Here is a 72,089-nt window from a genome sequence, read left to right as displayed (position 1 = left end):
GGAGTGTTTAAAGAGACGGGCATGTCTCTCTCGAATGAATGGTCGCAGACTACAGTTACATACAGCCACAATGGCAATCACCAATATCAGCTGTCATGCTTAAGGAGCAAAATCTACAAGCATGGGACATTAAAAAGTCACAAGGCAGCAGAAAATACAGTGAACACAAAAAACACAATTGATGTTTCCATACAAAAACAAGTGGAGGAGGAAGCAGAGAAGACAGCCTCACTGTTTCGAACAGCATACATCCTAGGAGCTGGTGGTGCTCCAGCAAGAAAATGGTCTTGACATGGGCACCACTCTCCATTCCAGATATACTGCAAAAGGTATAATTGATCACACAGCAAAGGAAATGAGATAGAAAATATTGCACCACATACTAACTAAAGACCAGAGGTTCAGTATTTTAATTGACGAGTCCACAACTCTTAGCAAGAAATCGGCTCTAGTAGTGTATTTAGCGTCTGTAATAAATGATGTGTCCACAGTTATATTCCTCGATTTAGTTGACCTGGAAAGCCAGTCAGATGAGAATATTACAAAGAGTTTGCTTCAGTGCCTCCAAACTTGGGGACTGGATGAACATTTCATCCAGGCAAATTGAATTGCTTTTGCTTGTGATTGAGCAAGTGCCATGCTAGGGAGAAAATCTGGGGTTGCTACCCGTCTACAACAGATGTATCCAAATTTTATAGTGTGGCACTGCCTCAACCACAGATTGGAATTGGCCGTGGGAGATACAGTCAAACGTGTTAACAACATAAACCATTTCACTTCATTTTTAGACAAAATGTACACACTCTACCATAGGTCACCAAAGAACTGCCGTGAACTGGCTCAGCATGCACAACAACTTGAAATAAGTTTGCAGAAAATTGGGAGGGTCCTTGATGTTCGATGGGCAGCCAGCAGTTTCAGAACAGTTAAGGCTGTATGGAACTCGTACAAAGCTTTGCATCAGCACTTTACTGCTGCTTCTGTGGATGGCACAAGAGATGAAAATGAGAAGGCTATGTACAGGGGTCTGATGGCCAAAATGGAGACACAAGAATTCCTGTGTGATTTAGCCTTAATGTATGACACGTTAGAGGAAATTGCACACCTTCCCCTGAACTTGCAAGGAAGAGGAATGACACTCACAAAAGCCGACAAACTTATGAGAAGAACCATTCACATTATTTCATCCATGATGACCGCTCCAGGTGATAAAAGACAAGAAGCTCTTACAGCTGCAGAGAGACAGGAGTTTAAGGGCATCCCCTTAACAACCAGTCCGAGGGTAAGACAGATAGACTCCTCAGTGTTCTTTCAGTCACTCGTTGGGAACCTGGAGGACAGGTTGTTCAGCACTGGTTCAAGAAGACACCCTGGCGTATCAGCTGAGAACACCAGTCGGTATACAGATTTGCTTGATCACTTTAAAGTTCTCAATCCAGAAAACTGGCCTGTTCCCTTACATGAGCAGTATGGGGAAGCTTGCATCAAACAGCTCACACTAAGGTTCAGGCTTGACCAAAGGAAAGTGCTTGAGGGCTTCAGGGATTACAAAGACGACTCTAGTGTGATACCTGAAGACTTGTCCCCACTCACAAACATTCTCAGCCTGATCCCTGTGAGCAGTGCAGAATGTGAGCGAGGATTCAGCTTAATGAATATCATCATGTGTCCACTGAGATGTAGACTCCTGATCGAAAGCGTCTCAGCATTGATGTTTGTTAACCTGAATGGTCCTCCATTGTCAAAGTGGAACCCAATGGCGTATGTGAAATCTTGGCTGGTAAAGCACAGAGGAGCTACAGACACACGGACACGCCCCTGCAAGCCATCACCTCAAGTGGACAAAGAGGCACTCTGGGCGTTGTTGTGATATTAATTAATTACAGGCAGCTGGTTTAATGTAGGGAGCATGTCGAAACCCAACTGTACAGGAGATTCAGAGGGAATCAAGCCTGCACCAGGTTAAAGACTTTTCCCTCTACAGGGCTACATACAGAATACCTTCATGTGAGATGTGAGCCCATGTTCAATTCAACATATTGTATTTGTTTACTTGTTTATCACCTGTGAGAATATACTTCTACATTCTGCTATAAAGACAAATACAGGAGCATAATTAAAGATTAATCGATTAGTTGTCAACTTTTAAATTAGCATTTTCCAATTGCTAAAACACCATTTTGCAAACTAGGCTGGTTTTATCACTCATCTTTAGTATGCTTAGCCATAATACTAAAATAGTTCAAATTATAGAAAATTCTTCAGATTGTTCACATGCACAGAAGTATTTGCAGATACACACATGCTGTTGAAACATTTTTTATTTTTTATTTAAATTATTTATTATTATATATTAATATTATATATATTATATTATTTCATATTTTTTATTTTTATTTTTCACCAAACAATTCAGTGCAACATTTGCACAGCAGATATATTTACATTGGACTGAACAAAATTATGCTCTCAAAAAACGTAGAAAAAATGTACAGAAATGTTGTAAGGTGCTCACCTGTGGTCTTTTCATAGTGCTTACTTCCTGATTGAAGTGGGAACAATGAACCATTGAGGTGTTTGGCCAGGTGACACATATATTGGCGACTTAGCTCATGTAGCGTCATTTTGAATGGCAGTGTTTATATGGCAAACATGTGACTTTATATCAGATTGTTGTGTCTTATGCAGAGAACTGTTTTCAGTGCATTTAAAAAGTGCCAATTTGAATTGCAAAATGTGTGTAAAGTAGAAAATGTGTTTAGACTTTTGGAGACTTGAGAAGAGGTTTTGCTCTGTGTGTGTTAGTTTCAATAATTGTGCTATGCATGTCATTTTAGTGTGTAGTGTGGTGCCAGGTTTTGAGGTTAATATGTTAATATTGAATACATGCTGTTCATAGGACCCCCCCATGCAATTTAGAACAGTTTAGTTTTTCGCCTATTCATTATTTTTGTTATTTTAAGATGCATGTAGTTACAGCAAGAAAAGACTGTCTAGCGATGTTTAAGTCAGTTGCACTTGTTGCTACTAGGCGGTGACATTGACCAGTAAATGGCAGAGTGAACTCTAGGGGTAGAACTAACACAAGTTTTACTTAGTTTTGCGAACGCGTCTGTTAATGTCGACAGCCATTACGCTTATGGAAACTACAGTGCAACTTATATTGTCTTTCTTCTGTTAATTACAGGTAAATAACAGTATGAATCAAAACATGATAGTATGTTAGTGTTGTTAACTTAGCAAATAGTCTTCTTGACGTGTGTTGTCACAGTTTAAAACGTTAGCATCACACACACACTAGCACTACTCTTAGCTAGCTGGTTAAGTCAGTGCTTTTTCTGTTAGGCTAACGTGGTGTGTGAGCAGTTGTGATTAGGTTTCTTTTTGTTATTCAATGCCAGATGTTTGAAATGGATATCTGAATATAATCTGTTAAACTTATGTGTTTAGAACCACTGTATATTATGTAACCAGCTGTAATGATGTAGTGTATTCTGTGTTCAAATGGAACATTTTTGGTTTTATTGTTTTTTTAGTTTTGCAAAATTGTCTGTTAATGTCGGCAGCCATTACGCTTGTGGAAACTACAGTGCAACTTATATTGTCTTTCTTCTGTTAATTACAGAAACTGAGTTTTCTTTAAATTAAAATATGTGGCACCAGATTCATCCTTCTGTCGTCAATCTGCACCTGGATAATGAAGAAACAGAGACAGGACAATTCGAGAGAGAGGAACAGAGAGGAGAGACAGAGAGAGGAAAAAGCTGAGGACGAAGGAACAGAGAGAGAGACCGAGAGGAGGAAGCTGAGGACAGAAGGAACAGACAGAGGAGAGACCGAGAGAAGATGCCACACAAACATTTGGACTGAAAAGCAACACAGTAAGTTTAAAAAAGCTAACCCTTGGCTAATTGTTAATGGTGATTTTCTTGGGTGTCATACTTGCCAAACTGTCAAATGCCTTGGAGTGTTTAAAGAGACGGGCATGTCTCTCTCGAATGAATGGTCGCAGACTACAGTTACATACAGCCACAATGGCAATCACCAATATCAGCTGTCATGCTTAAGGAGCAAAATCTACAAGCATGGGACATTAAAAAGTCACAAGGCAACAGAAAATACAGTGAACACAAAAAACACAATTGATGTTTCCATACAAAAACAAGTGGAGGAGGAAGCAGAGAAGACAGCCTCACTGTTTCGAACAGCATACATCCTAGGAGCTGGTGGTGCTCCAGCAAGAAAATGGTCTTGACATGGGGCACCACTCTCCATTCCAGATATACTGCAAAAGGTATAATTGATCACACAGCAAAGGAAATGAGATAGAAAATATTGCACCACATACTAACTAAAGACCAGAGGTTCAGTATTTTAATTGACGAGTCCACAACTCTTAGCAAGAAATCGGCTCTAGTAGTGTATTTAGCGTCTGTAATAAATGATGTGTCCACAGTTATATTCCTCGATTTAGTTGACCTGGAAAGCCAGTCAGATGAGAATATTACAAAGAGTTTGCTTCAGTGCCTCCAAACTTGGGGACTGGATGAACATTTCATCCAGGCAAATTGAATTGCTTTTGCTTGTGATTGAGCAAGTGCCATGCTAGGGAGAAAATCTGGGGTTGCTACCCGTCTACAACAGATGTATCCAAATTTTATAGTGTGGCACTGCCTCAACCACAGATTGGAATTGGCCGTGGGAGATACAGTCAAACGTGTTAACAACATAAACCATTTCACTTCATTTTTAGACAAAATGTACACACTCTACCATAGGTCACCAAAGAACTGCCGTGAACTGGCTCAGCATGCACAACAACTTGAAATAAGTTTGCAGAAAATTGGGAGGGTCCTTGATGTTCGATGGGCAGCCAGCAGTTTCAGAACAGTTAAGGCTGTATGGGACTCGTACAAAGCTTTTGCATCAGCACTTTACTGCTGCTTCTGTGGATGGCACAAGAGATGAAAATGAGAAGGCTATGTACAGGGGTCTGATGGCCAAAATGGAGACACAAGAATTCCTGTGTGATTTAGCCTTAATGTATGACACGTTAGAGGAAATTGCACACCTTCCCCTGAACTTGCAAGGAAGAGGAATGACACTCACAAAAGCCGACAAACTTATGAGAAGAACCATTCACATTATTTCATCCATGATGACCGCTCCAGGTGATAAAAGACAAGAAGCTCTTACAGCTGCAGAGAGACAGGAGTTTAAGGGCATCCCCTTAACAACCAGTCCGAGGGTAAGACAGATAGACTCCTCAGTGTTCTTTCAGTCACTCGTTGGGAACCTGGAGGACAGGTTGTTCAGCACTGGTTCAAGAAGACACCCTGGCGTATCAGCTGAGAACACCAGTCGGTATACAGATTTGCTTGATCACTTTAAAGTTCTCAATCCAGAAAACTGGCCTGTTCCCTTACATGAGCAGTATGGGGAAGCTTGCATCAAACAGCTCACACTAAGGTTCAGGCTTGACCAAAGGAAAGTGCTTGAGGGCTTCAGGGATTACAAAGACGACTCTAGTGTGATACCTGAAGACTTGTCCCCACTCACAAACATTCTCAGCCTGATCCCTGTGAGCAGTGCAGAATGTGAGCGAGGATTCAGCTTAATGAATATCATCATGTGTCCACTGAGATGTAGACTCCTGATCGAAAGCGTCTCAGCATTGATGTTTGTTAACCTGAATGGTCCTCCATTGTCAAAGTGGAACCCAATGGCGTATGTGAAATCTTGGCTGGTAAAGCACAAAGGAGCTACAGACACACGGACACGCCCCTGCAAGCCATCACCTCAAGTGGACAAAGAGGCACTCTGGGCGTTGTTGTGATATTAATTAATTACAGGCAGCTGGTTTAATGTAGGGAGCATGTCGAAACCCAACTGTACAGGAGATTCAGAGGGAATCAAGCCTGCACCAGGTTAAAGACTTTTCCCTCTACAGGGCTACATACAGAATACCTTCATGTGAGATGTGAGCCCATGTTCAATTCAACATATTGTATTTGTTTACTTGTTTATCACCTGTGAGAATATACTTCTACATTCTGCTATAAAGACAAATACAGGAGCATAATTAAAGATTAATCGATTAGTTGTCAACTTTTAAATTAGCATTTTCCAATTGCTAAAAACACCATTTTGCAAACTAGGCTGGTTTTATCACTCATCTTTAGTATGCTTAGCCATAATACTAAAATAGTTCAAATTATAGAAAATTCTTCAGATTGTTCACATGCACAGAAGTATTTGCAGATACACACATGCTGTTGAAACATTTTTTATTTTTTATTTAAATTATTTATTATTATATATTAATATTATATATATTATATTATTTCATATTTTTTATTTTTATTTTTCACCAAACAATTCAGTGCAACATTTGCACAGCAGATATATTTACATTGGACTGAACAAAATGATGCTCTCAAAAAACGTAGAAAAAATGTACAGAAATGTTGTAAGGTGCTCACCTGTGGTCTTTTCATAGTGCTTACTTCCTGATTGAAGTGGGAACAATGAACCATTGAGGTGTTTGGCCAGGTGACACATATATTGGCGACTTAGCTCATGTAGCGTCATTTTGAATGGCAGTGTTTATATGGCAAACATGTGACTTTATATCAGATTGTTGTGTCTTATGCAGAGAGCTGTTTTTCAGTGCATTTAAAAAGTGCCAATTTGAATTGCAAAATGTGTGTAAAGTAGAAAAATGTGTTTAGACTTTTGGAGACTTGAGAAGAGGTTTTGCTCTGTGTGTGTAGTTTCAATAATTGTGCTATGCATGTCATTTTAGTGTGTAGTGTGGTGCCAGGTTTTGAGGTTAATATGTTAATATTGAATACATGCTGTTCATAGGACCCGCCCCCATGCAATTTAGAACAGTTTAGTTTTTTCGCCTATTCATTATTTTTTGTTATTTTAAGATGCATGTAGTTACAGCAAGAAAAGACTGTCTAGCGATGTTTAAGTCAGTTGCACTTGTTGCTACTAGGCGGTGACATTGACCAGTAAATGGCAGAGTGAACTCTAGGGGGTAGAACTAACACAAGTTTTACTTAGTTTTGCGAACAGCGTCTGTTAATGTCGACAGCCATTACGCTTATGGAAACTACAGTGCAACTTATATTGTCTTTCTTCTGTTAATTACAGGTAAATAACAGTATGAATCAAAACATGATAGTATGTTAGTGTTGTTAACTTAGCAAATAGTCTTCTTGACGTGTGTTGTCACAGTTTAAAACGTTAGCATCACACACACACTAGCACTACTCTTAGCTAGCTGGTTAAGTCAGTGCTTTTTCTGTTAGGCTAACGTGGTGTGTGAGCAGTTGTGATTAGGTTTCTTTTTGTTATTCAATGCCAGATGTTTGAAATGGATATCTGAATATAATCTGTTAAACTTATGTGTTTAGAACCACTGTATATTATGTAACCAGCTGTAATGATGTAGTGTATTCTGTGTTCAAATGGAACATTTTTGGTTTTATTGTTTTTTTAGTTTTGCAAAATTGTCTGTTAATGTCGGCAGCCATTACGCTTGTGGAAACTACAGTGCAACTTATATTGTCTTTCTTCTGTTAATTACAGAAACTGAGTTTTCTTTAAATTAAAATATGTGGCACCAGATTCATCCTTCTGTCGTCAATCTGCACCTGCTACATTAGCAATTGGAAAAAAACTGTAATCAACTATTTTGATAATCGATTAGTCGGTTTGAGTCATTTTTTTAGACAAAAGTAAAACATTCTTTGATTCTAGCTTGTTAAATGTGAATATGTTCTAGTTTCTTCACTCCTCTGTGACAGTAAACTGAATATCTTTGAGTTGTGGACAAAACAAGACATTTGAGGACGTCATCCTGGGCTTTTGGGAAACACTGATCCACATTTTTCTGACATATTATAGACCAAACAACTAATCGATTAATCGAGAAAATATTCAACAGATTAATATATCATATATCATAAACTATGAAAATAATCCCAAATCCCTAAACCCTAATCATTATGTGCAAGTGCATTGTATTGGAAGCCCTGGATATAAGCCTCCCTCTCTATCTCTCTTAAGTATTTTTGTTCTCTCTGTTTTGTCATTTAGTAAACTTTATAGATTTCAACCATATTATTCCTTCTGGAGTCTCTTTAACAAGAACTTAGATTAATGTATGAATTGAATAGTGATTGTGTGACCTATGATGAGGGAACAACCAGTGATACCCTTGGTAGTACCATCAAATGATAGCCTATAGCAATGTCATCAGGATACACATACACCGGTAGGCAGTGGCCCACCTTACCGGGTGACCACGTCGTGGTCCACCAGAATTTATAGTTTACCCACCTCTTTTTTTACCACTACACCTCTGTGTGTGGCCAACCTCAGCAGTCAGTTGGCTGACATGGGAGGGTCGTCAGCGGGGCCCTGAGACTATAGAAGCTGGGGCATGTGTTCATTCTGACATCCATCCTGCATCATCTTCTTTTGCTTTTGCACTTTCAACATCTCCACAGCACACACGCCAAGCATCCATGTCCTGCTTTCATTGCCAATTGTCCATCCATTGTTAGTTTTGTCTTAACATTCATTTTAATAAACTGTGTTGCTTTTAAGTAAAACCTTGTGCGAGCTCCCTTTTTGTCACATTCCCTGAGCCAGTTTGTGACACCATACACAGTCATTGTGAAAGAAGCAGCTCTAAAAACAGTGAAGAAATTTCTTTGGAATATCCAACCCAGTCTCACTGCAGTTCGTGTAAATGTCACATTATTTTTAATCTATTGATACGTGTTCACGGGGACTTTTTTCTCGTTTTTTACGTGGTGGCCAGCACGAAATACGGGGAAAGGACGCCTCACACGCTGGGAAAAGGACGCGGTGGACGTGCGACAATAACGGGCCGGGAGATGGCCGAAAAGGACGCCCCATATGCTGGGAGGCGGCTGCGGGGGATGCGCGACAATAACGGGATGGCGGAGGTTAGGTTTAGGAAAAACACTACAGGGAAAGGACGCCTCACACGCCGGGAGACGGCCGCGGGGGACGCGCCACAATAACAGGGACGGTTGTGATTAGGAAGACTACGAGAAACAAAACGCCGCACGCGGGACGCGATCCCCGCTCACCCGGGTGAAAGTCCTGTGGATTTTCGGCTCGATACACTACTCACTACCATTTTCGTGCTGTGACCACGAAATATGCTTCCCATTGAAATACATTACTTCACATTTTCGTGCTGGCCACCACGTAAAAAACGAGAAAAACGTCCCCGTGAACACGTATCAATGGATTAAAAAGAACGTGACAATTACACGAACTGCCGTGAGACCGGGCTGGAATATCACAAATGCCACGAAATGACTCTATTTTTCATTTATCAAAGTTTTAGAAAAAAAAACTAAATTGTAGCATTGATGAATTAATCAGTGCCAGCGGTGTGTGAGTGATGATAGGCAATGAGGGATGCATTCCTTCACACTCCCATCACTGAAGCGTTTGATAGGCTGACTAAGTCCAAAGCTGTTGAATTTTAAACTGCAATGAATCATGTTGGCTCTGATATAACTGATCTTACTCAATATCATCCTTCACCTCACATGAGCTAGACTAAGGCTACTGTAGCGACACTAATAGATGCAAATACATGACTGTGACTTATTTTACAGACCGACGAAGGAACAGAGGAAAGTTTGCATGTTGCACAGCTGAGCTCTGTTCAAAGAACTGTATTTTAAATACTAGTGGAGAAACTAAAGTGTCTGATGATACTTAGTATGTCTGATGTTGCTGATGTTAAGTGTGAAAAATATAGTATTTTTTCCATTTCATTAAAAATGCTTTCTTTAAATAATTATCTTAATATATATGATATAACTTTAATGTTACAGCAGCTTAGAGCAAAAAAATAATAATAATGAGCTGATTGTAGGATTGTATTGCTTTGTCCTGACCAATCAGTTCATCATAATGTAGGGGCCAGGTTTTGATGAGGCAGAAGAACTCATGGAATGAAAAAGATGATATCTGGTTCTGCGAGATGTCACTTATGAGACTTTGGGGTGAGGAGTCTTTCTAATTACGTATTTTCTTATACTTCAACAGTTCTATGACAAACTGAGCCTTTCTTGACTTGCAAAATTATCTTTTAAATTGCCGAACATCATGTGTAATTCATGGCTCAATTAAAATGGGATATAAATAAGTTTCCATAGTGGTCCATCGGAAGGGGAGGGACGTTTCTCTACAGCTAACAGTGGTAGCAAACATTGGCATATTTAGAAACAACAGATACATAGCATGCTTAGCATTCATTAAAGGGTAACTACCAGTTTTTTCAACCTGTACCCTATTTTCCTATGTTTTTGTTTTTAAGTGACTGATGGAAACAACAATCTTTGACATTGGTCGAGTATTAAGCGAGATCGCTGCAGTCGGCAGCGGCGAAACAAGCTACACTGTAAGTTAGTAGGGAAATTGTCCAGCTTGTATTTACCTTCATAAAAGTGCTCGTTTTGCCACTGACAGGCTCAGATTTATATTTTGAGTGTCTGACAACATTATGGTCGACCTTTCTGTTAAAGAGTAAGGTCCTTTTTTTAAACATAAAACATCCGTGAAATTGGGTACGGTGAACCCACCAGACTCCATGTAAATAAACAGTCATTTTAGCATCGTAAAATACACTTCATTCAAAGTCGACAGAAACAAAATAAAACAACGAAAATCCGTTTTCGGTCGTCTTTCCACTTTTCCAACCATCACAACTGTAGTTTTGGTTGAAATAAACAGATAGTTTAACCATTTACATGTGGAAATATGTTGGCTCTATACACGCTAAAAGTATTGGTTTTTTAAATGGAGTCTGTGAAGGTAAATACAAGCTGGACAATTGCCCTACTAACTTACATTGTAGCTTTGACTGCAGCGATCTCGCTTAATACTGGACCAATGTCAAAGATTGTTGTTTCCATCAGTCACTTAGACACAAAAACATAGGAAAATAGGTTGAAAAACAAGAACAGTAGTTACCTGCCTCGTTTAGTTCGATTGAAACTAGAGTTTGATTGCCCCGCTGGTGTGGTTCGTTTTGGCAGGTGTGAACGCAGCAATCGCACTAGGTGCACACCAAAAGCGGACCAAACAAGTTTACCGAGACCTGCTCGACGAGGTGGTCTCGATACGCTTTCAATCCAACTCTGGAGCGGTTTGTGGTGAGAGAGTGATTTGACCCCAAACCGCACCAATCGTGTGCTCCGTAAGTCTGAGCTAAACGGCTCCTGTGGTCAGGTGTGCGTTGCAATCTACGATGCGGCAGAACATGCAAACTGTAGCAGCTTGCAGTGTTTCTCTCACAGAAATAAACAGCGGCCAGGCTCGCCATCAGTCACTCGCATATCTGTGGTCGAACAAGCCGCCGCTAAAGTTGGAGACAGAGGCCGGCAGAGCAGAGCGAAGTCTCGGTGAGCAGAGCAGACATAGTAACGACGCTTGAGAAACAATGTCTGATTATTTAAAGCAGACCCCACAATGGCAGTGCTCCCCAGATTGGCATATCCTGGCTAATGTAATTTGAATTCTGTCTGTGTGGTAATGCAACATTCTTTTTGCTCTGTTTCCAGCAACTCCTGGGAATAAAATATCTAAATGTTCCACCATAAAATGTACTGTAAAACCAACACAGTGATCTTAAAAAGGGCTAACAAGCTCCGCAGACCTGCAGACTTGATGATAATTCTTGTCACTCCAAGCAACATCATCTTTCACATTACAAATGGTCATTCCATTCATTAACAAAGAAAACACTGATTAGTAGAGCTTAATTACAATCTTTGTATTGATGTATAATAACATGGCTTATCAGATAACCACGGGAACTTGAAATTAAACTAACAATTACTAACCAAATATGCTTCCACAAGCATAAAGAATTGTTTAGAACAGGGTTCTTCAACAGGGGGTGCGGGACCCCTAGGGGGTCCTTAGAGTCAATTCAGGAGGGCCTCTAAATTATTGTTGATTCTTTTTTTCAAAAATTAAAAGTCTTAACACAAATCCAACATATCATTAGCAAATATAAATCCCCACTGCTCACTGGCCTATAGGTGAGGTAGTCTCTAAGGCCATCCACAGATACAGTTACTCCTAAGGATTCACTGTGCCACATGTATGATTAACATTAAAGCATGATTTATAAAATCATGCCAACGATTACTGTTTGAATAGCTTAGTATTCTATGCAAAAAAATGTATGTATAAAGGCGTAAGCCGCCCTACATGTTACTGTAGGCCCAGTTTAATATGCAACTTCATTTTATACAATATATGTAGTAGGGAATCCCTGCTCCGTCTCTCTTTCAGTTAAGGGGTCCTTGGCTTAAAAAATGTTGACGACCCCTGTTATAGAATGTAGGGGAAATCCAATCCAATCCAACTGCAGTTATCACTGCGATCCTTAACTGATCTCTAAAGGCTTCTACTTCCAGCATCTCAGGCATTGCAGTTCATTGTAAATGTTCTACAGTCTCAGAGCTGTATGGAGATGTTGGACCCGATGGGGAGCAGAACAACCTCAAACTGCCATGTGCTTTCCCCACTGCATCATTTATGGGCTGATCATGTCTTTACTGCCGCCTTGTTTTCAGACGAACTCCTCTGCTGTCAGCATTAACTACAAGCCATACAGCCGCTACACCTCTGTCTCTTCTCTCAGCATCAAAGCACACAGGTTCTTTTTTTGTGTGAGTGTGAAGTAACACTTTTTTTGATGACTCTCTCTGGCTTCAAAATGCGATAAGGCAGCAACAGTACAGTGAGAGGAGAAAATGAATACAGGGGCTAAACACATGCATACACACTGATACAAATACAAAATACATGCCTGGAAAAATACACACACTATACTGTTACTGTTGACAGTATGACACTGTACATTTGTTCTGCAGGGGGCACTGTTGTTCCACCTAATAACAGAGCTATGATCAGACACACAGAGGTTCACACAAACACACACACACACACACACACACACACACACACACACACACACACACACAGGAAGCGCAGGCAGCAACCATAGTCCTTTCATTATGTCAAAATTCTCAAAGTGGGAACTGTAGATCAAAGTCAGATAATTCAAACTTTCATAAGAAATGTGTTTATGTCTTTGTAGAAATGAAAAAGAAGAAAGTAACCTTTTTTCTTCCCAGACAGCAATGAAAAAGGATATTTGTGCATCTCTTAATTGGTCACAATAGCCATCATAGTTGTGGAAAAATATGGAGCTGTTGGGTTGTTGGAAAAAAAGGACTGATGACAATACACGCCTGTTAAGGTAAGAAAAAAAACTATAAAAAACATCAACAAAGAACAGTTGGATTCTTGAAGAAGGCAGCTGACAATTTAGCCAAGTAGAAAAGCAGAAGCTAAATTTTAGAAAATGAAACTTAATTGTATTTCTCCATCAGACGGACTGACAGCAGGAAATTGCTGGCACTGGGAGTGAATGTGCGCACACACACACACACACACACACACACACACACGCACACAATGAAATGTCAGATGAAGCCTGATGGGAAAGCTGGGTGGCATAATGTCAGCGTTGCCCAGACTCAGGGTGGCAGTAGATCACTGCTGTGCCCTCAGACCACCTTAGGGTGCTGCTGCTGGACTCAGACCCACAGTTCAGCTCACTGCTATTCTCTGGTAGAAGCTTAAACTGAACTGATTCTAATGAGAAATTCGGACTTGATTCCAAATATCCAAGTATGCATGGTATTCATTTACTATTGTGGATTTTATAATGTTCTAGGAATGTGGAATTACTTTTAATGATTAAATGGGCAGGTTTCCAGGATACAAACAATCCAAGATGTATGCAGTAGTGGGGTAGAAAACATGCTGCCACAATGTCATGATAGATTAATTATTGACATTTTCAACATTTAGAAATGAAGCAACTTACCAATCAAAATATAGTTTAAAGGTAAATGTGAATGAATTATTTATCAGCCACACATGATCATGAACAGTCTCTCAAAAAAACATATTCATTTCCCATCCAAACCATCAGTCTACACCTATCAGCTGTCAAAATAAATAACATAAATGCATGCACAATTAATTAAACAGCTCTGTGTAACTATCAACCATCTGCCAGTACATTGAATTGTATAAAGTTCTTATAAAAGGCTAACAGGAGGGTTTCCTTGTTGAGATAATTAACATGTCCCTACCATTACTTTTATAAAGCCATAAGGTCAAAGTAGGGGCCAAACAACAAAGGCCCAGTCACCTTTAGTGACAAGTCGAGATTTAGGAACCATTAGTAGGTTATCAGATCACAGATATAACCAGAAGACTGACAATGCAAGGCTTTAAAAAGGAGCAGTACAATCTTAAAATCAATTCTAAAACTCACAGGTAACCAGTGAAGGGCATCAAGGGCTGGTGTGATGTGGTTGCTGGCAGCAGCGTTTTGTATAAGTTGGCAGTCTTTGGATGTTTCGCCTGCTGATACCAAAATAAAGTGTGTTGCAATAGTCAAGTCTGGGAGAGATAAAAGCTTGGATGGCTTTTTCTAGATCTGCAGATGAAAGGAATGACCACACCACTTTAGTCCCCTGAGCATCAAAAGACAATTCTTTTTTAGAATTATTAGACAATCAGACTAGACAAGAGATTGTTAATGCTGGTGGGGCCAGAATGGGTGATTGTAAATATTTCTGATTTGTAGTCATTCAATGCCAGGAAATCTAATTCTTAATTTCAACATTTCAGGACATATTAAAGGACATATGGATGGTAAACGACGTTATCGGGACACACAGCTGTGTACCATCTACATAACAATGAAAATCAATATTATGTCTATGCATGATTTGTCCCGGAGGTTGAATGTATATAGACCATAGATATAAAACGGTTTTGTATCTATGATAAAGACATTTTCAATTGAATTCACTTGCTAGGCAACAGTCTGGCCCATTCTTGCCCCTTCCTGTCAGTTGATGTAATTCACATACACTGCAACAGGAAATCAACTTGGGGCCATTTAGAATGTTTATATTTATATAACTGTGAAATGGTTGTTGCATAATGGTGTTGTGGGACAGCTGTTCTTCCCCGTCCTGTGTGTGTGTTCTCTCACCTTTTCCCTTGTGTTTCTGTCTGTTCTGTGATAACTCTACCTGGAAGTAGGTCAAGGGGCGTGGCCGTTCGATCCATTCTACCTGCACAGCTGCAAAAAAATATGGCGTACGCCAACAAAAATTCAGATTTATAAAACCATGTGTACGCACACCTGTAAGCAATATTACCTTTATAAATCTCAGATTACCTACAAGTGTGCGTACGTGGATCAGCCTCTTATCCCGCCCTGTACATGCCCATTTTTAACCATAAATAGTCAATGCAAAGCACCTCATAAATGCTGATCAGTGTATTAATGACCCTGGCATGCAATTGTTCTTTGGTAACGGAGAATCATGGCGACAGGTGGGAAAAGAGCAAAAAAGCACAACTTCTCAGACACTGAGATTAAAATACATGTAGGGTAAGTGGAGGCCCAAAAAAAAAAGCATTGCGAGTGGCAACATGTTGCTGCTGCCGTCAACTTTGCCAGTGGGACAGAGCGCACAGTGGCAGAACTCAAGAAAAAGTGGTCCAATCTGAAGGTAAGGTATACTACGTCATTTTACTCCTTTACCAACATTTATTTAATTTGTTGCTTGTGTATTTGAAGAGGTTTTACTTTAATGTGCTCATTTGTGCAAAAATAAAAAATCTCATTCATTCATTCAAGGTGGAGGCAAAGAGGAAACGGTCCTCCCACCGCCAGAGTGTGGCTGCAACTGGTGGGGGCCCAAGTACACCTGAGCTCACAGCGATAGATGGCAAAATCACTGCCAAAATTGGTGACGCCAGCGTGTGTGGGATTGTGTTGGAAAAGGAGGGAGACATAGACGAACAAGGTTAAACAGATTTTAAAGTTTTATTGTGAAGTGTGTGTTGGGTCAAACAAGTAATGAAATGGTTTGTTCTCCATTCCTTCCAGAGTCTAGAGCGGTGGGTGGGCAGGAGGTTCTCGGCGAGGAGAGCAACTGTGAGAGGTCCTCTGCAGCTGCACAGTGTCCGGCTCCAAACAGTGGTGTACCTCGTGTGCATGGAAGTGGTCGGGTGCTCACTGACGCCGTCCTGCAGCTACAGCGAGACACAATAAACGCCATCAACCTCATTTCAAATGAGCTACAGCAGAGGAGACAAGCAATACAAGAAATTGCACAATTATTAAAAGATGTTAAAAAATGAACCTTGAACCTTTTTTCCTCTTTCTTACTTATGCTGCATGACATCCTCACGAATTCTTGCCCCATGCTGAAAGGCCTCTTGTCGGGCAGGGGGCTGTGGTTCTGGGTCACAGTGTCGGGGGGGGTAGGTCAGGAGGGAGAGGGATACCGGTCCTCAGTGCCACATTGTGCAGAACACCACACGCCCTGATAATTGCACACACCTTTGCCGGGTGGTAAAGAAGTCTGCCACCTGATGCATCCAGAGCACGCCATCTGCATTTAAGCAGGCCGATCCAAGGCCAAGCGTGCACGAGAGTGGACCTCGTTGTAGCGCATTTCCTCTGCGCTCTACGGGTTCAAAAATGGAGTAAGGAGCCAGCATCTGAGGGGGTAGCCGCTGTCACCTACAGGTTATAATTAAAACATAATTATAGTTAACATCAGGACAAATTGTTACAATTTCCAGATGATAACTCACCAAGAAGCCAGCCATCACATCCTGCGCCTGCCTGTAGTCTATTCCCTACACTGCTATTTGTCAGGATAAAGGAATCATGTGTTGAGCCAGGCCAGCGTGCCACAATGTTTGTGAGGGTCATGTTAGAGTCACATGACATGCTTTCTATTAACATAAACAAATTTGTTTTCATATGGAGCCCTTATAGCAATATGAGTGCAGTCAATTACGCCGATTACATTCGGGAAACCGGATATTGCTGCAAATTGCATCTTAATTTTGGCCTGTTCTGGTGCAGTGTAGGGAAACGTGATGTATCTACTACCTATATTAATAATACCTTCCAAAACGGCAGGCATTATAGCACTCAGGGATGGCTGCGATATACCAGACCTATAGAATGAGATTTAACAGAATTAGATTATATCCAGACGAGGCTTAGTGATTAAATTGAAGATTATATATAATGATATAAAACACTTACCTGTCTGCCAGTTCCCGCAGGAAACAGCCAGTTGCCAGGAACCCCAGAGTGGTGAGGAACTGTATTTGGACCGGAATGGCATGGTTCCGGTGTGTTGCCCTCTCTAGTACTGGACCCAATTCAGTACATACATAGATCCAAGAGCACAGCTCTAGGGAATCTAAATAGGCATATTAGCAAGTCATCGTCATGGGCCAGTAAATCGTTATGGTCCCTGAAGACTCTTTCTCTCCTGATTCTTCCATTGGCGTAGTCCTCCAGCAGTGCCAGGAGTGCCATCATGCAACATTACGCCAAAGGGTCACGGCAGTATTTATATGTTTACAACAATTAGATTGATTCTGTGATGCTGTGATAGAAAATCACAGCATCAATTAGTGGTATCACCCACCCAGAGATACAATTTGAAAATGAAAGTGTTATAGGCAAACCGGTTTTGTTATGAACAGTATTAAAGTTCGGACTGATAACGAGGACATTACATGCAATGATTGCGCGAGAGCTTAACGGCTGTATTTCCAGACTTTGACATTTGATGATATATGCACAGTTTTAAAGACAGATATTTAGTTATTTACACTGTGTTCTGCAGTTATCACTGCCAGGGGTTTGGGGTCAGGAGAGAGGAATGGAACCTGGAAAAGCGCTGCTTTATAATCAGAAACAGAAAAATCAACCAAAGTCAAAGCTTTCACACATAAACTAAAAGAGCACTAGGTCAAGTCGATGTAATTTGTAATGGCTGGTATGCTTGCCGCACTGAATATAAAAAAATCTAAAAGTTTGGTAAAATCAGAAGTAAAAAAAAAAGAAGAAAAAAAAAGAGGGGCAACAATAATGGATAATAAACCACCAAAAATATGAAATAATTATATAAAACTATTGTAGCATAATGACTAATAAAAGGTCTGAAAATTCAACCTCAACCTGGCTGGATGGTGGTGACTCCATTAGAGGGGCACATTCATCAGAATTAATCCAAGACTCAAGACAAGATGGAAATTTGAGATGACATCAGATTCTCTGTGATGCTTATTCCCAGAAACCCAAAACTGTTCACCAGCTCCACCTCAGCTTCACCAATGTAGACAGGGGTGTGTGTTTTCCCCTCCTTTTTTTTCTAAAATCAATGATCAGCTCCTTGGTGTAGGTTGTTCTCTGTGCACCACTCAATTGTTGATTTCCCTTTCAACATGAAGCTCATGATTGTTTGACATCCAATGATTCTACTTCCTGCCTGGTGTTTTGCACACAGCTGTAGACTAATGCCGACCTTACACCAAACAACTTTTCAAGCGATTCCACTGTCGCAGACTAATTTCCAATATCGGAATTAAAACTGGAGTCTTGCTGGAGTTGGGGCGCTCTCCCGTGGTCTCAATGGTTTGGTGTAAGGCGGTCATAAAACTCTGTCCCAGTCAGTCTTTTTCCCGTCTTGACGTTCCGACAAAATCAAACGTGTTTGATATTATCATAAGTTTTAAGTAGGGCTGTCAATCGATTAAAAAATGTAATCTAATTAATTACATACTCTGTGATTAATTAATCGCATACATAATTAACAGTGCCTGAACCGATACCTTAAGAAAGTAAAAAAAGAAAAGAAAAAAAAAGGGTACTAAACAACAGTTGGTGACATCAAAGAACAGCTTGTTTATTGCTAAGGCCATATGGTCAAAATTAAATGATTTAATAATAATGTATAACAATAACAATAACTTATTTAACTAGTAAATTGCTGTTGAACGACAAAAACAACAACAAGATAGGAAAAGGACATTTACAATAACTTCAAATGCACCACAAGGCTGTAGTTTACCAGTTTCATTGAACGCACCGGCTGTGTTGTTTCTCCGACAGCAGCTGCAGATTGTTACATCCCGGTGTTGAATCCTCTACAGTAAAACACAGTCAAACTTTACACCGTTTAGCGTTAGCTGTCAGCATTTTAACCGTGTTTAATCCAGCTACTAGCTAACGGTAGGCTAACGTTAGCTGCTGTTGAGTATTGTGTTAACTAGCTAGCGGTAGGCTAACGTTAGCTGCTGTTGAGTATTGTGTTAACTAGCGTCACGTGCAGCGGTGTTTGTGTTTCCTGTAACGTCTGTTTCAGAGCAGCAGAGAGAAGCGCAGACATATCAGTGGCGCCAGATTTTCATCTGTATGCAAACGTCAATATGTAATGGATTAATCTGCGTTAATTTTTTTAACGCGTTATTTTTTTCTCAGATTAATTCATCGAAATTAACGCGTTATTTTGACAGCCCTAGTTTTAAGTCTTGGCAGTGAAGTTACAAATCATGTGACCGTTGTCAGCAACCAATGGGCGCGTTCCCTCCAGCCAACAGAAGGCAGCAAATGGCTAGAGTCAGGGGAAAATTGCTGATTTTCAATCCTTCTGAAGTGCGTCATCTAATGGGAGTTATACCGGCGGACCTCCGTGTACTGCCGCCATTCATCTGCATGTATGGCAGAACAGAAAAACGGCAAACTTTCCCTCAAGTTACGAGCTAACGCTAGTGGTAGCTAGCTAGGTTACATTTTTCAAAACAAATCTAGTCTTGCAATTTCTTTAACATTAGATGTGAGATGATTGTCTTTAGATGTGAGATGGTGTCAGACTTTAGTCTTTTCAAAGTCTTCTAGTGTATGATAGGCATAAGGAAGGCAGCTGATTAAAGATTGACCTTCAACACTTCATTACTTGCTGCGTGTTCTTCATACACCTCCACCTCCTCACTCTCTCTCAGGCCCAAAGCTTTAGAACAGACAGGAGCCCAGGCTCTACAGTCTAAAGGCCTTCCATCCTAATATAATATCCACTGATCTGCAGAGATCTAACAATCTCCGTCCATTATTTGGAAGGCAGACCTGAACAATTGACTGAAAGAAACTGACTTTTTAAGAATATCATTACATGATCTTGTTACGTTTGAAACGGGAGCTGAACCCAAATGCAGACATAAACACAGAGCCAGAGTGTGAGTTAACAGGTTTATTTAAAGTACTTAAGTACAGTCCAGGTTTCCAGAAAGGGGAAAAGCAAGTCCAGGTTTCCAGAGAGGTGAACAGGTCCGGGGGGTTCCGAGAGTGGTTCCGTCAGAGTTATCCAGTGGACAGCTAGTGGTGAGGTCCAGTGGTGGTTGTCTGGTCCAGTGGATGGCAGGAATGGAGCGGTAGCAGGACTCAGGTTCCAATAGTAACTGAAGCACAAGAAAACGGATCAGGACAGGCAAAAACACAAATAGCAAACAGGTAGCAATTTTGGTCATAAGTGAGACTAACTGTGGTTAGTAGTTATAATACCCCCACCTTTGCGCGTGCCCGTCACACACGCACGCGCATTGGTTTCAAGGGGTAGGGGCGATTCGGCGAGCGGGGGGAAGCTGCGCCGCGTGCGTCGTCATCACGGTGTGTCGTTATCGTGGCTGTATCTGCGTGCGCCTCTCGCTGGTGTATCGGCGTGTGCACATCACGTGCGTGGTGAGGACGTCGTTGCGGGAGGGCGTACCTGCGTGGGGGGGGTGGGGGGGGGGGAGTGTGACGGTACATTTTTTAGATGTGTGAAGGTGTTAAAAACGTGGCGTTGGACCTATGATTAACGGCTAAAAAGATAGGGTTAGGTTTATGTAGGCAATTAGTCATAAAGGGTGTGGTTTTTGTGCTTTAAAAGCCTGTGTTTAATGCAATCTGGTCACTTTTTCTCCACTCGTTTTTTAGCTAGTTAGCTAGCTAGCTCGTTTTTTTCCACAGCTGTTTCTCAACAATCAATGGTGCTTTTTCTTTTTAATTCCTTTGGTGAAAGAAGGAGGAATCGTCTTTCAGTCATGTCTACAGTGGGTAAGTAGATTTAAAAAGCAAATGTCCTGTTTAAACCTATTCTAAGATAAGTCAATCAAACATTCATGAATTAAAAAACGTTTTTTTTTTGTTGTTGCATGTATGTTTATCTAGTTTGCTTCATTAGGTAATTCCACAATGAGTAATGTTGCTGTGAGATTTGATGATACACTTATTCAGCAAGGTAAAAACATTGATGTAGTACAATCCATTTCAGTATAATTTGATTGTGTGGCTATGGTTGTATTTTCATGCATTTTCTTGTGTTTTTCATTTAAAAAAAGATGTGGAGGCTCCATTGACGGATCCCCGTTTCTTAAATCAACCTGGGTATCTATTGGGAAATATAAAGCTTCATCATCCTGAGCGCAATAAGAAAGTTGAAGACTTATTACTGTTTAAATTTATCCGTGTGTTTTTTTTTAGTTGTGTGCAGGCCGTCTAACCCTCAAGAACAAAGGGTCCGGACGGGGGATAGCATTTCACTAGAACACTGAAAACGGTGAATTCCATTGCAATGAGGAGCAGACAGTTACATCATCAAATAGATATAATGATGTAGGTATTGTGATCAAACCAAACCGGCTATGAAGGAAGTCTAGGAAGAGGACTATTGTGGTGAGTTGGAAAGAAAAAATAAGGATGTTGTATTTAAAAAAAGTTGTATTTTCAGACATCAGAGTCAAACCAGGGAGTTTTCCCGCTCAAAAGACCCCGCCCGTTCTTTGTTCAAGCTGATCCACCCTTGAGCGTGATATTAAAGGAACATAACACCGGTATAGAGGTATGAGCTCTTTTGCATCTAACAGAAGGTATTTAGCCATTGTGTTGAAAATCTTTATCTATGTATATTGTTAAAAACTGTTCTTTCTCTCTGTTAGACAACAAACTCAGTAACACCTTTGCTGAGCCAGCATCCGTTGGCTGCGGGGGTGGTCACACCTGAGGTCAAAGTGTTACATTCCCCACAGCGTGGCTCTGTTGACCGTGGACAAAACCTTTGTTCTATACAAAGGGGGAAGGCATTAGAGACCCCCAAGAGAGCTGATGAGAACCAGACAGCAGACACCTTTTTACATCGGAGAGAGGTGTTAAACAGCCAAGACATCAATGTGTTGAATACGGCCCCCTGTATCCATCAAAGGCCAACAACAGAGGTATGTGGATGATAGGAAGGAAGTCTGGACATGTTTGATGATTGAGGAGGTGGGGTTGCTGTTGGGCATGTGCGGTGGTTGGGTGAAGGGCTGTAGGTGTGTGTGTGTGTGTTGCATTATTTAACCATATATGTCATTAACCCTCCCAGACAATCCTTGCCGGAGTAGAAGAACAAGAACAAGGAGGAGGATCTGAAGACCCACTTCTATTGGAGGCATCTAAGAAAAACAAACAGTCTGATGAGTCACTTGAGTCATTAATAATCCATTAAGGTCCTTAGCCTGAAGCGGACAGTCAAGGGGAACAGCCTCAATGTCCATTTGTTGGGCCAATTCCCAATCCAAAAAACTCTTGTCAGCACCAGAGTCAACAGGGAAACTCCGGGACTGCCACTGGAGAGAGGCCTGCAGCTGAATATGGGGAGAAGAGGGAGAACCATCCGCTCGGCTCACCAAAACTTCTCCCGTTGATGATGAGCCGATCCGTTTCCCCGAGCGAACTGGGCAGGAAGCGACAAAATGACCAGCCTCTCCACAATAAAGGCAAGGTCGAGCTTGAATGCGGCGTGCATGCATGTCCTCAGAGGACAATTGTGCACGACCAACCTCCATAGCTTCGGGTTCGGCACTCCTCAGAGACTTGGGGAGTCTCGGTCACCTCCGGAGCGTAGCGGAGTTGGTTGACGACAGACAGGTAATCTGGGACCGCCCGTTCTCTCACGGCGGCGCTCCCGAATACGGTTATCCACCCTGATGGCTAGAGAATTCAGTTTATCCAGCGTAGCAGATTCATCATGTGACACCAGTTCATCCTTCAAAGTCTCAGACAAAGTGTTAATAAACACTCCCTGTAACGCCTCATCATTCCAGGCACTCACCGCTCCCAGAGTCTGGAACGCCACCGCCATCTCCACCACGCTGCGTGATCCCTGCTGAAGAGACAACAAACGTTTAGCTGCCTCCTTACCCCGTACGGGGTGATTGAAAACCTTCCTCATCTCCGTAGTGAAGGCAACATATGAGATGCACACTTCCGACTGACTCTCCCAGATCGCAGATCCCCAGGAAGTAAAATGCCCCGATTGGCTATGGCAGTCTGGATCTGAGTGATTTCAGGGGTGGCCCCTATGTTAATGTCTGCTGGGTTAATGTTTTTAGGTCAGATCAAACTGTTACGTTTGAAACAAGAGCTGAACCCAAATGCAGCCATAAACACAGAGCCACAGTGTGAGTTAACAGGTTTATTTAAAGTACTTAAGTACAGTCCAGGTTTCAAGAAAGGGGAAAAGCAAGTCCGGGTTTCCAGAGAGGTGAACAGGTCCGGGGGGTTCCGAGCAGGAGTGGTTCCGTCAGAGTTATCCAGTGGACAGCTAGTGGTGAGGTCCAGTGATGGTTGTCTGGTCCAGTGGATGGCAGGAGTGGAGCGGTAGCAGGACTCAGGTAACTCCTGTAACTGAAGCACAAGAAAACGGATCAGGACAGGCAAAACACAAATAGCAAACAAGTAGCAAGTTTGGTTATAAGTGAGACTGTGGTCGTTTTGACTATGATCTGACGCAGAGTGGAGGAATGACTGGATATATGAAGCAGAGGTTGATTGTGGTAGATGAGCTGCAGCTGGAACCCTGACTCCTGCACACCAGACTCCACTTCTGCAATTAGAGACAGACAGAGGGGAGAGGAGAGAGAAGCTACCTAGGAGCAGCAGGTCTAACAGATCTGTGTGCACACCACAAAACAAAAATGTAATATCGCTAACAAACCAGTAAATAATTAAATGAAAAATAATAAATCTGCCATAAAGGGACAATATCAGTCAGTATTATTAGTCTCACTTGGCCAGACCTTCCTCCACAGCGTTGCGGAGGAAGGTCTGGCTAGTCCACACAGCATTCAGGGATGGGTGAAAAACGTGCTCTGGTTTATTGGCATTTCTTTAAACCAATTACAATCATCATGGGTGGCGCTAAGCACCAGACGAAGCCACGGTGCCTCTGCAAAATAGCCTTGGGAAGGAACTTGTTTTGGTGGAACGTGTATGTTCACTGGTTGTTTTAGTCGTGCAACAGAAAACTCAGATTGGACAGATAGTCTAGCTAGCTGTTTGGATTTACCCTGCAGAGATCCGAGGAGCATAGTCCTCATAAATCCACCGGAGTTTAGAACACCAACACAAAGAAAGATGAAGGTAACGGACATCCGGCAGAATTTCCGGTGGCACCGGAGCAATCCCGGTGGAATATCGTGGATATAGACTAGTCTTTTATTAAACCTCCCAAAAAGTGGACTTTATTTTATGTTCCCATTCCAGTTTTGAGTATCTTTTGGTTTGATAGATGGGATGGCTCTTTAAGTGGCAAAAAGTTGGTTTCGATCCGATCACAGCTGACATCTTTCTGTGTGAAGTTTGCATGTTCTCCCGTTCTCTTAAATTAGGGTGTCCAAATTAAACCATACGTTGAAACTTAGTTAGTTTGATACTATATTTGTGTCGATGTTTGGTTGCACCACGGAGATGTAAGGTTCATCTTAGTTACACTGGCATTAAGTAGCTGTTAATTAAGGTTATCTAACCCAAGTCTGCTGCCAGCAGGTATAATCCTCTATCTATGCTTGTGGAAAACAAAAGCGTTAGTAATAATCAAAATCATCATAGTTATCCAAGGGGTGTAATCTATCCCTGAGATCATGTTGCCGAAGCAAAACACCAGGTCGATCATCCAAGTTATCCCACCAACGATTTGGCCAACGATACGCCATGACAACCGATTTTACGGAGGACTTTACACCTACTAAGGGCTAGGTGTAAGATTTATTTCAGCTGGTGCAACCCTTAAAATGTTAGTAGCTCGTAAACTCCGACCTAAGTTAGAATTTACATTCAAACTAGTCTACGTTTGAACTTACGCATAGCTGATGCAACCCAGTGCAAGTGTTTAGGTGAGTATGAATCGTTGTCCTCTCAACCGATGTCAGCTGTGATCATCTTAGATTAACAATATTTATTTCACCAAACCTAAGTCACTCAGGAACTTAATTATATTCAGGATAAAGGGGGGTGCTTTTGCCCCAATGCCCCCTATTGGGTTAATTGGCCCTGAAGTCTGACATCATTATAAGAAATAGCTGTATTGTGTTTCTTATAAAAATAGCACAGCACAGAGCACACAGAGCCTTCCATACCTTCCTCTGCCTCTCATTTGGCTAACTGCAGAGAGCTGCTTAACAGGCCTGAGGTGTCCTCTGTGTTCCATTAAAGCAGGATGCTAATAGAGCTGCTATAGGGGAACTGTGTAGCAACAGGCAGGAAATTCGATTCATGGAAAAGGTCACTTTTTAATTCAACACTTTTCTTGCAGTAATAATTTGAATTACATAGTCTGTACCTACAATATACAAAGAGAGGAAGCTGTCAGCATTACATACCCACAGGCACAGTGGATGCATGAGACAAGTAGCACTCCTTAACTGACCCCAAAACACTATCCAGTCCTCTTGTCATTGTTAATTTCCCAGTTTTATTTTAGAGATTAAAAAAAATGGAAGAGAGAGAAAGACATTCATCAAAGGCCATGTGACATCTTTTAAAGGAATTGTTCAATAGTTTGGAAAATATGTTTCTTTTCTTTGATCCTAGAGTGAAATTAGAAGACTGATATCAATCTCATGTCTGTGAGTGAATTATGTAGCTGGAGCCAGAATTTATGCTTAGAATAGCTTAGCATAAAGAGTGGGGAAACAGCTAGCCTGGCCCTGTCCAAAGTTCATAAATGCATCTATCATAAAATATAAAGCTCATTAATGAAGTTAAGGTTAATGCCCAATGAGGTTATTTCTGTATCACAAAGCTGACACACAATAAAATATGAAACGAAAATCGAGCTGTACATACAGCATCCGGAGAGCAACTTGGGGTCTTGCTCAGGGACACTTTGACATGTGGCCAGAGGAACCTGGGATCAAACCACCAATCTTGTGGTTGAGGGGCGACCACTTAAACTTAAGCTACCTTAACCCAAACCTAACCAATTACCATGGTAACCTATGCTACTAACCCTAACCTAACCTAACATGGTTGAACACTGAAGAAATTACACTTTGCTACAATGTAAAGTATTAAGTGTACAGCTTGTATAACAGTGTAAATGTGCTGTCCCCTCAAAATAACTCAACACACAGCCATTAATGTCTAAACCGCTGACAACAAAAGTGAGTACACCCCTATGTTAAATTCCCATAGAGGCAGGCTGAGTTTTATTTTTAAAGGCCAGTTATTTAGTGGATCCAGGATACTATGCATCCTGATAAAGTTCCCTTGGCCTTTGGAATTAAAATAGCCCCACATCATCACATACCCTTCACCATATCTAGAGATTGGCATGGTTTTATGTCTGTTAGCCTAATAGCTGGTTTGATTTCCATTGAGAGATGATTTTATGGAAAGTACCCCATGCCAATCTCTAGGTATGGTGAAGGGTATGTGATGATGTGGGGCTACTTTAATTCCAAAGGCCAAGGGAACTTTATCAGGATGCATAGTATCCTGAATCCATGAAATAACTGGCCTTTAAAAATAAAAATCTGCCTGCCTCTATGGGAATTTAACATACTCTACACGTACTCACTTTTGTTGCCAGCGGTTTAGACATTAATGACTGTGTGGAGTTATACTTTATATGGTAGCAAAGTGTAATTTCTTCAGTGTTGTCCCATTAAAAAATATAATGAAATATTTACTAAAATATGAGGGGTGTACTCACTTTTGTGAGATACTGTAAGTGTATCTCTAATACAGTAATGAAAGATGTGAGTGCAAAGATTTTGCAAACGTAAGTTACAAATACCCTGGGGGCTAAGCCCCCCCTTTCTTTCAATCCTAGTGACGTCCCTGTCTGCCACGGCTACCGGACTCTTTTAAGTACATGTACTCCCTGTCTCCGCCGATCACTTGGTAGCTTTGAGACACCCGGTCAGCTGTTTGCTTACACCGGCTAGCTTCTGTTAGCTTCAACTGACTGACACAGCACATCTGTTTGCTGTAGAGCTCTTTTAGCCCTGTTCCCGGCTCAAGAAAATAGCTAACACTTACAGCTAACGTTAGTGTTGTCCACTACCTCTCTACACTGCTGAAAATGGTGCTCCTAAAATATTCCTCACTGCAACATCTCAACATCATCTGCTACGTTGCTCCAGCTTGCATTGCCACCATAAAATTCCTCGGACTCCTATGTCGTCCTCGTTATGTGTACAGGGCTATGAGATGCAAGTTTGTTTACTCCGATCATGCCATCCCTACCATACTGCCTGACCGACGCTCCGCCCCACACATTAACAACAAAGCACTTCTTATTCATGACATTGTTACAGAAAAGAAAATAGACTTTCTCTGCTTAACTGAAACCTGGCAAAATCAAGAGGATTACATGAGACCAAACCAAGCCCCCCCCCCCAGCTATGTTTACATCCAGAAGCCCGCTCCAAGGGCCGTGGTGGTGGGCTGGCTGTAATACACCGAAAGCATTTCCTGGTCAAAAAGCTTTCAGTACCCAATATCACCTCTCTGGAATGCCTTGCGTTCAGTCTAACTGGGTCGGCTCCACTTCAGATTGTCCTTATATACCGTCCACCTAAAGCCTCCACCACCTTCATGTCTGAGCTATCTGAGCTACTCACCTCTGTCTGCTCCAGGTCTCCTTCCACGCTCCTCCTTGGTGACTTTAATATCCATGTGGAATCCACCAGCTGCACACTAGCTACCAAACTTCTATCTCTACTGGACTGCCTCAACTTCACACAGCATGTCCAAGGTCCCACCCACACCAAAGGTCACACATTGGACCTTGTATGCTCCACCGGCACTACACCCCTCCATCTACAGTGCCTGGACCTTGCTGTCTCTGATCATCAGGCTATCCTCTTTACTATCCCCACCTCTCTCCCTAGGCAACGTACTACACGTACAATTACATTTCAAAACATCAAATCAGTGAGCACCCCAGCCCTAACAAATGTGTTAGCCACCCACTTGACCACCAAAACATCCCTGACCACAGTAGACGCCATGGCAGCCCACTACAACACTGCTCTGTCTCTGAGCCTACACTTTCTCGCCCCCCTTAAAACCCGTACTGTCTCCTTCACCTGTTCAGCTCTTTGGTACACCAATGAACTTCACTCCATGAAAGCCTTTGGTCGCTGACTGGAGAGACTTTTTAAAAGAACTGACCTCACTGTCCACCTGGAGGCCTACAAAGAACATGTGATGTCCTACAAAGAAATTCTTTCCAAAGCCAAGACAAATTATTACACCACCCTCATTGGCAACCAGCAATACCACGCCAGAATGCTGTTTTCCACTATTAACTGCCTGCTATGCCCCACTGACACCCACCAACTTCCGGTTGAACCTGATTGTTGCACCAAGTTCATGGATTTCTTCCAGGCCAAAGTGGATCTTATCCATCAGCAACTCCTGGTGTGTGCACTATCCACTTCTAATTCCAATCAACCACAGGACATTGCTCCCTTCCCTGCTCATCTGCCTCAGCCCTGCCTCTCCTCCTTCACGCCTGTGGACAACCATCTAGTGACCAAGCTGGTCACAAAAGCAAAGGCTTCCACCTGCTCCCTGGATCCAATGCCTACAGCCCTGGTCAAAGCATGTCTGCCTGTCCTGTGTCCCATCTGGGTGGATGTCATCAACTGCTTATTGGATTCTGGCGTAGTACCCACCTACTTTAAAACTACCTCAGTCACCCCTATCCTCAAGAAGCCAGGTTCGGATCTGGAGGATGCAAACAACTACTCCAATCTCCAACCTTCCATTCCTAAATCACAAATGATCTACTCACCACTGCTGATTCTGGACACATCAGCATACTCATTCTCCTCGACCTCTCCGCAGCCTTTGACACAATCTCCCACCATTCTCATCAACCGCCTATCCCATCACCTTGGTATCACTGGCACAGCTCTCTCCTGGTTTCAGTCGTACCTCTCACACAGGAAGCAATTTGTCACCATTAGCAACTCCCGCTCCGATCCAGCTCCGGTCAACCAAGGCGTGCCTTAGGCTCTGTGCTTGGACCCATGCTCTTCACCATCTACATGCTCCCCCTTGGTCAGATTATCCGGCAACATGGTCTCAGTTTCCACTCCTACGCCAATGATACACAGCTCTATATCAGCACCAAACCATCCACTCAGCTCCCCCCTCCTCTCCCTGGTCAACTGTCTGCATTACATCAAAGCCTGGATGTCAACCAACCTACTCAAACTGAACAGCAATAAAACAGAGCTCTTGGTTGTGGCCCCCAAGGCGCTGCTCCAGAAGGTTGGAGATCTCATCCTGGATGTTGATGGGTGCGCCATCTGCCCATCCTGAGGTCCGCAACCTTGGTGTAATCCTGGAGTCCACCCTCTCTTTACATACTCACATCAAATCCATCACCAAATCAGCCTTTTTTCATCTCAAAAACATCTCCAGACGCCGGCCATCAATCTCTGACTCCATGGCAGAAACCCTCATTCATGCTTTAATAACCTCCCGTTTGGACTACTGCAATGGAGTCCAGTCTGGGGTCCCCAGCAAAACCCTAGACAGGCTCCACTATGTCCCAAACTCTACCGCCAGGGTCCTCACCCACACCAAGACCTGGCAGCTCATCACCCCAACCCTCATCCACCTTCACTGGCTCCCAATTAAGTCCCGCATCACATATAAAATCCTCCTTCTCACCAACAAATCCCTCCATGCCCTGGCCCCACAGTACCTCTCTGACCTTCTCCATCCATACACCCCACCCCAAAACCTGGGGTCCTCAGAGGCTGGCCTGCTCTCCATTCCCCACACCAGATTCTGTACCTTCGGAGACAGAGCCTTTGCTGTTGCAGCCCCATCCCTCTGGAACACCCTCCCTGCAGATATCCGCTATATAAATAAAAGTTATTATTATTATTATTATTATTACACGGCTAACATGCTCAGGAGCAAGTTCTTTTTAGAGGATCTGTCAACAGTAAATTGAGTCATCATTCCTACAGGATCCTTACATGGACACATGGTTTCAGTGAAGTGAGAAATGCACAGCTAAAAAAGATAACATCTCATCTCATACAGTTACAAAGACAAAAGTTCAACGGATAAGACAAATCTTAGACATTTTAGTGGTCAAACTTTTTTAACTGATGTTATGTGATCCAAGATGTTCAAATAGCACTGGACTTTTTTTTCTAAGAATCTTAGAATAAAAACAGATAACACCCTGGTTCTCACAATTTAATTAAATTTTATTGATAGTATCAAATCATAACAATATTTATCACTAGACATTTAAACTACTACAGAGAGAGTAGGTCTACACCACACTATAATTTACAAAGACCCAACAATTCCAATAATTCCCCCAAGAGCAAGCATTTAGTGCAACAGTGGCGAGGAAAAACTCCCTTTTAGGCATAAACCTTGAGTGGTGAGGAAAAACTTCCTTTTAGTAAGAAACCTCGGACAGACCCAGGCTCTTGGTGGGCAGCCATCTGTTGGTGCCGGGAGGGGGTACGATGAACAGTGGCAAATATAGTCACAATAAAGATAATAGAACTCTGACTAGAAATAGTAGTATTCTAGACCTACTCTATCTGTGAAGTGTCTTGAGATAACTCTTGTTATGATTTGATACTATAAATAAAATTGAATTGAATTAGTTGTAGCCGTTCAGGGCGTAGCAGGGCATAGCAGGGCATAGCAGGGCATAGCAGTGCATAGTAGGGCGTAGCAGGACGTAGTAGGGTGCAGCAGGTCACCGAGCAGGACCACATCGGCAGCTGCAACCATGATTCCTCCACACGTAAAATACAACTAGCACTGCAGTTACCAAATGTAAAGTTACTTTGTGTTGAAATAAGTGTGTTAGTGTGGTGTGCAGCGGTCAACAGAAAGTGTTCGCTCCCAGGTTCACCCCCTCTCTGTCAATGCCCAAAAAACCCAGGTGAACAGGTGAAGCAAACTCAAACTGCAATGAAAACGGCAACCACCTACAATATAAGTGCATAACATAACAATCGACAAATAACACAAATGAGACCATAAACAACATACAATATGTGGGTCCTACACTCACCATGGACATACATTATGCCATATACTTGATCCAAGCACCAATTGTGCAGATAAGAGCTATAGTCCTTTTTGCCTGTAGTATAGCAAAATCAATACATTTATATTCTTGGGGTTTCACATTTAGGTTCGTTGGATACAGCGATATTATATTTATCATTCATTTGATGTCACCTGTTTTATTTAATACTGTTTTTGTGTTTTTCTCTTTAATTTGTTTCTATAATAAGTCTTATAGTCTAAGTCTCGCACACTGCTCTTGTTCAGCATCACAATTTATTGATATTACTAGTGTGTGGGTCCCTCTGCACCTTCTTCAAGAGTCCATCCATCCATCCATCTTCATCCGCTTATCCGGGGTCGGGTCGCGGGGGTAGCAGCTCCAGCAGGGGACCCCAAACTTCCCTTTCCCGGGCCACATTAACCAGCTCCGACTGGGGGATCCCGAGGCGTTCCCAGGCCAGGTTAGAGATATAATCCCTCCACCTAGTCCTGGGTCTCCCCCGAGGCCTCCTCCCAGCTGGACGTGCCTGGAACACCTCCCTAGGGAGGCGCCCAGGGGGCATCCTTACCAGATGCCCGAACCACCTCAACTGGCTCCTTTCGACGCAAAGGAGCAGCGGCTCTACTCCGAGCTCCTCACGGATAACTGAGCTTCTCACCCTATCTCTAAGGGAGACGCCAGCTACCCTCCTGAGGAAACCCATTTCGGCCGCTTGTACCCTGGATCTTGTTCTTTCGGTTCAAGAGTGTTTTTTTTTATGTTTCTAAAATATAAACGACCTCATATACATAAAGCTGTGCAGTTTTTGTGTGAGTGTATGAACACAATGATTGGTGGTGGAATTGGCTGTGATGCAAGGGGCACCAGCTAAAAACTTGCCAGCCAGTGGTCAGTGCCAGCCTTGCTTGGACGCTTTAGGACTCTACTTAATAGCAGCCCACTATCAACTTGTAACAGTTTAAACTGATATTGTTTGTTGCTTTGTATGATTGTTTTTCTAGTTGAACTGATGTGTTATTGATTGTTTGATGTCTTTGTCATGCTCGGCATCATTGAAAATAACTAGAATTCTTATTTTGTTTTTTAAATTGTGTGCATTTATTTATCTTTCTGTTGCTGGATGAATGTCCAACCCGTTCTCACTCCGAACTCATAAAATACGGACGTTTGGACAGTGGCTGTCAGCGTCTGAAGCGACGAAAAAAGCGCCCTTCAGCGTGTTTGTATAACGTACCGGGGAGAGCGGCAGCTACACAGGGTTTGAAGATGACATAACACTAAGAGTGACTACGTTGGTTGGGGTGGTGGTTGGGTCAAACACAGGAGACCGGGGTTCGTGTCCCTTCTTTTCCTAAACCCAACCTTCCCATACTTCCCGTGTGTCACGGAATCGTAAGCCCACCCATAACATTTTCCTTAACATAACTGCGTCAAAAGGGACGCCAATAGTCCTGACCAAGGGCGTTTAGATAAAGCGTGTTATATGATGCTAAAGGAGACTTTTAGCGTCAATAACAACGACAAAGGCACCTGACCGTATTTTACGAGATGGGAGTGAGAATCTGACATTAATGCATGTACTGTGTCTCTGAACAACTGACTGTACCGTTTGATTGCAAAGGAAATAAAAAGAAGTAAAAATAAATAAATAAAGAGTCTTAAATACAGGTTTGTTGAAATGAAATATAAACCTAACTTTCAGAAGACAGCATTGGGCTATATATGTTTTGTATAAAACCAGACAGAAATAAAGATGTGAAGTAAGAAATAAGGAAAAACACATGTATGGAATGTACTGTATGGAAATGGGAAATAATGGAAGCAGAATAAGAGGAGGGGAATGAGAACAACTCTGTCTAGTGTCATTTTGAGCTTCTGCCTCCTTCAAATTACCTCGAGTAAGGCTGCTGTGCAGCTTGGAAAGTGGTGTGTTTGAAGATAGTGTGTGTGTGTGTGTGTGTGTGTGTGTGTGTGTGTGTGTGTGTGTGTGTGTGTGTGTTTTACAGCAGAAAGAGACAGAAAAAGAGCGAGGAGACAGCTGGAAAACAAGGAAGATAGAGAGAAGTGACAGGGCCTGATTGAAAGGCGTCACTGACTGCAGATGAATGGATGACTGGTGTCATGTATCTAGAGCAGATACAGTATCTCCTCTCACTCTGTGTGTGTGTTTGCTGTTCTTTCTTTGCTGTTTGAAGAGTAACAGCAGGGGCTGAGGAGAAGGAGACAGAGGAACAAGGACAGTAAGTATGCAATATATAAACAGAGGTAAACTACTGCAGGAGTACATTACAACTGTGCTCTATTACCTTAAATGAATTAATAAATAAGGCTGCTTAATGATGAAAGACTTAAATGAGATACATTATAGGGCTGGTATCGTGTAGTCTGGATTCTGCACATCAGTGCAGCAAGGGGGCTGCTTAGTGAAACAGTGGATATAACATTTTATCATTTATATCACCTCTTGGGTTATGCAAGAGATGATTTAGTGCTTGTGTATGCAATATTTTGTAGTAGCTGAATAGTGTAGGGGGATAAACAGAGTTGAAACAAGACAATGTTGTACACATTCACGCAGTTGCTGGTGCAGGACAAAAAAGTGAATGTTCAAAGAAGCTTAATGTTCCGCAAAAATACTTTAATAGTGCAAATAAGGCACACAACGTTTCGGCCGACAATTTGGCTTTCCTCAGGTGTGAGGATAAACAGAGTTGACCATAGCAAAGCAATGGCACATAAAATAATTATATATATTTCTTAGCTTAGAATTATTATATCTGGGGAAAAAAGACACAGGATTTTTGTGAAGCCAGTGGCGCAGTGCAAATTGCAGTCAACTGCCCAAGGTGCCACGGGCATGATAGTATGTATAGTATGCAGCAGCATCAACAGCAGTTATATTAGCAGTACTAGTAGCAGTAGTAGTAGTAGTAGTAGTAGTAGTAGTAGTCGGATCATGATCACTTAAATGCACAATATGTAATTTTCTGCCTCTAGGGGTCTCTCAATCTAAACAATGGATGTAAATGCCGACTTTTGATGACGTCGTGAAGTTGATCATGGGATTTGTTGTCTTCAATGTTAACCACTATTCCGATTAAAATGTATCTGTTCACAGACGATTTAATGTCATAACGTTTATTCATGTTATGTCACTCTTCCCCACATAATTACGTATTTTTTTATTCTATTTGTGGCGGTAGCTGACCTGTTAGCGAGCAAGCAAGCTAACATTAGCCAGCAGCTAACACCACAACATCACAATATATTTCACGTGGATATTTTAAGCAGCGGGGAAGGGGAAAGGGTTTATTGTAATGTTACTCCCCCTCCCCTTAGATTTTAGTAGAAGCATGCCGATTGGCTCACTGACACTAAAGAGATTTACATTGAAATTGGGTATTGAATGACGAGGCATTTTTCGATACGTGATACTTTAGAGGCAATTCAGTTGGTGCATAAAGTATTGAATCCGGTACCCAGCCCTAGTTAGCACCCTGCACTGATGTTTGTGCTAGCCGGGTTCGGATTGACATCACATGTCTGCATTCTTTCACATCAGTGTAAGCTTTCCTTCTGTAGAATCCAGCCCACTTCCCTGCATCCATCCTGTCTGTCAAATGAGCCAACAGTCATTTAACCGTGAAGGAAAACTAATAACCCAGATAATCCTGTGAAATAAAAAGAACAGATTTTGTTTATCTCGTCTTGGCGGGGTGTTTGGTAGTGATGTCCTGCTTTCCCTTGTGCATTCTTTGTTCTATTGTTTGCCTGCGTGTTTATCAGGTTGCGTTGTGGGACGGGTGACAGGAAGACAAAGATAAATGGGATGTTTTGATCGCTGTTTGTGGTGCTAATGTGTTTTAGTCAGTCAAACAGTCTCTGTGGAAATGGAGTTAATGAGCACTCTTGTGTATAGGAGGAGGATTAAAGTTATTATGTTCTGTTGGGATGAATAATGCGTGTTTGTTCAGGGGGCTGCGGTGCTCTTAAAACATAGCCCCCCTCGCTCCCAGGACAGCAGTGAGTGTCACTCTGCTTCTCGTGGCTTCGGCTTTGTTGTGAGGGTGAGAATGGTATGGATGCACACATACACACACACACACACACACACACACACACACACGCACGCACACACACACACACACACACACACACACACACACACAGTGCATGGGGCACTCTTTGTGGGGACCCGTCATTGACATAATGCATTCCCTAGCCCCTTACCCTAACCTTAACCATCACAACTAAATGCCTAACCTTAACCCTTACCCTCACCCTAACCATAACCTAATTCTAACCCTAATCCTAAAACCAAGTCTTAACCCTCAAATAGCCCTTTAAAGTTGTGGGGTCCAGCATTTTGGCCCCACAAAGCTGTCCGGACCCCACAAGTATACTGCATTCCCGGTTTTTGGACCCCACAAATATAGTTAAACAAGAACACACACACACACACACACGCACACACACCTGAACATGCATGAATGAAACAACTGCAAAAAGCCTGCATTTAGTTTGGAGCACCAATTATCCCCACCATCTGGATGACTGGGACATGAAACGGCTCACACAAAAAATAACAGGTGATTTGTGGTGCTCACATCTCATTTCTTGGTATCGGACCCCCGTTAGAAGTTTTGAACCGGTACGGTCCAATATCCCCACAGTCAAACCATCATTATACTCTTTAGATCTGAGAGCTCCGCAATTTCACAAATTTCTCTCACTCTGATGAGGAGAAATGTTTTCTCTGATCAGAGCAGAGAATCATCAGTTTTGATGTTTGGGCTATTCCATTAATCTGCTGTAGCCTCACATTGTATTTCACCCACACTACCTCTTTGGTTTGCTTAATGAGCTGGATTTATTATTCACATCTCCTCATCCCAGTCTACAGTCTAATGATGCCAAAGTTGATCAATTCATACACTTTTTGAAGACATGCAGAGGCATAAATGCTGAGAAGAATGATTGATTTAGAGATCTTTCAGCTGTGACAGGAACACAGCAACACTGAAGAAGCTGTCATAGCAGCTATGAAGAAACTGTGAGCCATTGCTCAAGGCTGTCAGGTTTAGCTTTCAGGCCAAAACACAGCCTTGTAGTTATCAAGCTTCCCTGAGCACCACAATACTCCCAAAGTCTTACTGGGAACAGACTGAAACTGAAGTATCTCTAACTGGAATGAAATTGAAATATTCATAAAACATCTAGATGAAAAACTTGATTTTCCTTCTGAGTGAGTCCATGATGATCATCTGGATGTGTATCTCCAAAGCCAAATACATTTAAAGATAAAAAGAAAAGATAAAATAGAGAAAATAATATATACTTTTCATGGGAATAATGGGATATAGCTGTAGATTTGGAAAAATGGCCACTTTATCTGAGATATCTGTTGTTATATTCTGGTAATTCTTCCCAAAATTAATACTTATAGTCTCCCTCCACTCAAAAATATGTTTATGTCCCCAAAAATGTCTGACCCAGATTATATTGACTCGTATCTGTGCAACGTTTGTCACTAGAGAGGTTGTCTATATCCGCGACAATCCCCTTCTGGGATTGCTCCAGTGCCGCCGGAAATTCCACCGGATGTCCCTCTTTTCGGCCAGATGTCCGTTACCTTGGGCTTTCTTTGTGTTGTAATTTTAAAAATGAGGACTATGGTTAACCTTTTCTCAGATCTCTGCAGGGTAAATCCAGACAGCTAGCTAGACTATCTGTCCAATCTGAGTTTTCTGTTGCACGACTAAAACAATGTTTGAACGTACACATGTTCCACCAAAACAAGTTCCTTCCCGAGGCTATTTTACAGCGGCACCGTAGCGCCGTCCGCCGCTTAGCACCGCCCAAGGCAATTGTGATTGGTTTAAAGAAATGCCAATAAACCAGAGCTTGTTTTTCTCCCATCCCGGAATGCTGTGTGGACTAGCCAGACTGCAGTGCTGTGGAGGAAGGTCTGGGAATGCGAGACTACGAGAGTGGTGTTTTCACATTCCTCTACTGCAGGGGGAGATGTCTGCGCACTTCCCTGGAATCTGAGATTGGTGGGCCACATCTGAAATTTCTCAATGAGGGTAACAAACAGATGTGCTTCCAGCCCCTTTTCAGAGTTCTTTTTTTTTTTTTTTTACTTTTTATGTCAGAAAACAAAATGAATACTCATAGCAGAGTATTAATCATAATTTAAAACTGTCTTGAGGGGGATTTTAATAGAAAATGTCGGGCCCCTTTTCAAATAGATACTATGTTTTTTGGTAAATAAACATTCATATTTTTAACTGCCACATGATTATCATACTAATTTATTTATTTAGGTATTTTAATGCATCTAATTTAGAGTTATTTGAAGGGCCTGAGAGAAAGTTGTGTAAAGCCCCTCTTTAGTCATTTTCTTTCCTCTTTTTCATTTTTCTTTTTTTCCACTTTGCTGCACCTGAAAGCATCTCAGAAAAGTGGTAGTGTAACCGTAATGGCTAGCTGACATACGGAACCGGAAACACATTTTCCCGTAATTGGAGTAAACTTTTCTTTTACTGTAATTAAAATTGAAACAATATAATATACAAACATTTACTTTTAGAGTTATACATATAAACCAATTCCCGTATTGCATAGTAACAAAGAAGATTAAACAAACATGACACATAAGACACTACAGATAGAAACAAAATAAAAAAAACAGAGTCAATTTTGAAAGAGTACATATGTATATATTAAAAAAGAATAACGATAAAAACAAAAGTGCACAACAATGGAACAATTATATATACTGTACATACTTACTGTAAATTGAAAAGAGAAAGAAAAAACAAGAAAATACAACAAAAAAGACACTACAACACCGGTCAGTAATAGAATAGAGAGCGAAAAAAGCGCCTTAAAGGCATACCAAACCCAGTCTACGGAAAGCCTTTCCAGTCCCTATTCAGCCACATTGTACCGAATTTGGTTGCAGTTCCACGGGGGGTGATCGTAGGCAAGTGCAAAACGAATGGGACTCTATGGAGCTAGACGGCTAAATTTGTCTCTTTCGCCTGATTGTGGATTTTGAGGGGTATAGCTCAATAGAGTCCAATTCATTTTGCATTGGCCTGTGAGCGCCCCATATATGGAACTCTGGTGGAACTGCAACCAGTTCAGAAGCCGGAAGTAAAGAGAGAATGGAACTTCTTCCCTTATTAGAAATTCTTTGGGCATACTATGTAACTTTTCCCTCTTCGGTATCCCTACAGGTTGTCTCATTGGAACTACAGCTCGCATGGCTGTAGTTCCAATGAGACAACCTGTAGGGGGACTGAAGAGGGAAAAGTTACATTGTATGCCTTTAACAACCGCTGCTACCTGTCAACTTGTCAGACATAAAACCAGGACGAAGGCGCTTGGAGGTCAAAGGTCAGTTTGGAATAACAATGAAGCTTAGTCTCTTGACTAAATGGAAAAACGGGCCCCATATTCTTCAGCATTTGTTAGAGGAACCATGCAGTGAAAACCTGATGGCTGCCCTGGTTTTTGAATTAATGAGCCCCTACCATGCACTAATTTGAGCAACAGTAGACTATATTCGGAAGACCCATTTCCTTTTATGTTTCATATCTAACTCATATTACGACTGCTCTGGAGTGTAGCACATTATTTTATTGTTTGTAATTTGACACTTACCAGTCAAATGAGTCCTTATGTCTGTTACTATACCAGGGTTTTCCCTGGGTTTTTAAGAGTGCTTAGGTGCACATGACAACATATGCGCATTTGCATATTAGTGACGTCATCATGCAATTATTTGCATACAATTTAGTGGTTGTCTGTTGCAGCAAGGGACAGATTGCTAAGGCAAAATTTGGAGGAAGCAGCATGTCACTAAAAGTAGAATAGCTGGTCCACCTTAAAGCCAGCCCACCTTAAGTCAGTGAACCTGTGCTGAAGTTGTCTAGCTCCGTGGCTAACCCATTTACTTTAACCAAGGGGGTAAGCTTCGCTTCAGAGCTCGAACCTCCTATGGCGCCATTTTGATGCTACAAAACGATCACCCGACGTTAGCATTCCATTGACTGCCATTCATTTTGACGTCACTTTGACAGCGAATAACTTTACATCTGAAGCGTTTAAAGACTATTTGTCCGTTGTTTATTTCTAAAGAAACACAACAATGTATAAAAGGCTCCATTACCTTGTACCTCACGTTATGGCTCCGTAGCAGACGTTTTTGTAAAAATAGGCTAACGATTGTGTCATAACCACGCGACTTACTGTCGCATAGTAGAGGAATTACCGTACAGTACAGGAGAAGCACGCAGGCAGTTTGGACTTACTTTAGCTGTTTAAGTTTAATTACTAATGTTAACTAGCATTTTAGTTAGCAATAATTAGCCTGTGTCCATGATATCTCCTTACATATACCTACACTCTCCATCTCTGCAAGATTGGGAATTGAGATTTCTTTTGGCACAGCTACCAGAAGACTTACAACTTTCAGACAGGTTGCTCACGTCACATTTACGTCGTCTCTCTCAGTTGGAGGCTGCGCAGTAACGCTCAGCGCTCACCGGAAAACTGCTTCTAATATCCTTCACTGGTCTCCGTCCAGAGAAACGGGATCTGTTGGTCCATTCTTATATACTGTCTATGACTTTAACCAGCAGCTAACAAGCAAGACACAGGAACTTGGCTTGGGTCTTTAGGAGTTTTAGCATTTATTCACCGACAGACATGGGCGATTTTAGATCCTTTTTAGGGTGGCTCAAGCCCATTGGAGGTGGTTGTGCCAGACTCCCACCTTTGGCTGAGTCTCTATCTGATCTGTCAGAGGGAGAGCAGGAGTGTGGTTGTGAAGTTTAAAGTAGTCCCCAGAGAAGAAGTTGGTAATTTCACGCCGCAGATTAGAACCCAAATTGAAACGTAAGCAACTAAAATTGTTGAATGTTAGAACATTATGTTAGAACATTGTGTCAAATTGGTCGTTATTACTGTGACTTATAAAGGGGTCAGGTTTAGTTCCATCATAATGTCAAAAAACGTTAACTGACGTTGTTGTTCAGTAGCTACCTCAGAGATTATCAGATAATGAAATTACTGATTTAGAAGGGGGGCTTAACACTTTTGCAAGGCACTGTATCCGTGTCACATTCTCATTAGGGGCTGAGCCCCCCTAAATGTCTAATCGCCCCTGCAGACAGATAAACTGTAAACAGACTGCGCTGCAACGTTCACTGCGATAACTTTACTGCTACTTCATACTCATCAACAAACACACCTCCCTCTCTCTTTTTCCCTTTCTCTCTCCAACGCGCACTCGTAAACGAGACAGCTGGAGCAGCCGCTCTGAGCTCAACACGCATATTTTTTGAGTGTCTGTGTGGCTGTGACACTGTTTCTGCCGCTGTGTACGTGAACAATCATCAAGGCACGTGTGTGCTGAAGACCATGAGCGGACGCCCGTCGCATTCGTTGGCTCCCTGGATGTATAATAATAACGGTCGGCTCATTGTCCAAATGCTCTCCACATTGTTTTTACGTTCATATGCTTAGGCGGTGCGTAAAAACACTTAGGCGCTGCATTTAAGCCGTATAATGCCAGGGAAAAACCTGCTATACTAAAAATATAACAGAAAATGTGATTCACTTATAATTAGTTTTCGCTGTTGTAGCTTTAAAGAAAGTTGAATTTCTCTGGTTGTGACAATTCCCATTACACTAAAAACAGGGAGTTTGAACTAGTCAACACTTTTATTGGGTGTATCAAAATAGTAATAGGAGAATATAGAAGGAATAAAAACATACTAAAGCAGTTTGGGAATGCATTAGATTAAAAAACATATGAGGAGTCAGACATAAGTAAACATAGGAGCTGCCAAATATCTATTCCAAAGTTGTAGGGGGAGCTCTATAGAGAAACCTGTGAGCAAAAAGCGAGAAAACAGCAAAGAAATTGCCAAAACTGCATGGCGCCCCTTTAAATAAATATCGTAACGTCATAAATAAATATTTTTGGTTTTAATTTCCTCCGAGACAGTTTAGAACCTAATAGAAAATCTTTGGTTTTGGTATGACTTGGATGCTACATTATATGATCGTACATGTACTGTTTACGTCAGTGTTTTGCTTTATGCTGTGTGTGCGACATGGTGCGTGGCTCTGGCATCCAAGCTCTGCCACAAAATCAGTAAGTTGTTAGAAAAGACAACAAAAACGTCTCACACCGTGCTACCTAACCAAGCTAACGTTAGCTTGTCGCCTGACGTGCGAGTCAGTCACACTATGGCGAGCGCAAATGAAACAATGGGTCTGGAAGACCCGCTTGCAGTTTCCTGGTCAGATACAACAGCAACGGAGAGAGAGTTAAAGGGATATTTCACCGTAGGAAAGACGAATATATCTTTCAATTGGGTCACTTATGTAGTAGAAAAATTAATTTTCTTTAGAAATTGGTGTCTTCTAGCCAAGATAAGCCAGAAAATTTGTTTTTGGCTCATATGGATGAAAGACACCAAATCCCAGAATGCACTTGCTTCGCCGCTTTAGAGTCCACTCCCAAGCCACGCCTGCCATTTACAGACAGACAGACAGTGAGGCAGCATTCAACTCAACTCAAGTGTGTTTTATTGTCATTTCAACCATATACACGAAACGTTTCACAGTGGCTCAAGTGGTGTTATACATTTAAAATATATAAAAACGACATTATATAAAAACGACACACGAAACAGGCTACATTTAGTGCACACACATTATAGGCTCTGTAAAGTTCAGCTAAAGCATACTAGCATTAGCACTTGGTGGGCTGTAAACACAGAGTATAAACACAGCCGTAAATTTGCGTGGAATGTAGAATGGTTGACATTTAACAGTCACAAACTACAATAGCAGTTAACAGTTAGTTGGATACAAATCACCCCATTTCTGCACCAGTCCGTGTTAACACAGCCCACCTCCACTAGTCTTACCAGACGACAGAGCAGCAGGTCTGGTAGCTAGATAGTCCGGTACACTGTTGTTCAGCCATGTTTCCACAACAACAAAAACACAGCAGTCTCTGAACTCGCGTTGAAGTTGGATGTAGTCCATTTTGTTGTCTAATGAGCAGACACTTGCAAGCAGGATTGATGGAACAGGTGGCTGGCTAGCGTTAGCTTTCCACCTAGCTGCTTTCCACTCCTGCATACCGCTGTCGAGGTCCCTTTCCCCGGCTAGCAGCAGGTGAAACTCACGTAGTGTGTCAAGTATTCCGTCTGTAATAAAGTGTCCTGCATATTCTCCGATCTGTACCAATGTATCCCGGTGGTACACATGTGCAGTAGTTTGAATGCTCATAATTGTTGTAAAAGTTTTCTGATGAAAAGACGGAGCCAGTTTAGCAAAGCTTCAAGATGGCTGACACTTGGCTCTGCTCGGCTAGCATCGGCCAGTGACCCACCCCCCTATGGGCGGGTTGAAAACATGCGGAACTAGCTGGCTGTAGTCCATAGACTCTGGGCAAAAATGCCTCCGATGACGCTAAATGACGATTTTTGCGTCATCAGAGGCTTTTTTCCAGACACACAATACAGAGAAGTCTTGTCTCAGGGGGACATGAGGGAGGAAAGCACTGTCATTCAAAAATACTACCGGGTTTCTACTGATACAAAGCTTAATGCTAAATCGGTGAAGTATCCCTTTAAGTATAAGACGAGGACGGTGTTGGAGTATGAGGGGCCGTCTGGGACATTATTCACAATTACCTCACACACATACTCACACACTAATGAAACACTCTATACACTACTGAAATGCTCTCATATACCCTACTGAAAAGCTCTCAAATACACTACTGAAACGCTCTCATATACCCTACTGAAACGCTCTCATATCCACTTCTGAGACGCTCTCATTTACACTACTAAAATGCTCTCGTATACTACTGAAACACTCATATAAACTACTGAAACGCTAGGATTTTGCTTTCAATGGTGTATATGAGAGCGTTTCAGTATTGTGTGAATTGGCGTCGCTCTACCGTTGTAGGGTATGTGAATGGAAACACATCCAACATGCTATTGCATCTAAGATGGCGCCGCAGACGGTCGACTCGGTGTGTCTGTGCGCATTGTTTTGTTTTGTTTTGTGTTTTAACTTTGTTTTTTGCGATGGTACCTGGATCTCTTTCTCCAGAGAAGAGCTCTTGAACATCAGGGGAACAACGGCAGAGGATTTATTTCCTACTTTTCTTCTTCCTACACTGGAAATTTTGGACATTCTAGTCAAAGGTGCGCTCACCTTTGCTCAAGCAGCGAAACGTCGGAGGAGAGGGAAACGGCTGGTGCGTCTCCGCCAGCGAGGATTACGCACACGGTTACCGGGCATATTTCTCTCTAACGTGCATTCACTGCCCAACAAACTGGAAGAATTACAACTGCTGTTGGGGGGAAACAGGGACTTTTCTTCATCTACTGTTTTGTGCTTCACGGAGACGTGGCTCTGTGGATTAATACCGGACTCTGCGCTGCAGCTGGCAGGCTTCCAACTCTACAGAGTGGACAGAGACACGGACCTCTCCGGCAAAACTAAAGGTGGAGGAATCTGTTTCTACATCAACAGCGGTTGGTGCAACGACGTGACAGTGATCCAGCAGCATTGTTCTCCTGACCTGGAATCTTTCATCATAAACTGTAAGCCTTTTTATTCACCCCATGAGTTCCATTCATTCATTCTGGTCGGTGTTTACATTCCGCCGCAGGCCAACGTGCGGGTCGCACAGCGCATGCTTGCCGACCAGATACTGTGTGTGGAGCGGACCAACCTGGACTCCCTAGTTATTGTCCTTGGAGACTTTAACAAAGGAAACCTCACTCATTTACTACCTAAATATAGACAGCATATTAAATGCCCGACCAGAGAGGAGAACATTCTGGATCACTGTTACACCACAGTCAGGGATGCTTATCACACCGTCCCCCGTGTCTGACCACGTCATGGTCCACCTGATCCCCGCCTACAGGCAGAAACTTAAGCTTTGCAAACCTGTAGTGAGGACATCAAGGAAGTGGACCAGTGTAGCTGTGGAGCATCTCCAGACGTGTTTGGACTCTACTGACTGGGATGTGTTCAGGACTGCTACCAACAGTCTGGATGAGTACACAGAGGCTGTGACGTCATACATCAGCTTCTGTGAGGACTGCTGTGTTCCATCATGCACCAGGATGAGTTTCAACAATGACAAACCCTGGTTCACAGCCAAACTCAGAAGGTTAAGGTTGGATAAGGCACAGGCGTTCAGGAGTGGGGACAAAAACAGACTTAAAGAAGCAAAGTACAAGTTTAGCAAGGCGGTGAAAGAGGTACTCTGAGAAACTCCAAAACCAGTTCTCAGCGAACGACTCTGGCTTCTGTCTGGAGAGGGCTCAAACAGATCACCAGCTTCAAGCCCAAAGTCTCCCATTCCACCAACGACTGACGCCTAGCCAACGACCTTAACGAGTTCTACTGTCGCTTTGATGGACAATGGGTCTGTCCTGTAACCATCCCCCTCAACACCTCCCAACAAAGGGTCTTCCCTGATACCATCCCCCGCGACACCTCCCAACAGCTCCAGCTACAATGCATCACCTCCACCTCCCCTACCTTAAAGGTCCCCCCCTCCACCTCCCCACCCACCTCAGTGACGACTCTCTCCATCAATGAGGAAGACGTCAACAGACTGTTCAGGAGACAGAACCCCAGGAAAGCTGCTGGACTGGATGCTGTCTCCCCATCCAGCTTGAAGCACTGCGCTGACCAGCTGTCTCCAGTGTTCACAGACATTTTCAACACCTCACTGGAGACATGCCACGTGCCAGCCTGCTTCAAGTCCTCAACAATCACCCCTGTTCCCAAGAAGCCAAGGACCACAGGACTTAACGACTACAGACCCGTCGCCCTGACCTCTGTGGTTATGAAGTCCTTTGAGCTCCTTGTGCTTTCTCACCTCAAAGCCATCACCGACCCCCTCCTGGACCCCCTGCAGTTTGCATACAGAGCCAATAGGTCTGTAGACGATGCAGTCAACCTGGCCCTACACTACATCCTCCGGCACCTGGACTCCGCAGGAACCTACGCCACGATCCTGTTTGTGGACTTCAGCTCTGCCTTTAACACCATAATCCCGGCTCTGCTTCAGGAGAAACTCTCCCAGCTTGGTGTGCCTGACTCCACCTGCAGGTGGATGACTGACTTCCTGTCTGACAGGAAGAAGCATGTGAAGCTGGGGAAAGACATCTCCGACTCACAGACCATCAGCACCGGATCCCCTCAGGGCTGTGTTCTTTCTCCTCTGTTCTTCTTCCTGTACACCAACAGCTGCACTTCCAGTCACCAGTCTGTCAAGCTTCTGAAGTTCGCCGACGACACCTCCCTCATCGGACTCATCTCTGATGGTGAAGAGTCCGCCTACTGGTGGGAGGCTGACCACCTGGTGAAGTGGTGCAAGCAAAACAATCTAGAGCACAATGCTCTAAATACAGTGGAGATGGTTGTGGACTTCAGGAAGAATTCAGCCCTACCTGCCCCCATCACCCTCTGTGACTCCACAATTAACATTGTGGAGTCTTTCCGCTTCCTGGGAACTATCATCTCCCAGGACCTCAAGTGGGAGCTGAACATCAGCTCCCTCGTCAAGAAAGCACAACAGAGGATGTACTTCCTGCGGCAGCTGAAGAAATTCAACCTGCCAAAGACAATGATGGTGCACTTCTACACAGCCATTATTGAGTCCATCCTCACATCCTCCATCACCATCTGGTACGCTGCTAGCACAGCCAAGGACAAGGGCAGACTGCAGCGTGTCATTCGGTCAGCTGAGAAGGTGATTGGCTGCAATCTGCCGCCGCTCCAGGACCTTTACGCCACCAGGACTCTGAAGCGTGCTGAAAAGATTGTGGCTGACCCCTCCCACCCCGGCAACAAACTCTTTGAGACACTCCCCTCTGGCAGGAGGCTGAGGTCCATCAGGATCAAAACCTCACGTCACAAGGACAGTTTTTTCCCTCTGCCACTAGCCTTATTAACAAGGCCCGGAAACCACCCTGACTCTCTCCACACCCCACCTCTGGCTCTATATGCCATTGTACTTAATCTGCTCTTTTTATCTTAATTCTTACTCTCTTATTTTTAATACATTCTGTGTGTGTGTATATATATATATATATATATATATATATATATATATATATATATATATATATTTATACTTATATTGTTTGTTCTGTTTAACCTGTTTAACTTATTTTAGAGAATGTGTGACATGCACCTACAACACCAAAACAAATTTCTTGTATGTGTAAAAAATGTACTTGGCAATAAAGCTTTTCTGATTCTGATTCTGAAATTCAATGGCATCAGGAAAAAACTAAACGGAGCCCAACTCCTTATCTCTGCTGCTTTCAAGCAGCTTTTAGACGCAAAAGCAGAACAGGATGAAACAATCACTGAAGCAATTGGTATTTACATATACATTGGCATATTTTATTACATCCCATTAAATATTTATCTAGCCACGGTGGAACTAATTGTAACACCTTCCTAGTTTCATTTTTTAATTATTTTATTTATTTATTTTTAGTTTCATAGCATAATTTCAATTAAATTCAATTAAATTTTATTTATAGTATCAAATCATAACAAGAATTATCTCAGGACACTTTACAGATAGAGTTGGTCTAGACCACACTCTATAATTTAGAAAGACACAACAATTTCAGTAATTCCCCCAAGAGTAAGCATTTAGTTCATGGCGAGGAAAAACTCCTTTTACGAAGAAACCTCGGTGATGAGAAAAACTTCTTTTAGGGAGAAACTTTGGACAGACCAAGGCTCTTGGTAGGTCTGACGGTGCCAGTTGGGGGTGTGATGAACAGTGCCAATAATAGTCACAATAAAGATAATGGAACAATGACCAGAAATAGTAGTTGTAGTAGTTCATGGCATAGCAGGGCACTGCAGGGCGTTACAGGACCTCTACTTTGATTATATCATCATGATTATATGGTAGATTAATCTGACGACTATGAAGAGAAGCAAAGAAGAGGGGGAGTGACGCTTCTGCAGACACACACACTCCCCCACCGGTTTGGCTGAACGCTGCAACTCCTCACTCCCTAAATATAAGCTTTATTGAAAAGGAGAGTTTTAAGTTTATTCTTAAATGTGGTGACGGTGTCTGCCTCCTGGACCCAGACTGGGAGCTGGTTCCACAGGAGAGGAGCCTGATAGCTGAAGGCTCTGGCTTCCATTTTACTTTTAGAGACTCTAGGAACCACAAGTAACTCTGCATTCTGGGAGCGCAGTGCTCTAGTGGGACAATAAGGTACGATGAGCTCTTCAATATATGATGGTGCTTGACCATTTAGAGCTTTGTAGGTCAGGAGAAGGACTTTAAATTCCATCCTGGATTTTACAGGAAGCCAATGCAGAGAAGCTAATACAGGAGAAAAATTCTCTCTTTTCTTAGTTCTTGTCAGAACAAGTGCTGCAGCATTCTGGATCGAATGCATGGACTAGTTTTTCAGCATCGTTTTGACACAGGATGTGCCTAATTTTGACAATGTTACGAAGATGAAAAAAGGCTGTTCTTGAGGTTTGTTTTAAGTGGGTGTTAAAGGATATATCCTGATCAAAAATAACTCCTAGATTTAGTAGTGCTGGAGGCCATGGCAATACCATCCAGAGTAACTATATCTTTAGATAATGAGGTTCGGAGGTGTTTAGAGCCCAGCACAATAACTTCAGTTTTGTTTGAGTTTAACATCAGAAAATTGTAGGTCATCCATGGTTTTATATCTTTATTGATCCTTTTGGGATGACTCCCGCAAGGAAATTAGATTTCCAGCAGCAGATTTTAGCAGCATATAAAACACTCTTTAAATAAAGAGGTATAAAAAATTAAAAAAAAATACAGTATAGAAAAAATACAGTATAAGAATAACAATGACAATAAACTTTTAGCTAAATATTTTTTACAAAAATTGTAAACAACAATAAACTACAGATAAATAAAGATAAATATATAGATATATAGGACTATGTATGGTATTTTGTTATTGTACAGTTAATAAATAAATGACATTTAGCATAAATTCGCAGTTAAGTGCAGTTAGAGTGTCCAGGTATGAATGTGAGTAGATTATTAATTTATTGCACAGTGAATGAGTGAGTGGCTACCACTCCTTCCCTTCCTTCCTGTTCTGTTCTGTCCTCTTTACCCTATTTATTCTATTTCCTCCTCCCCCCGAGTGAGGAGTTGTAGAATATGTTGGCATGAGGGACAAAGGAGTTCTTGAGTCTGTTGGTCCTACACTTGGGAAGGAGCAGCCTTCCACTGAACTGGTTGCTGATGACGGTGTGCAGGGGGTGGCTGGCATTGTCAGTAATGTCCAGCAGTTTGTCCAGTGTCCTCCTCTCTGCCACCGTCACCAGTGAGTCCAGCTTCATGCCGACCACAGAGCCGGCCCACCTGATCAGTTTATCCAGTCTGGAGGTGTCCTTCTTGGATATGCAGATCCAGTGCTGCTTACCACAGTGTCAGACGTGGTGTCCTTCAGCCTGACGTACTGTGGCCTGTCAGTGAGGTAATCCTTGATCCAGTCGGATGGTATTGAAGGCACTGGAGAAGTCCAAGAAAAGGATCCTCACTGTGCTGCTTCCCTTATCCAGATGGGAGTGGACTCAGTGTAGCATGTAGAGGATGGCATCCTCCACACTAACATTTGGCTGGTACGCAAACTGCAGCCGGTCCTGGGCGTGTTGTATCTGAGGTCTGAGGAGGCTGAGGAAGAGCGTCTTCATCTTCATCAGGTGTGAAGTGAGTGCCACCGGTCGGAAGTCGTTCAGCTCGCTGGGCCTGTTCTTCTTGGGAACCGGAACGATGCAGGCTGTCTTCCAGAGGGTGGGCACTCTCCCTAGCTGTAGGCTAAGGTTGAAGATCCGTTGTAGTGGTTCCCCCAGTTCTGCAGCGCAGGTCTTTAGTAGTCTCGGACACACTTTAGCCGGGCCTGCTGCTTTCCTGGGCCGGAGCTTCCTCAGCTGTCCTCTGACCTGGTCTGTGGTGATGTGAGGCAGGGATTGTGTTGAGGTGGGGGGGGGGGAGGGGGGGATTGTGGTGTCAGGGGGGAGTTGTGTAGAGGGAAGAAGGCGAGATGGCTGCGGTGGGGGTGGGGGGGGGGGGGACAAGGACAAGGGCTGGTTAAACCTGTTGAAGAAGTCATTCAGCTCATTCACCCTCTCCATTGTCCCCCCTGTAGCTCTGGTCTTTGTGTTGTGACCTGTGATGGTCCTCACATCTTCCCAGACCTCCCTCATGTTGTTCTCCCTCAGCTTCTGCTCCACCTTTTTCCTGTAGCTGTCCTTAGCTTCCCTCACACAGTGTTTCACCACCTGCTGTGCTGCCTTCATGGCCTCCCTGTCCCTGCTCCTGAAGGCAGCCTTCTTCTTGTTGAGGACAGCCTTGACTACCCGCGTTACCCATGGCCTGTTATTAGGGTAACAGCGGAGTCTTGATGGGGGAGACCACGGATGTCATCCCCTCTATGTCCTCACCATGAGGGTTGATCAGCACATCCCAGTTTGTGGTGTTGTAACAGTCTCTCAGGGCACTTTCCATCTCAGGGGACCATCTCCTGATGGTGCGAGTTGTCACCGGCTGTTGTTGGACCAGGGGAGTGTACAGTGGCTGTAGGTGAACCAGGTTGTTGGCTCTGTATGCATCCCTCACATTAGCATACAGGAGATCAATTGTCCTGTTGTTTCTCGTAGGACAGTCTACAACCTGGTGAAAAACAGCCAAAAAACAGCCAAAGTAGAATCATCCAAAGTTGCATGATTAATGCATGCTTGAAGTTTAGCTAACTGACTGGTGTCATCTGGCTTGATTGATAAGTATAATTGGGTGTCATCCGCATAACAATGAAAGTTAATTGAGTGTTTCCTAATAATATTGCCTAGAGGAAGCATATATAAGGAGAATAGAATTGGTCCAAGCACTGCGCCTTCTGGAATGCCATGGCTAACTTTAGTGTACCTGGAGGATTTATCGTTAACATTAACAAATTGAGATTTTGGCGTTGATCAGAGAAATAGGACTTAAACCAGCTTAGTGCGATTCCTTTAATGCCAACTAAATGTTCCAGTCTCTGTAACAGGATGGTATGGTCAATAGTGTTGAATGCAGCACTAAGATCTAATAAGACAAGTACGGAGACAAGTCCTTTGTCTGAAGCAGTTAGAAGGTCGTTAGTAATTTTCACCAGTGCCGTCTCTGTGCTATGATGCATTCTAAATCCTGACTGAGAGTCCTCAAATAAACTATTGCTATGCAGAAAATCACATAACTGATTAGCGACTACCTTCTCAAGGATCTTGGAGAGAAAGGGAAAGTTAGATATAGGTCTATAGTTGGCTAAGACCTCAGGATCGAGGGTGGGTTTTTTCAGAAGAGGTTTTATCACAGGTACTTTAAATGACTGTGGTACATAACCTGTTAATAAAGACATATTGATCATATCTAGTAATGAAGTGTTAATCCAGCTGCGGTGCAAGGTTAAGGACCACCACCACCAGGAGAATCAGACAGAAAGAGTGGAAATGTGGAAAGGGAGCACAGGAGGATTTTCTCTCCTCTTTTATTCGCTCATGTCTTGATGCATGACAAAAACTGAATGAAACCTGCAAAAATAAACAAAGTAGCAATTCATAAAAGAAAACCATTAAGCTAAATTACAACCGTGTGGAATTTCAGGCGTTACTGCATATTGGCTATGGCTTCCCATTTGTCTAGACGCCCCAACAGTGGGCTCTCATTTACACATCTGTATTATACACAAAAACATTCCCCTGTTGAAATAGATTTTCAACACAGTAAATCTGTGGTGGTAAAAACAGAGAGAAAAAGAAGCGATTTTTCTAAGGTAAATTATGAGTGTCAATCTGGGAACTGGACTATATTTGCAATTCAAAAGATGGATTTATTCAATAAACGCTGCTTTATTTTGTCCACAGGGAATCACTTCAGTCAATCACTTTGGAGACCATCATTTGGAAAGGGAAGGAAATATCAATATGAGTAACACAGCACTGAAGAGTCAGCAGAGCTGCTTCCGCCTCATTCTAAAAATATACAGTAAAACAGAAGAGAAAGTTTATAAAGAGTAGCTGCAGAAGGGAAAACTGAGACGAGAGAGATGAGAGCGGGGTGAGGGTGTGAGATAGAATAAAAGTGAAGCAGTCAAGGACAACTAAACCTATAAATCTAAGGTGCAGAAAATTATTGTATCAGTCTCACAGAGAGGCTAGAGACAACAGCAGGTTGATCTTTGGGCCGCGGATGGACAAATATAAGAAAAATTGGATTAGCAGTAGGCATTGTCATGGACCATATAGTCTCGCATTGCCAGACCTTCCTCCACCGACCTCGGGAGGAAGGTCTGGCTAGTCCACACAACATTCTCGGGTGGTTTATCGGCATTTCTTTAAATCAATCACAATCGTCTTGGGCGGTGCTAAGCGCTGGACGCAATGACGGTGCCTCTGCAAAACAGCCTTGGGAAGGAACTTGTTTTGGTGGAACATGTGTACGTTCAAAAGTTGTTTAAGTCGTGCAACAGAAAACTCAGATTGGACAGATAGTCTAGCTAGCTGTCTGGATTTACCCTGCAGAGATCTGAGGAGCAGTTAACCATAGTCCTCATAAATCCACCGGAGTTTAAAATGCCAACACAAAGAAAGCGGAAGGTGTGGGACATCCGGCCAAAAATTAGGGACATCCAGCGGAATTTCCGGCGGCACCTGAACAATCCCGGAAATGAAACATTGTTGATATAGACTATGGACCATATCCATCCATCCTAGGGCCAGGTAGAAGCAGGTTAAGTAAGGTAGCCCAGACACCCTTTTCCCAACCCCGTTCTCCAGCTTCTCCAGGGGGATCCTAAAGTGTTCCAGGCAAATTGGAGATGTAATCCTGTCAGTACCGTTACCTTGCTGGGGTGGGACACAGATGTTGTCCGTACCGTTACCTGTTGGAACACAGATGTTGTCAGTACCGTTACCTGTTGGAACACAGATGTTGTCAGTACTGTTACCTGCTGGGTTGGGACACAGATGTCGTCCGTACCATTACCTGTCGGGACACAGATGTCGTCCGTACCGTTACCTGTCGGGACACAGATGTCAACGCTCTGGGTCAGGACGTACGTTTATTAATAATAATAATAATAATAATAATAATAATAATTATAACTTCATATAGTGCCTTTCATGAAAACCAAGGAAACTTTACATAATTACTGTGGCTAAGCTAAATGAGGTTGTAGGCTGTGGTACACAGGTGGTTTTTGCTGCTGAATATTTAGAGATCCGAGGTCTCACCTATTTTAGTCTCGTGACGTGCGGTTCGCAGCAAAAATAGAAAGTGAAATTATCTTTTGACAGCTATGACTGTCATGTAAATATTATGTTACACAAGTGTTTCTGTGTACATAATCTAAACCTTTTCTGTCAAATATAAATTACATTTATAATGAAAGAAATCAAACATTATATTATTTATGGCCAGTTTTTTTAGGCAAACTCAATGTAGAAAGGCGGGCAGCGCTTTAGCAGCGCCATTTCAACTTTAAAATAGGACAATGTTGTGTTTACAACTGGTTGTGCCTCCCCAAGTCTAAAAAATGCGGGATACCCGTATCATTCCCATATCAGCCTAGGCCTCGAAGCACAGTGTTTGTGTGGGTTATGTACTGTATGTATGTATGTGTGTGTGTGTGTGTGTGTGGGGTGTATTATGTGAAGCGATAAAGTGTCAAGAGTGAGAACAGTTGAGATATTTACTGAAATGAAATAAGGCCATCTTTGGGCACTTGTCCCAGAAAGTGAAAGAGAAACTAGACCTGCAGGCCTGTTATTTGATTTGGGTGACTTTATGACCAGATATAACCTGATCAATTTGCTCCATCACTCTGCCCTCTCTCAGCTTTATGAAACCTACATCTGCCCTCTTACTTTTTCTCATTCATCCTCCTGTTGTTTTCACTCGCTTTCTATCTGTGGGATTCTCACTTTATTTCAGGGGACAGTCAGCAATTTCTCTAAGAGAGAAGAGTGAGAGGGTGTGTGTCTGTGCCTGTGTATCAATGACTTGGCAAAAACTGGTCAGCCTAAAGTGGATTACCTGATGGAAATCAGTTTATTTATACTGTTTTTTCAGTCTTCTATACTCATCATTATATATACAAAAGAGATAGATTTTACTAGAAACACTGCTAAACTATTAGTCATAGTTCTTTTATCATTACTGCTATTGCTATTATTATTGCTACTATTGCTGTTCATCATATCATTCTAATCCCTTCGCCCTTGCTATGACCAAACCCATTTTCCAACTCTGCCTATATTTTGATCTCAACTTAACGCCTGTAAAGTTTTGTGACTGCATCTTGCCCAGTTGTGATGCTATCGTGGTAGTCTATATCAACTACTTTTCATTTCAGGGATTACTCCGGTGCGGCATGAAATTCTGCCGGATGTCCCTAATTCTCGGCAAGATATCCGTCACCTTCCCTTTTCTTTGTGTTGGCATTCTAAACTCCGGTGGATTTATGAGGACTATGGTTAACTGCTCCTCAGATCTCTGCAGGGTAAATCCAGACAGCTAGCTAGACTATCTGTCCAATCTGAGTTTTCTGTTGCACGGCTAAAACAACTTTTGGACGAGCACGTTCCACCAAAACAAGTTCCTTCCCGAGGCTATTTTGCAGAGGCGCCGTTATTGTGTCCGGAGCTTAGTGCCGCCCAAGATGATTGTGATTGGTTTAATAACATGCCAATAAACCAGAGCACATTTTTCTCCCATCCCGGAATGCTGTGTGGACTAGCCAGACCCTCCTCCACAGCACTGTGGCTGGTGTTCACTATTAACTGCTCTATTTTTCTCTCTAAGAACCGGATTCAGTTACTGTATATGCCTACATTCTTTTGTTTATTTATTATTAGCCACGCTAGCGCCATGGCTCTTGGGATGGCAATGTCAGTCTGTCGATAGGACCACAACTTTAGTCCAGACTGAAATATCTCTACATCTACTGGATGGATTGCCATTAAATTTAGTTGAGACATTCATGGTCCCTGGAGAATGAATCCTACTGACTTTGGTGATTCCCTTCCTCTAGCATTATCAGCAGGATGCCACTTTTTGCTTACACTGAAATATCTCAACGATTGGATGGATTGCCATGGAAATTGGTACAGATATCCATGGTTCCCAAAGGGTAAACCTTAGAAACTTTGGTCATCCCCTGACTTTACATGTGCCTGTGTGTGTTTCATTCATGACCTAATACATGCAAAACTCATAGCATTCCCATCATGCCCAGCTGTAGTTTGTGTTTAGAGCTAATGAGCTGAGATGAGTTAGAGTTAGCGTTAGATAATTGATATAGCGCAGCTATCTGATGTTGAAATTTCTGTTGGATTAAGGTTAAGTCATGTTACTTTACCACAACTCTCCTGGAGGCTGGTCTGTGTTAATTTTTAACGCAAAACTGACCGTTGCAAATGTGTTTACTTCACAAAATCCAGCAAAGTACATTAAATCAATCTCTTTTAACATGTCAATTATTTGCTCAATCCTCCCTTAAAGGTAACTTATTATGCTCATTTTTAGGTCTAGTTCGGGGGTCTACTAAAAAATGTTTACATGCTTTATTGTTCAAAAAAAAAATATTTTTCTCATACTGTCCATTGCTTTTCTCAAACCTCCACTTTCAGCACGTCTGACCATGAAAAAGAGAGGGAGCAGATATTAGCGAAAAGAGCAGGTGGGTCTGCAGGAGGCTGTGAGAGGAGGAGAGAAACTGACACATGCAGCCAGAGAGGCTGATTTGAAAGCAGACAGATTTGCCGACAACTACAGGCGGCTGGCAGGTGGGTGAGAGGGCAAGCAAAAAGATCAGCCAGCAAACAAGTTGGTGAGGATCAGGCAGAAGGTAGCCAGCGATGCCAGACAACAACAGTCAGATAATGAAATTGATTGCAGGGCACTGATGGGTGAAGGTGGTTTTGGCTGCACCTGTCCGACAGGACTAATGGCCGTGATGTGTGCTTGATAAGTACTGCTATTATTGTTTATTTCAGAATGGATGCATTTTTCTGCCACTTTGATTTGTCATAGTTTAAACAGCCAGCTTTTTAACACTTTTCAAGTATCTAAATGTCTGGTTAGATTACAATTGGCTCTATGTGTTCTTCTCTTCTTGCATCATAACTATTACAACTATTACAAAAAGCATTTCCACGTTCTTGAACTAAATATCTTTGTAATGGAAATTATTGATGTAACCACAGGGTTATCACAATCCCATAACCATATGATTTAGCACCAAAGATGGACACAATATAAAACACCTTATAGCAATAAGAGAGATATAGCAACTAAGATGAAGAGAATAAACAAATAATTTATAAATTCCATTGACAGGGTCAGAAAGTGGAGTTTACTCAGTCTTCATGGAATTGCAGATGTTCCGACTTTCTAAACCTTCAAAAAATTTTTAAAGTGGACGGAAAGATGAACTGGTCTCTTGGCTAATGTCTTACAGTTTTTTGCAATTTATTTGGTCTGTCTGTTGGCCCAACATTTCCACTTCCAGACTGAAATAACTTAATGAAGGGAACATCAATGTTTGTTCAGAGTGTCATGACAATCCATGAAATAAATATGATTTGTAATGACTTTGATGATTCCTTCACCTTTCCTCTAGTGCCTTTATCAGTTCAAGGTTTCCCTTTATCCAATACTTTGGTTCATAATCACATACCTGCAAAACAAATGACATTTCTATCAGCTCCAGCTGTTGATTAGAGGAGCCCCGATCACGTTTTTTTTGCCTCAGATATCAATTGCCGGTTGTCAATCGTTTTTTGTCATTTTGTTTTATTCAACGCATTCTCATGAATGTAGGATATCATACGAAAATGTATGCAAACCAATTCGTATCATGTCCTACGAAATTAGGCGACCGGCGGCTGCTCACTTGACTACAGAGCTCCGTGAGCTCTCGGCGGCTGTTGGTAATTGAGTTTAGCCAACAATAGTTTACTGGGACCCGGCTACATAACTCTGTAAGCTGTCTATCGTGTCAGCGGCTGTTGCTAGTTGAGTTTAGCTGACAATAGGTGACTTTGAGCCGGGAACAGGGCACCGCGAGCTGCCGATCGTTTCAGTGGACAGTACAGTTACGTTTAGCTGACAAAAAGTGAGCATCATGTGGCGCCGACAGTTTAGGCACAAAAACGACTTGTTAAGTTTAGGAAAAAGATTGTGGTTTGGATTAAAACACTCCAGAGAAACGAACACGCGTTTACTGGGTGAAAGTCTTTTGTTTTCTGACCCAGCCATTCACCCAGACCTCCTCCCTACACGGTCCACACAGTGTTCTTATGCAGCAGCAGTCAATGTGACGCTGACAGTAATAAATATGTGAAATACATATGAAATACCGTGCTTTACTTTTCATAGGTAAATGTACGAATGGTTCCTGAGAACAGCCTGCGGCGTTACCTGCTTACCTGGTTTTGTTTGGCTAAAACGTTTTTAAAAAGTTATTAAATCTGATGATGAAGGGAAGAGAAAAAAAGTTTACCTGTGCAGGCACAAAAGCACTCGCTCCTACGAGACTTGTGTTGTCCCACGGGATACCCATGCAGTCGCCTATGCCCTAATATTGTGTCCTCCCCATGATTGGAACCGCTACAAAATTCAATGGGTTCTTCCTTGGCCCATCCTTCCACCAAATTTAAAAAGGTTTCGGCCTGTAGGTTTTCCGTAATCCTGCTAACGGACAAACAAACCATTCAACAAACGGGCAAACTGAGCTGAAAACATAACCTCCTTGGCGGTGGAGAAATGGATGTGCTCTTCAGTGTCTGCTATTTCCTGTTTCGTGTGGAGTAGTACCCCTAACAGATGAAACACACTCTTCTTTTTTTTTTTTTTCATAGAACTTTTTTTTAAATCTAGGTAATAGAAAAAGACTAAGGGTGACAGGGCATTTGCTTTAGGGCTCTAACCCTTTGGAATAGCTTTAAACTTTGACTAGAAAAGTCACTGCCCTCTTTTAAATCATCCATCAAGACTCACTTTTACCATTTAGCCTTTTCTTAATTATTATCTATTAATTATTAGAACTGTTCTGTTTACTGTTGGCCATTCTTTTCTTTCTTTTAGCAGTCTTATTGTATTTTTATGTGTTGACTGTGATTTGATTGCTCTCCTGCTTTCTTTTATATATCCTTCATGTGAAGCACTTTGTAATGGTAGCTTTGAGAGGTGCTGTATAAAAAAAGCTATTATTATTAATGGGAGGAAAAGAGTCTATTCTGCTGTTCAAAATGTACAATCAGCTTTCACAGTGAGTGACGTAATTGATGTAAATAGTAATTTTCAAGATTAAAAATCTTGTGTCAGGCTCTCGGAGTCAATAGAGCTCTTGGACTTAATTTATCCCTGTCAGCAGCTATAACCCAATTTAGAATGTATATCTTTAACTGTGCAATACTGACTTACTGACTCACTGTGCGTAAGAACTCAACTGCAATAACACAATGTGCAATACTCTGGCATTAATACTGCATTTATACATAATAATATATAATATATAATAATTATAATAACACCTATGTATTATGTATTCTTGCATTTTAACTAACTTAATCAATCATCAATATTTATTTTTTCTAGAATGGGAGAAAACTAAATCCTCCCATCCCCCGGGATCAATAAAGTATTTTGGATTCTGATTTGATTCTGATTTAGCAACAAAGAACATCAATTTCTTTCTTTTTTTTAAATGAACCCTCTGAAATGAATCTATATAGAACATTTTCAGGGTGTCAAACATGTACTAAGCAATAGAACCCTTAAATGTTCTAACCTGTAATGGTTCTATATAAAACTACTTATTCTTTGAGTGCAAAAAGTAATGAAGCAAAAACCTGTATAAATTGGTCGCTCACACGTCAATGAATTCCTTCTCTAACATGACGATGTAAAATCTTCAGTGAATTAACTCATTCTACACTCCTATACCAATCAGTTCTCACTCTGTTTTGATATCTTCATTATTTGCAGTTTAAACTGTGTTTAGAAGGAGATAACGAGACACTTCTCCCCCTCCTTTTAGTTCATAAAGTTTGGCGAGGCTCATTTAGGCAGATCGATAGTTTGCTACCTTTAGCAGTCACCTTCCTAAATGGTACCGTCTTTGAGCTGACTATTGATTTACTTTGATGAGGTAAGTAAAAAAATGTTCCACTCATTAAACCAGAGAACAAAGAGAGAGACAGAGAGCACTGTCAGTGATTATTGTTACCTGCGGCCACTAACACTGTGCAAACCTTGGGTGAGAGACACTGCTATAATATTTCTTTCTCACTTAGCTCCCTTTATTATCATCATCATCATCATCATCATCATCATCATCATCGTCAGGGAATGGAGACTGCATTTCTGCAGACTGTAGTGACTCTGAATACACATCCTCACAATGCTCCCACTACATGTGTTCATTTGCACGGGCTAAGGCAGCTCCTTAAATACTACAATTGCTGTTTAGGTTCATCTGGCCCTGGATGTATCATATTTCAACTTTAATACTTGAACAACAGGTGGGATCTAATCTAACTTGCAAGGGTAACCTAACATAACCTAACTAATAAGCAACAATTCTTTTACAGGAATTATTGCTCTGAATTCGTTATGCACTGCTGTACATGACAAGACAAATATGTACTGCAGGGGGCACTGTTGCACCACAGGTAACACTCCAGCTGCCAGTGCCTGGAGAGGCTCAGAGAATGTCATTATAAATGAAACACCCGCATGCATGCACGCACGCACACACACAGTCTTCTTGATTACTATTCAGAAGCAGTCTAGGTATGACCAATCATTTAACACCATCAAACAAACAAAACGAAAGATTCTGATCAACAGACAGCCAAACAAGGAAACCAGGTTGCAACATCCACATGGATGTACACACACACACACACACACACACACACACACACACACACACACACACACACACTCCATCCCCCCCTAACACGCACACTCATTTATGACAACACATCTTTCTTCTTGCTTGGGTAAAGGCAACAGCAAAATTATTGCATTTTATACTGTGAAGTGTAAATGCTGGAGAGGGGTCTTGCCGCAGACCTCATCTGTGGAGTCACTTCCGGTGCAGGCTCCACTGTCAGATCCCCTCCACTGTCAAGCCGGTCAGGACAGGAAATACATTTGTTTTTAACCTCCCCGCCCCTTAAGGTCTTAACTCACAAAAAAACGTCTCTGCTTACATCCCGACAAGCACAACCTGATGCCTCATGCCAATTAACAAAGGTGGGTGACTGATTTGCTTAATTTCAAAATGTTTAACTTCAATATTCTTGCATTTGTTCGTCGTTAACATTGCTACTGCTGTCAATATATTCATATAAATAACTCAAATTACTGAATGTTACACATGTGGATAGGCTGCTTTTTCGCGTTAAGGTACTTTTGCCATCGGTGGCGAGTTCTGGAATTATGGTAAATCCGATTTGCAGACTTGGAAGTTGCATATGTTACCCATTCATAATTTCGAAAGGGTAATTCAGAGATTATTTTGAGTTGTGGTGACCTTCCTTCTTTTAATATGGCGGAGGAGAGGAAAGATTAGGAATGGATGCTACATTATACTTTGTTTTTATCAGTTCAACTATTGTTAGCTGTTGCCTATGTACATCATTTTAATCTGTAATCTATGTACATTTATAGAACAATGCTATTTATGGTTCTATCCATAGCAAATGGACTAGTCTTGCCCCAAGAAGCAGGTGAGACTGAACCTAGAGTCCGCCTTTTTTCATTTTGCTCCGACAACAAAGCACTTCATCATAACGTTCTCGTGATTCCGACTTCAGAAGTGGGAAGTGGGATCTTCCAATTTTTTTCTGTGGAAAATGTAAACTGTTTACATAAAACCACATGCTCGTCTTAATTATGTGCAGCCATTGATGAAGACGAGAGGCATCAGTTGAAGCCATTCAAGTCTGTCTTTCACAAAATGGAAGATATGTTGAAGTTTCTGGAGGAAATCGCGGATAGGCGCCACTTAGTCTATATCAACGACGTTTTACTTCCGGGATTGTTCAGATGCTGCCGCAAATGGTTTTTGGTTTGGATCTTTCATTTATGTGTTTCTGGAATGACCTGTCTGCCTCAGGACTCCTTTGGTTGTTAGCACTTTTTGTTTAATACATCTTCTAACTCTGCCTGCTGCCTCCTCGCCTCCACATTCGGCACCTTGAGCCCAGAATGCTGTGTGGACTAGCCAGACCTTTGTCCGCGGCGCTGTGGAGGAAGGTCTGGCAATGCGAGACAAGGCAACATTACTTGACCTACTGTGAAGGCCAAGAAGACAACAATTGACTGAAGTGACTTCAAAACCACAGCCTGCTCGCTCTCCTTCTCTCTCTCTTCTCCCGCTGTGTTCTGTGTTCACGCTGATGTTTACAATTTTTAGTTTAAGTTGGCTGTTGGTCTTCAGGTTATTGTGTTACTGTAAATTTGAGTCAAATATTATTAACAATACATACATTTTTTCTATATAAATACAAATATATATAAATATAATGCCTGATTGTGGTACTGTGACATAATATGCTGTACTTTTATATTCTACAGAGTTAAGTTACTGATTTTTATATGTTTGGATTTTATTGAACCTTAGCCATGAAGGTGCAAATTTGGGTGGAAGAAAATACATTTTTACATACATACATTTAACCAACACAAGTAAACGAGAAGTTTATATTTTTTCTACAATGTTTCTGCATGGAGTTTATTCTATTTTGATAAAAATATATTGCGTCTGAATACGACATCTGTCTCTAATAGTGTGGACAGGATCGGCGAAATAAATGCTCCATTAACGGAATTAACAATGTTGATTATTATTTAAATATAAATCAACGACCAAACACTTTCACCAGAAAAGTTTACACAATTTTATATTGTATACCAACCCTCTGGGGACACATACACACACACACACACACACACACACACACACACACACACACACACTTACTTTGGGTTAATAGCATCTCTGATGACTGACATCACTGATGCTCAGAGATGACACATGCTTGGAGTACAGTCGCTACAGTAACCCCAGAGTCATCTGTGAGTCACGGTTATTGTGATTCATTAACCCCTCAAAGCAGAGCCCTAAAGCCTGATTGGTTGGTTGAAGGCGAGGAGTATTAGCAGAGGCACAGGTGGAAGGGTTTGGCACAGATCAGACCTGTGGGAGCGGGAGAGGTCACAGCCATTATTATGGATCGGTCTGAACAGCAAGAAGAAAAACAAAGAAATGGCTATTGTTCTGTTTTCCCCTCACCGCAGGCAATTACACAGCCAGGATTAGACTCATAATTTGTCCAGTCAGTGTGATCAATCTGTGAAATGTTGAAAGTTACTCTCTGACCACAAATGTTTTGATGATTTTTCAGACACATGAAGGTATGATTCCTGTGAAGTGTGGGTTTTACTGGTAACCGGACCTTCCTCCACAACGCTGCGCAAGAAGGTCTGACTAGTCCACACAACATTCCAGGATAGGAGAAAAACATGCTCTGGTTTATTGGCAAAAACTGGTCTTATAACTTTTATGACATCTTAATGACAAGTCTAAATGGTTCCACTTTACTTAAGGTCATGGATATTATTCATGACACCGTTATACAAGCATTTGATGGTGAAATCAAACTTCATGACAAGTCCTAATTGTTTGACTTTACTTGAGGTCAACGAAAAACATTCATGACACAAATATAATGGTCTCATGACATATTTATGACTTATGGTTATGTTGTCTAGGTTATGTCAAGTTGTCATTACACTAACATCTCGAACAATGCTGATGATTTACTGAATGACAATGACAACAGTCATGAACATTCAAAAAGACTCCATGTTCATGACAGGTGTCATAATAATAACTTTGTATAGCACTTTTCAAAACCAATATACAAAGTACTGCACAGTAAAAACAATAAAAACAAGATCCATAATTAACGCAATAAAATACTCATGTCAGTCTTATGCACACCCCTTCAAATAAAGTGTTACTGCGAAACATTTTGTCAAGGGGGAGGAGGTAGATAATGAACAGGAGTGGCTCTAACACTGAACCCTGTGGAACTCCGTGGGAAACTATGACCGGTAATCCTGAATCTATATAAAATGTGTCCTATTTGCAAGTTAGGAGGAAAACCACTGATTCACAGTGCCACAGACTCCAATCTTAAGACAATGGTTGGGGACAGTTTCAAGGTGCTCATTGATGGTAATTCAGTATGCATGATGTTGGCAGAGGTCAGCTGCTCATGGATTGTGCTAATTTCAGAGTGGAAAAACTTAAAAAACTGTGCATGTTTTATTTGAAAGTTTACTGTTCACCCTCGTTTCAGGTGGTTTGAGTAGCCTTTTCACTGTGGAAAAGAGTGTGCTGATTTTGCATAATAGGAGTTTTTTGTAGTGGAGTAGAAATTCAAAATACATTATGAACAGCGAGTGCAGTCTTGGTGCAGAGCCTCTCCAGGCACCAACCTAAAACGTTGAGCTGACGTAGTTCAAGTGTGTACCAGGGAGCAGGCTTGGAAAATGAGACTACCCGTGTTTTCAGAGGGGCTAGAGAATGAAGTGCAAAAAGATAAAGCTGTTTTAGTAGTCCATTAGAACCGAGAGTGAGGGGGTTGGAACAGAAACGGGGTTTGAGGTTATTAAACTGAGATCTTCTGGCTTAACATGTCTGATGTTGCCATTTAACCTGATGCGATGCACCCTTGATTTACTGAGTGGTAGGTTGGTGTTGAATAATACAGCTTTATGGTCTGAGATGGGTAGTTCAGCAGAGGTGATGTTGTATGGTGTGAAGCCGGAACAACAAACAAAGTCAAGGATATGGCCCTTGGTGTGGGTTGTTAACAATGACATTGTGTTAGGTCGAAGCAATCTGACATTTATTTAATATCTTTAGTAAAAATATTGTCAGTATTATCAAAATGAACATTAAAATCCCCCACTAGGATGATATTAAGAGACAAGAGTGGGTAAAACTCTTGATAGTTCAGGGCCACTGCCAAGAACTCAGCCTACATGGGGAGCACACTCTGCAGGGTAAACTAGACGTATTTCTGTTCACTTTTTTCAAGTGTTTTGCATTCCACTGTGTTGCTGTTTTGTCTGTGGCACTCTGCTCCCTGCACTGCATGCACCTTTTCCACCATCGCTCCAGAGAGATGGCTTCATTATTCTCGGTGCAGATGGGGGACGAGAATGAGAATGCAAATATGAAATGTATCCACAAAATCGATTACGATTATCCTGTCAATGATTTGAATCGATTCGATATCCTGATGCATCACGATGCGTCACTTCCTCAGTGTTATTATGTATTGCTACACATGGTTTTCATCAACTAATTCAAGCACTCCGGTATACATTAGCTCCCCTTTTGTATTGTATCTGCTCCTAAAAAAAGACACTTCCTAAATGTAGCGGAGTCTGAACACAACAGACAAAAGGCAAAAACAAAAAAAAGCAGCAACCGGAAAATCAAGTAACTTCAGTAGGCAATAATCGATTATGGTCTGTCACTAGTCTGGCTATCACCAGACCAAGCTCAATTTTTTTAAGATTGAACATTAGTCTGGGGAGTCTGCTCTGTATTTTCTACTGCACAAGAGGCGTGATCAACGGGCATAGTTCAAATGACTCTGTACGCAATTGGATAGTTCTTCAACCAATCAGACCAATGATTGGGTGACATATTTTGCAGACAGCGGCATCAACGGGTTGCTGCGCTTCAGTGGCTGCCATGTTGAATGAAAACAAAACGCTGCTTGCCGTCGCTTCTCTATCGTCATCGTGTTAAACACGCCAATAGCGCAGCAGGTGGATAAGCCAGTTTGTGATTGGTCCCCGCAGATTTGTAACGGAAGCAGGATAGAAAAATGTTACAGGTTTCCAACCTGAGTTGTAGGCCGAAATCAAATCGCCGGCAGATCGGGCTGGGTTTACACAGTCTGTCACTGCATTGATGCAGAATCATCTAGGTCCGCATCGCGATGTATCGATGCAATGATTAATTTCAACACCCCTACTAACTACTTAGCCTAGCTTTCTTCAATTTGCCTTCTGAACCTACAGTATAGGACTATAGAGTCTCTGTGAATAAACCAATCTCCCCTCCTGTACCAACTGATATCAACCTTCAAAAAGACATATGGGTGGAAGCTGCCATGCAGACACCCTTATCACCACACCGTGTGTGTATAACAGTGTACAGTATGTGCTTCCAGGACGGCAGCGTATCTGTGAGTGTGTAAGCCTGAGCCCCTGGTGAATAGATTAGCGTTAGTGCATCTTCAAAACAGGGCATGGCTCAGCCCTGCGCACGCATTTAAACTAAACGCTAACACAGCATACTGTCACTGCCTGGCTTTGTAAAGAAATCCTTCATAGATGACAAGGAAAGGTGGAGGAATGCAGGGATCTGAGGGAATGAGACAGGGGAGAGGAGGGGAGGGAGGTGTAAAATAAAAGGGGGGGGATTAGAAGAGGCAACGAGGGAGATAACGGAAATAGGAAAGAAGGAAAGAGTGAAAAGGAAATGAGGAAACGGGGAGAGGAAGGGAAAATAAGAAGATGACATATAGCGACTATGTTACTAAGTACATGAATATCTTCCTACATTTGACTGACCTTTTTCATTTTTTTTGGAGGTCGGGTTTAAATAAATTATGAATTATTTGATTAATTTAGTTTGCTTGGTTCAAACTTAATGGTTTTTGAGCAGTTGACACAAATTGAACAAATGACACACAAATGAGGCGTTCTAGACAATTTCAAACACTTTTGTTGTTCTGTATATCCACATACGGATATTTTTGTGAGCTAGGTAGCAGTATCTGCCTGCTCCATTGGTCACAATTGCTCTACTCGAGCCCACTCATCTACACTTAAAGCTTTAGTGCGTAACTATTTTATATAAATGAACGTCTGTTACATTCAAGCCATTGCCAAATGAGTTGATACAAAGCTAATTAAGACTATCGGCTCCACAAAACTCGAGACAAAAGTCGTCCGGCGACCTTCGCGCATAGGAAATTAAGTGAAGATAATTACCTCTTCTGGAGAGTCCATCATGTTTTTTTAATCCTTTGTGTCCTCCTTGGCTACTAGCAACTGCATGGAGGAGGGGTGTGGGCTGTGCGCGATCACGGAAGGCTTGTATCATGTGGACGCGCCAACAGTTTTGTTGTCATTACTTAGAATTCATCATGAGGGAGACAGAAACTACGCACTATAGCTTTAATATTTGATCAACAGACAAATGTTCTTAACTGTTAAATTTAAATTATCCTGGCCACTAAGATTCAGTGGTGGAAAGTACTTAAGAACAAATGTTAGGGTACTTGTCTTTTCTTTCAACCGGTCTCAAGGCAGTTCGTGTAAATGTCATGTTATTTTTAATCTATTGATACATGTTCACGGGGACGTTTTTCTCGTTTTTTTCGTGGTGGTCAACACGAAATACACAACGGGATAGGATGCATCATATGTTGGGAGGCGGCCGCAAGACGGCCGCTGGGGACGCAACTACGGGGAAAGGACGCCTCACACGCCGGGAGGCAGCTGCTGGGGACGCGCGACAATAACGGGATGGCGGAGGTTGGGTTTAGAAAAAACACTACGGGGAAAGGACGCTTCACACGCCGGGAGATGGCCGCGGGGGACAGCCGCTGGGGACGTTTGGACGGCTGTGATTACGGGAAACAAAACTCCACACGCGGGACGTAATCCCCGGTCGCCCGGGTGAAAGTCCTGTATTGTTTGACCCATCCACCACCCTGACCAACCTCCCTACGCGGATTTTCAGTGAACACACATCAATAGATTAAATAACATGATCATTTCACGAACTGTCATAAGACTGGGCTGTTTATTTTCATGCCACTTTCTACTTCTACTCCGCTACATTTCAGAGAAGAATATTGTACTTTTTACTCCACTACATTCATCTGTTACAGCTTTTAGTTACTAGTTACTTTACACATTATGATTTTTGCACACAAAACACATGTAGTTTATAGAATATGATGTTTTACTATAAATTAAACTACCCAACAATTTAACGGCCTACAAGTCCAACTGAAATGATTAGACCATTAAACACTTAGATGATTGACAGAACTGTTTTGATTTTTCAATTCAATTCAATTTTATTCATAGTATCAAATCATAACAAGAGTTATCTCAAGACACTTTACAGATAAAGTAGGTCTACACCACACTCTATAATTTACAAAGACCCAACAATTCCAATAATTCCCCCAAGAGCAAGCATTTAGTGCGACAGTGGTGAGGAAAAACTTCCTTTTAGGCAGAAACCTCAAGTGGTGTGGAAAACTTCCTTTTACAGTAGGGAGAAACCTCAGACAGACCCAGGCCCTTGGTAGGCGGTGTCTGACAGTGCCAGTTGGGGGTGTGATGAACAGTGGCAATTATAGTCACAATAAAGATAATGGAACTATGACTAGAAATAGTACTTTAAACACTTTAAGGACATTTTTCCTGATGATACTTACTTACTTTTACTTAAGTAACATTTTCAATGCAGGGCTTTTACTTGTAACAGAATATTCTTTCAGTGTGGTATTAGTACTTTTAAGTAAAGGATCTGAATACTTCTTCCACCCCTGCAAGATTAATGCAAAACCCATGAATATCACCCAGCCTTTCATATGATGTCATTATATAGACTGACTTTCTCTCACAAATAAAGGCCTAAAATGCCCAACAAGTAATCTTAAAAAAATAAATAAAATTACACAGCAAATGACTAAAGACATTATTCATTTATTTTCTTTATGGACAACGCACATTAATCAACATTTCTGTAAATGTGCTGGTGTTAGCCAGCTAATTTAAACTGCAGTCCTTTTGCAAGATGTTCTTAAACCACTGACAGTATAAGAAATACGAGCATAACACACTATGATGCTGTAATGACAACAGCAGCAACAAAATCAGCATCCAGAAGACACAATTCATGAAAAGCAACAGGAAGGAGCAGAGCATCTATGTGACACTACAATGACCACACCCACTGTCATGTATATTTAATGTAAATACTTTCTTCCTGTGGCAATCAAATTTTACAACTCATCTACCTCATGCAGAGAGATGGACAGCAGAGACACGGGGTGCCGAGGTGGCTCCAGCCTCCTTTTCAGAATCAGAAAAAGCTTTACTGCCAAGTACGTTTTTTACACATACAAGGAATTTCTTGTATCTAAATATAAGAAGGTTAAGAAAATCAAGTATTAGAATATAAACAATATAAGTATAAATATATATACATACACAGTATGTATTAAAAATACAATAAAAAGAGCAGTACAGCAGAGTAAGTACAGTGGCATGTAGTGCCAGAGGTGGAGTGTGGAGAGTGTCAGGGTGGGTTCCAGGCCTTGTTGATAAGGCTAGTGGCGGATGGGAAAACAGTGTTCTTGTGACGTGAGGTTTTGGTCCTGATGGACCTCAGCCTCCTGCCAGAGGGGGGTGACTCAAAGAGTTTGTGGCCGGGGTGGGAGGGGTGTACAGGTCCTGGAGCAGCGGCAGATTGCAGCCAATCACCTTCTCTGCAAACCGAATGACACGCTGCAGTCTGCCCTTGTCCTTGACAGTGATAGCAGCGTACCAGATGGTGATGTGAGGATGGATTTGATGATGGCTGTGTAGAAGTGCACCATCAAAAAAGTGTACCGTAGTAAAAGTAATGATTTCCTTTGTGTAGATGGAGTCAGATTCAGATTCAGAAGACCCCAGGCCTGCCACCCTCAACTCTACTGTGCCAGTCCTTGCTGTGTTCTTTGATGGTCAAAAGGACCTGATGCCTCACTTCAGGCCAGGGCCTCGGCAGAATTCTGCCATCATAGTCACATAACATGGTCACATAAGGTGCTAACCCTGTTCACCATTACTGGTTGGTAAACGGCCTATCCTACAGTGTGGTCCCGGGCCTTTCATGTTCCCAAGTCCACAGTCTGCAGACTGGTGCACAGCTGAGAGGAGAAGATTGCAGCCCTTCGCCAGGAGGTCATCAAACTGCCCATCGCTGGAGCACTGGATGAGGTAGGCCATACATTTGCACGGCTGGCCAACAGCCCAGTGTTCTTCAGGTGTGTGGGTGCCATTGATGACTGCCATGTCATAAAGACCCCCCCAGGACTGGATAGTCAGGGTTACCTCAACCGAAAGCTCTTCCCATCCATACAACTGCAGGCCGTATGTGATGGGAAGGGGCCTCTTCATCAACACCTTTGTGGGGTATCCTGGCTTCGTCCATGACACCAGAGTCTTGAAGAACAGCAGAATCTACACCGAGGCTCTGTACCCCCCCTCAGATGACACTAAAGTAACTTATGATTACATCAATATCAATAACATGAATATACTAATCTGTTGTTTCCCACTCTCTGCAGGGTACTTTATTTTGGGTGATGGTGGCTACCCCTGCATTGAACGACCTGGCCATCATCACTGAGTATAGAGAACCACTGGAATGGAGGGTGCAGAGCCCCTTCAACCAGCATCATGCCAAGGCCCGTTCCATTATAAAGCGGGCCTTTGGCATGTTGGGGACTTGGAGATCGCTGTTCTTCAAGGCTATGGAGGTTCACCACACCTTTGTCCCCTCTAAGCCTGTGCAGTGCTCCACAACATCTGCCTCACAGCGGGGGACATCCTGGAGCCCACAAAGGACGTCAGGGACATTGGTGTGGTTTCACCACGTCCAGTGAGGGGGGAATGAGGCGGTCATGGCTAGCGAGACCGACTGGCAGGGCTGCTGTCTGCTCCACGTGTTATTGATATCCAGTGGGGAAATTACATTTTTTCACTCTTTTTTCCCTCACCTTCCGCTCTCTGTGTGTTGCCGTTCTCAAAATCCCTTCATTTGGGAAACAACACTAGCATTTATGTTTACGGCATTTCCTCTCTAACTGGGATGTTTTGAGACCGATTGGTGGGATTGCTGTAGACAAAGTACACACGGTGACACACCAGTAAGAGCTAATGAGGTTTAACCATGTATCCAGCTAATTTAAATAGCTCATATATTCTGTGAACAGTTAATTTAATATTGTATGTGGCGTTTTATTTTGCAATGTGCAAATGTTTCACCAAAACAAGTTCCTTTCCGAGACTATTTTGCAATACCAGCGTTGCTGCGTCCGAAGCTTAGCGCCGCCGCCCAAGACGATTGTGGTTGGTTAAAGAAATGCAAACAACCTAGGGCGTCTTTCTCTCCTATCCGGTCAGGGTACTAAAGTATAATCCGTTTTTTCGATTTAAACCAATAATGGAAAAATGAAAAAACAGGCCAATCAGCTCCGTTTTGCCGTTTTTACAATGTTCATAAAAATAAACTGGAAAACTACTCGTTTCTCAATTATTGTTTTTTTGTTGATCATGTTTCCATTTTAACAACAGCGAGAATACAGGCTAATTTTTATTATGTGCATAATAATTGAAAATCCGATGGAACACAGATCTCGTTTATAATGTTATTTTGGTCTAATGTGTTAAAGATCACAGGTCATAGGTGACTAAAACCAATGCGTCCTGGACCGGAAGTAACATTAACGTGTCAAAATAAAAGTATGAGAACTGTAATTGCCTTCATTGTTCCTCTAAGTGCAGACTGTTCATTAAAACACCTTTAAACTGAAATCTGAGTTTCGTGTGGTTGTCTCTGTGTTTTGGGTTGGAACTGTGAGCGTAACATAACAATCTGGTCATGGACCCTACAGAGACACCACACGTGGTTAAAGAGGATGGCGTCCAATGCGCCATTCATTCTCAAGGAGTTTTGTTAGGTCAACATGACCAGTTAATCCGCACATTACTCCAATGGAGTACTCCATTGGATTTTGGACTCTGGCGGCGGATTCCAAATGGAACAAGTAAGCGTTACAAGGAGCATTTTTGAACGGTTTGAATGATTCAGTTAAAGATGAACTTGCAACCTGTGATGAACCTAATGACCTGTATTGTCTCGTTTCCCTTGCTATTAAACTGGACAACAGACTGCTGGAGAGGCGACGGGAGTGGAGCAGCCGGCCACACACCTCAGGTCGGGTCTCCACGCCTTCAAACCCCCGAACCTCACCTCCCCTGGGACGGCTTCCCACAACTCCATGCAACTGGGTCGCGCTTGGCTTTCACCAGTGGAACGGTTGCAAAGTATCCAGGCGGGTGAGTGCCTGTACTGTGGGGACGCCTCACACTATCTCACAAAATGTCCTGTACGGCCAAAAGACAAGGCTCGCTAGTAAGTGTGGGTCTACTAGCAAGCCCGGTTTCTAATTCAGAACCCACAGTTCCCCATCTTCTTATCCCAGCGACCTTACATTTCAAAACTCTGTCTCTGCCGTTCAGCCCTTGATGACTCTGGTGCTAAGGATTACTTCCTTGATCACAATTTAGTAGGAGAAGCAGGAATTCCCATTGAACCACTTCCTTCCCCTATCAGTGTTACAGCTATAGATGGTCAACTCCTTGCTAAAATCACTCACCAAACTGTTCCTGTAACTCTTATTTTGTCTGGCAACCACCGTGAGAAAATCTGTTTTAAAATTGTGTCTTCCTCATCCACCCCACTCATCCTCGGTTTCCCCTGGCTTAGTCTCCATAACCCCCAGATTGATTGGCAACACCAAAATATTCACAGTTGGAGCAGCCACTGTCACTCCAAATGTCTCGGTTCTGCTGTTCCCCCCGCTGAGGGTATCCCTGCACCCCTGGTGAAACCTCCCGATCTGACATCTGTCCCGGAAGAATACCTGGACCTTGCTGAGGCGCTGTCATTGCCACCCCATAGACCAATGCGATTGTGCCATTGAGTTACTTCCAGGGGCCCCTTCGTCGAGCCAACTGTACAACCTTTCCCGGCCTGAAAGGGAGGCAATGGAAACATACGTTGGCGACTCTCTGGCTGCAAGCATCATCCGCCCCTCGTCGTCTCCAGTTGGGGCCGGGTTCTTTTTGTGGACAAAAAAGATAAGACCTTACACCCCTGCATAGACTTCCGTGGTCTAAACAATATAACTGTCATAAATAAATATCCCCTGCCACTGATTAATTCCGCGTTTGAACCCCTTCAGGGCACCACGGTCTTTTCAAAACTCGACCTGCGCAGCGCCTGCCATCTCGTTAGGGTCCGGCAGGGAGACGAGTGGAAGATGGCATTCAACACCCCGCTGGGTCACTTTGAATACCTTGTTATGCCTTTTGGACTCACAAATGCCCCGGCAGTTTTTCAAGCCATGGTGAATGATGTGTTGAGAGACTTTTTGAACCGTTTTCGTCTATCTCAACAACATTTTGATCTTTTCCAAGTCCCCAGAAGAACATGTGGCCCACGTCCGACAAGTCCTCCAACGCCTTTTGGAGAACAAGTTATATGTGAAGGTGGAAAAATGCGAGTTTCATCAACAGTCAGTTCCCTTCCTCGGGTTCATTATTGACCACGGGCAGGTGTCGGCTAACCCCGAGAAGATTAAGGCGGTGACGGAGTGGTCCACGCCCTCTACACGTGTTTTTGGGCT

General features: G+C 42.3%; 3 pseudogenes; 2 read left to right on the top strand and 1 right to left on the bottom strand.

Annotated features, from left to right (window-relative positions):
• The first annotated feature begins 21 nt into the window (after positions 1-21).
• Positions 22-1,870, top strand: LOC144524265 (E3 SUMO-protein ligase KIAA1586-like; annotated as a pseudogene).
• A 2,115-nt stretch (positions 1,871-3,985) lies between these two features.
• Positions 3,986-5,836, top strand: LOC144524264 (E3 SUMO-protein ligase KIAA1586-like; annotated as a pseudogene).
• A 41,634-nt stretch (positions 5,837-47,470) lies between these two features.
• Positions 47,471-52,482, bottom strand: LOC144524263 (uncharacterized; annotated as a pseudogene).
• Positions 52,483-72,089: the final 19,607 nt, after the last annotated feature.

This window comes from Sander vitreus, chromosome 10 (assembly GCF_031162955.1).
Source record: "Sander vitreus isolate 19-12246 chromosome 10, sanVit1, whole genome shotgun sequence".
NCBI classification, from domain to species: Eukaryota; Metazoa; Chordata; class Actinopteri; order Perciformes; family Percidae; genus Sander; species Sander vitreus.
The sequence above is the reverse complement of the archived record's forward strand: the minus strand, read 5'-3'. Positions and strand labels throughout refer to the sequence as shown.